The sequence below is a fragment of the Solanum lycopersicum genome, chromosome 10, assembly GCF_036512215.1.
Source record: "Solanum lycopersicum chromosome 10, SLM_r2.1".
Classification (NCBI taxonomy): domain Eukaryota; kingdom Viridiplantae; phylum Streptophyta; class Magnoliopsida; order Solanales; family Solanaceae; genus Solanum; species Solanum lycopersicum.
In genome coordinates, this window is record NC_090809.1 from 61,249,284 (window position 1) to 61,312,282 (window position 62,999).

Genomic DNA, 62,999 nt, shown 5'->3' on the forward strand with positions numbered 1-62,999 from the left:
CCTGTTAAGTTTTTAAGTCATAGCCAATGTTGGGAAGTATTTAAGTTTGTAAGGGAAGGGCAAGAAGGAAACCTTAGTTCAAATTTCAGACATTTAAAGAATATATTTTTCATCTAAAATTTGGATCTTGAGTTTAATATCTGAAATTCAATCAAAATAAACATCAGATATATATATACAGTATACTATTTACACTATCATGTTTATCTTTATTTTTTTGGTAGCAGATTATATTTTCAAGATTTGAATAAAGTTTATCACGTCGATATAAAAGCGCACACTAGTTATAACGTTTCGAAAAAGGGCAAAATAGTAAAGTACATGGTTCTTTAAGTTGACAATAAATCATCATGGTCTAAACTTTTAATTATCAATGAATTGTAGTCCATTTAGTTATTAATCATAGATAAATTGGCCATAAAAGTCAAATGTCCAAGTCACATTATAAACATAATGTTGAAGAGGAGAAGGATTGCACTTAGGTATTGTTTCTTTAACCTTTTTTTTTTTTTGGGTTGGTGGAAGTACATTATCCAAAATACTTTTATGAAATTGCAACCATGAGTCAAAATATTGCTTTAATTTCTTGGTTAGTTAGGCCATTGAAAGCTATATATGAAGTATATGACTTTTACTATGAAAAGATTTGAAAATTGAAAGACTTAAAAGGTGTGTTTGGTATATGGAAGAAAACGTTTTCAAATTTTTCATATTTTGGTTGATCAAAATGTTTGGAGTACATTTTCTCTCAAAGATATGTTTCTTAAAAATTAAGAAAATAACTAATTACTTGATGTTATCGAAAAACAAGTTCATATAATTAATTAAGTGGCATTTTTACCGACTATCACACACACACCCCTCCCACCACTCTTACTCATCGACCACCTTCAAATGTTTCGTTGAATATATAAATACTATCAAGCGATATGGTACAGTGGATGTAGATTCTCCTTGCTTAATTAAAGGTCTCTGATTTTAGTCCTAGGTATGAGAAAAATCCTTTTGATAGGAAGTATTTCTACCCTAAGTGACGCGAATTCAGAATAGTTAAATTCCAATATAGATATCGAACACCAGATGAAAAAAAAGAAGGAAATTTACTCATGTAACACTAATAAATAAATAAATAAATCACTTATTTTTCAAAAAATATTTTTATTCATACTAAACACACCACTAATTAATGATAATAAATCAAAATTCAATAAGCATCACATTTCACTTTGTAAAATAGTTTAATTAGAATCTTCAAGCATGTGACTTTTAGTATTTGGTTGATGACCATTTCTTTACACACAAAAAAAAAAATCTACTTTATACATAGAAATTATATTTATTTTATAATAAAAAAGGTAGTTATATCTTATCCAAGATTATGTTCTAAAGAATTGTCTTTGTACGTCATAAAGGAATCATTTTACCTTCAAGTATCATTGACCACTTGACAACATTATCTCTATATATCTTCTTTTTTTCCCCCTCTCCATTTACCTTTTTGCCGGCCATTTCCTTAATTAGAAAAAGAAAATAATTTCACACATTCTTATAATAAAAAAATATAATGCTTAAGTGAAGAATTTGAGAACATTGTTATATATATTTTAAAAACCTTTTTTTTTGGGGGGGGGGGGGTGTTAGTAGAAAGCACATGCAACCAGTCGTGTGCACTATGTTATAGGCAATAATTAGTATATGTAATATAATTATAGCGACGATAATAACATATTTGGTGTGAATTTAAAAAGAGTGGTATGTATTTTTAACCCTACCTTCTAAAGGTAGATAGATTGTTTTTAATAGATTCTCGACTCAAATACTAAACCATAACAAAATATCAGGTTAGGCAAAAACAAAAGGGGGGAAGACATGTCGAAAACATGGAAGAAGAAAACAATTGTAATAACAAATAATATGATAACTGAAGCAAAAAAATCAATAGGTAGTAATAATTAATTCGAAGAATAAGATACAATGTCCGCCGATCTACTTTCAGTTTCAATCCTCATCTTTTATATCTTTCTATCTAGGGTTATGTCTCCTGTACGCTTGCATCTACCGATCTACTCATACAATCACCAGAGCAAACTTCTCACACTTCTTCACTAAAATATTTGTACATCTCTTTTTTACATGTTCAAACTATGTCAAACTCATCTATCTAATTTTATTCATCACAGAAGCCACCGTTAGTCTACCTAGAAATTATTTCATTAAAATGGTATCTAGCATATGTCAAATGTATCGATAGGCCTTATGAATCTATCTCCTTATCTTTTGGAACATATCATAACCAATAAAAGATCCTCCACCACTAGTAAATTGATCTTTTCAAAAATGTATCCCCCTTTTAATTTATAATATATAGTTTATATTCACAAATTGAACCCTAGTTGCAACTTAATTAATTAGTACTAGCTTTTACCAGTTAGACGAATTGGTCACGTTTGATATGAAATAGTATATGCAATTGTGCATACAGACTTAAAAGTATGTGATAAATATGATATCACAACTAATAAACTATTTTTCGATCGGTAATATTTATTGTGTATTTACTAATGATATAAATGTGTTTTTACACTTGATACAGATCAAAGTGGCTTCGTTCCATTTATTGTTTTTTATAACCAAAAAATAAAACATATATTACGACATTATGTATCTTTATAGTAGATATATAAAATACATGTATCTCTATATCTAAAAACACTAGTAATGAGCACTTCGAGATGATAATAAATATCTGACATACAAATGCGATATATGCTTTTGGGTGTTAGTTCCCTTAATTAAAATGTTTCACTTACATATATACCGCTTCATATGCGTCTCGATCACATGCACATACCATTAAAATCAGATATTATATTCATGTACATACATGGAAACCTAGCTTCTGATCATAGTTAATTTACAAATTAATTAAACATTTACAATTACAAGTGGGAAATTAATTAATTTGATATATATTCTGTCATGTTGATGAAGGAATTTGAGACATAGCACAGATTCCATTTATCACAAAGCTTTGCTGTATATCATCAATATATATTATTGGTTCCAACTAAAATATTCCATGAATATATCAGAATATGAAAGGCAGCACCTCAAATATCAAAAACCCTAAGCAACTTTGTCTAAAAAGGGGAATTAATAATTCATTATTTTTTTGGGCAGCTTTCACATATAGCAAATAAAAAATTCATATTTATATGTTATAGCAAAGTTTGCATAATTGCGCTCCATAGCAAACATATATACAGTTGAAACAAATTGTATAAAACGAAGTGCATAAAACAAGAAAGAGAAAGACACTTGAGCAGAGAACTGTATAAAAACGAAGTGTATAAAACGAATTATATTATTATAAGTATATAGAATGATTATATACAATATGAATTTGTATAAAATGAGAAAGAGAGAAAGACAAAGAGACTTGACAAAGAATATACAATTGAGTCGAATTGTATAAAACGAGAAAGAGAGAAAGGCAAAAGAAACTGGATAGGAGAGTATTTTTATTGTATAATTATAAGTGTATAGGACGAAAATACATGTATTTATACAATTTTCTCACGCTTTATACAAACAAAAACACAATTTATACATTTTGCTTCTGTTTGTATAAGTGAGAAAGGCGAGGGTGGCGAGCGAGATTTGGGAGAGTGGCGAGCGACATCTGGAAGAGGGGAGAGAGGGGAACAAAAATATATGTATTTATACAATTTTCTTTGCTTCATACAATTAGAAACAATTCTTATACACCTGTGTTTGTATAAAAAGTGAGGAAGCGAGTGAGAGATTGGAGGAGAATGGCGAGCAAGATATTTGGGAGAGAAGCGCCTGACAATTTTTTACAAATGTTTGCTACGGAGCACATTAAATCAAACCCTAGCTACTCTATTTATTTTAGGTTATTAGTTTGCTATTATATACAATTTTCTTTTTTTTTTAATTATATAGTTAAGAGATTGATTATTTCGTAAGACATATAAATTAAAATTAAAAAAAATGTAATAATTAAGCGTCAAATTTACAAATTACAAAATATATTCAATATATTTTTGGATTTTTTATTTCATCATCAAGAAAAAACAAAGTAGCTAGGTCAAGACAAGATTTTTAGCTTTTGATTACTTTGAGGATATCTAATGTCTTAAAAGCAACTTTCCTTTTAAAAGTTTGTATCTTTTAGGAAAACTTCTAACTTCGTTGCTAAGTTACACTTAAAAGAAGAAAAAGAAAAGAAATTGAGATCAGTCTGGTGTATTAAGTTTTCGTTACACTGATTCAGATAAGAATTTCATCACAATATATAATCATTGTAATTTAATCACAGATTTTCTTTCAAGGTTGAGATAGTTTATAAATTTTATATGATCTTAGATATGTATTTATCACTTCATAACCTAAGTTTTGAGATTGAGTTCGATCAGAGGTCCAATTTCATCATGATATCAATGTGAGATTCATCATTATTCTTAGTTTTCCCTATATGATATATGTTGGGGTCTTATATCATATGTATTATATTGTTCATGCTTCAATTAGCAGGTCTGGATATTAAAGGAGTTTGTAAGTTCACATATCGGATTCTTTAAAATAAAATAATCTTTTTATATGATTTTTTAAATTTTAACTTTAAAAATTAGTTTTTATAATTAAATTAGGTCTAAGGATCTACTAAACATGTACAAATAATTGACTTCGATCATATTAAATGCGTTTTTGTAGAATCCAAATGAACACAAAAAGTTTGTGAAACTATACAATTAATCTAATTAATTCCTACATGGATAAATTCGAGTTTACTTAATTATATCTTCCTAATAAAATATAATTAAAAGAGTATTTGAATCAAAATAGAGTCAAATTAGCTAGCATATGAAGAACTCAAAGAAAAGGATGTATAATAATTTTGACAGATTCCAAACAAGTGGAATAATTTATCTTTAATTAAGATATATTCAGAACAATGTTAATTACATATGGGCCAAAAGAAAAAAATTCTTCTTTAGGCAGATTTTTTTTTTTTTAAAGTGGTATAGTATTTATATTTCTTTTTCATACTATTTGAAGTTTGAACAGTGGTCAAGAAGGTCACTACCAAAAAAATAAAATAAATAAAAAAATTAGCGATGAACAAATTCTATCCAAAAATAGTAAATATTCGTCACTGATCCTATTTAATTAGAAATTGATGAATACATTATTAGTTACCAGCTATTTAGCGATAAATATCATAGCTAGGGCGAAATATGAACTATTTTCCTTTGTTGGTGCATCTCTACCATCGTTGTTACTCCCTTCGTTTCAATTTATTTATCTAACTTACTTTTTCTTAATCTATTTTTAAAAAATAATGATTGTTTCGTTTGTTGACAGTTCTTTAATTTTAACTTTCCACATGACATACTAAAACACAAGATTTAAATACATTCTAATTAGATATCTTTATATGTTTAAGAAAATAAGATTCAAAAACTTTATTTACTTTCTTAAACTTCGTGTTAAGTCAAATATCATCACATATTAGGATTTGGAATAGAGTACAATAAATATATATATATTGTACAACAACAACATACACAAGGGGAATCTAAGGAGGGGGATTTGTACGCAACCTTATTCCTGTGTTGTGAAGATAGAAAGTCAGCTTCCGAAATATTACATATTAATGTATATATAAGTTTTTTAAAAAAAAAAAATTCTTTTTGACTATTTAGACTCTTTTTTAGTATATGAGTATCACATCTACTTGTAAAAGAATGAAAAAGAAAGGAGAAAAAAAATAAAAAGATATATTCTACAGCTTGCTCCAACTCAAAATAATACCTTCATCCTCCAGCATATAAGGAGCTCAAAATACTCTCTTTTTACCACAAAACAAAAAAAAAAAACTATATATTATATTTTCCCTTCTTGTTCTTCTTGTTCAATTTATTACTAAAAAAATGTCCCAAAATTGGACAACAAAACAAAACAAAAAGTTTGAAGAGGCATTGGTTATGTATGACAAAGACAATAATGGTGAAAAATGGCATAATATAGCAAGATATGTTGGTGGAAAATCAGTTGAAGAAGTTAGAAGGCATTATGATCTTTTGCTAAAAGATATTACTCAAATTGAAAATGGTCAAGTCCCTTTGCCTAATTATAGGACTACTTCTGATCAAACCAATGCTAGAGGTTATGCTAATGAACAAAGGTACTATACATATCGAGTTTAAGTTATATACATCATATCTGTTGATAGCTAGTAATAACTAGACTTTGAATTTGAATTATATACATTCTGATCATATCTGTCGATAGCTAATAATAACTAGACTTTAAATTTCAGTTATATTCATTCTAATCATATCTGTGGAGTAGCTAACAATGAAGTAGACTTATTTTCAAGGTTACAAATCTTCATGCATGTAGATATTCTTTGGCTGACGTTATACATTTTTTAATTATTTGACTATCAATTCTTTGTGTAACAAGATTTAATTAGATTAATTATAAAGAATTTTTATAATGGTTATATACGTTATAAACGGTTAGAATGGTCATGTACTTCTCAATACTGATTCGTATGAAATTAACATGATCGAGCGATCAAATTATTGAAAGGAATCATCGATTTCATAATGTTTTTTCATAACAATTTATACTTTTTTAGTGATTATTTTATGATTATACAGTTAAATTTTAGAATAGTCATGTGCTTCTCAATACTGATTCGTATGAAATTAGCATGATCGAGCGATCAAATTATTGAAAGGAATCATCGATTTCATAATGTTTTTTCATAACATTTTATACTTTTTTAGTGATTATTTTATGATTATACAGTTAAATTTTAGATAATCTGATAATGTAAAAAACTTTTTACGTTACAAAGTGTAAAGGAGTTAAACTCTAAGTTGTATATCCTTAAAAGGGTGACGATTTGGACATACCGATAAGGCAAAAAAGTTTTAGTATCTTTTATATATTCACCTTTGGCTTGAAATAAAAGCTAACTTTTTTTTAGCAATTATTATTATTATTTATATTGAATAATAGTATTATGATTATTGAACCTAACCAACTTATATAAAATGACTATGAATTATTTTTTTTCTTTGAAATATTGATGTATCATTTAATTATAATCAACACGTCGTAGCATATTTTTCTTATTTACGAAATTTTTTTTACATACATTTATTTTTCAAACGATTATATATACATACTTGTTTGACTAGCATTTGTCATTGATCATCATTATACAATATAATTGATCCTTCATTTTCAGCACAAAATATAGATAATATGAAAAAGTTTAGTCATATAAATATTATAAGTTCTAAAATCATTTTAAAAAAATAAAATCAAGCCTATAATTTTTTAATCCGCCTCACGTCGATATAAATAATAATACAATGTAATTTCATGGATCAGTCTAGGAGGGGATATTACGCAATTTTATTCATATCTCGTAAATATAGAAAAGTTATTTATAATAAACTATTAGCTCAAAAAAAACTTATAAAAAATTAAGCAGATAAAAGAAATATAAAGTCGAATGAAACCAACTAAGAGCAACAATAATTATTAATATTATTAAGGTGATGATATATTAGTTTTTATTAAAAAAATTTAACAATATGATTTTATATTTATTCTGTTTGCAGGCTTCTGAAGAATTTAAAACTACAGTGAGCAGAAATTTGGACTCATAAAAGTCAACGGTCAATGCCATATTTATCCAAATGTGTCATGTTTATAAAATTCCAAAAAATTGGAATCTTTAATTAATTGTAAATTCATGTTTTTAATTAAGTGTTTCTTATCTTATGTATTAATTAAATTACTGTTGCCCAATTAAGAGATAAGAAAAATGTGTACGTAACTTAATGTTTTTTTCCCCTTTAAATGTACCTTTATTTCTGCATAAGTTTAAATGTACCTATAATATATAAATTTGAGAATTTTTTAGCTTAATTGTGTACTTAAGCAATCATTTTATATTCAATTATACAATTCGGGACGATATATATATATATGAACTTTTCATCGACGTATAAATGTTCAAAACATATATTTTTAGTGACTATAAAATTATCAAATTCGAAAATAATTATTTTTTTTATGACAATACGAATTAAATTTTTGCTTTTATATCGACTTTAGAGTACCATAGCATTTCAAAAATAAGGGGAAACATAACTAGCATAGTTCTCTTCTTATTAATTTTTTTCGACTTTCTTTTAAATATGTACCAAGTTAATAATGTCTTCTTTTTCATCTCATACGATCAAATGTCTATTATTTGTGCATTTCATTTATTAAACTACTAAACTATATATTTTTCAGACTCGAATGCACCGTCAAGTATTCTTACTAAAGCCGTCAAAATAAGTCACTATAGTTCAATATATAACAAAAAATGATGATATTTAATTTGGGACAATTTTCACATATAGGAAATAAAAAATTCATATTTGTATGTTATAGCAAAGTTTGTATAATTGCGCTCCATAACAAACATAGAAACTGTATAATTAGTTATACATATACAGTTGAAGCAAATTGTATAAAACGAAGTGTATAAAATAAGAAAGAGAAAGACACTTGGGCAGAGAACTGTATAAAAACGAAGTGTATAAACGAATTGTATTATTATAAGTATATAGAATGATTATATACAATTTGAATTTGTATAAAATGAGAAAGAGAGAAAGACAAAAGAGACTTGACAAGGAATATACAATTGAATCGAATTGTATAAAACGAGAAAGAGAGAAATTAGATACAATTTGAAAATTGTATAAACGAGAAAGAGAGAAATTAGATACAATTTGAAAATTGTATAAACGAGAAAGAGAGAAAGGCAAAAGAAATTGGGCAAGGGAGTATTTTTATTGTATAACTATAAGTGTATAGGACGAAAATATATGTACTTGCACGTGTATATGCAATTTTCTCACGCTTTATACAAACAGAAACACAATTTATACATTTCGCTTCTGTTTGTATAAGTGAGAAAGGCGAGGGTGGCGAGTAAGATTTGGGAGAGTGGCGAGCGAGATCTGGAAGAAGGGATAGAGGGGAACAAAAATATATGTATTTATACAATTTTCTCTGTTTTATACAATTAGAAACAACTTTTATACACTTGTGTTAGTATAAAAAGTGAGAAAGCGAGCGAGAGATTGGAGGAGAGTGGCGAGCGAGATTTATGGGAGAGAGGCGCCTGACAATTTTTTGCAAACGTTTGCTATGGAGTACAATTAAATCAAACTCTAGCTACTCCATTTATTTTAGGTTATTAATTTGCTATTATATACAATTTTCCCTTTAATTTATTATATGGATGACATCATAAAACAAAAAAAAACTTAAATTGTAATATCATCAACATTTTCAAGTATTAGTATTTCTTTTAGCTTTCGTTTTTCTTTAAATGTTAAAAGGAAAAATTGTATAAAATAGCAAACTAATAACCTAAATTAAATAGAATAGCTAGGGTTTGATTTAATTGTGCTCCATAGCAAACATTATCTAAAATTTGCCAGCGTCTCTCTCCCAGGAATCTCGCTCGCCACTCTCCATTCTCGCTCGCCTCTCTCGCTTTATACACAGAAGTGTATAATTCTATTTCTGTTTTTCTATAAAGCGAGAGAAAATTGTATATACACATGCAAAAATGTATATCTTAGTGTTATACACTTAATTATACAATTTACAAACATTTTACTTCAAAAATTGCAGAGAAAAAGGCCAACGAATTATACAATTGCGAATTATACAATTGCGGTGAAATACAATTTTCTCTAACTTTATACAACATATTGTATGTATTGTGTTTCTATTTTTGTATAAAGCGAGAAAAACATATATCTTTTTGCTATAAACTTATAATTATGCAATATACATATATTTTAATTCGATTCAACTATATGCAAAGCAAATTATACAATTGCAGCGAAATAGGCCAGCGAATTATACAATTTAGGCCAGCGAATTATACACTTGTATATGTATAGCGAATTATACAGTTTTTATGTTTGCTATGGAGCGCAATTATGCAAAGTTTGCTATATTATACAAATATGAATATTTTGTTTGCTATATGTGAAAGTTGCCCAAATTAAAATTAAATAATTTTGGTCAACAAATCGGCCCAGGCCCAACCTAATTCAAATAGGGTCAGTGGGCTAACTTGGTCCATCGGACCAATATGTCTCAATTTCAAATGGGCTCAAAAACTTATAACTAGGCTAGCAAAATCAAATCCAACTCGATCCAATCCATATAGGTTTTGATTGGTTATTAACCTGCCCATTCGTTAGTTGAATCCATTTCAACCTGTAAAAATTGGATTGATATGTAACACAAATAGAATTTTGAGAAATCATGTTAGAATATTTTTGAATTTTATTTTTTATTTTTCATGTTATATATAGTTATATTAAAATGTTCTTCTTTTCTTATTAGGTACTAAAAGCTTATAAAATAACAAATAAAGCTATTAAAACTTAATAAAAACTGAGCAGGTGGAGTTTTAATTCGTTACTGACCTGTTTGACTCAAACAAATTTGGATTGTGTTGAGTCTCGACCTATTTATCGTCTTGATTCATTTTAATCCACCTAGATTTAACTCAACCCATTCAATTATCGCCCCTAAATTTATAACGCAATATAATCCAACTCAAGTAACGAATCGAACGAGGCCAATCATTTTGACGACTCTATAGTTACCTTAATAAGTCTAAGACAAACAAAATACATATATTGATAATCTCTTCCTTTTAGAGAGAGTATCTAATCTTATTGTACATTTTCCTCCTTTTTCTTGCTCTTTTTTGTTTGTTTGTTTGTTTAGTCCTATATTATAACGATTTTTTTTTATTTTCATGGTGTATTAGTCTATATCATGGAGCTCCAATTTTTTTTTATTTTCATGGTGTATTAGTCTATATCATGGAGCCTTGGAGCATGAAAAAAAATTATGATAAAATTTTATGAGGACTTTTGTAATGAGTTGGAAAAACATTATGTATAGTTTCACCATTTTTATAAAATATTTCACATTTATGAGTGATCAATTTTTATGAATTAAGCGATTTTTTTGATTTTTTGTGTGTATTAACGCATAGATAGCGCTTTATAGCATCAAAATTTTATCATGAAACCCTTATTTATGGAGACGTCATTAAATGAGTTAGCGAAGAATTGTGTATATTCTCACCATTTTTTAAAGACATTTCCGCATTTACGAGTCAATTTTTAGGAATTACACGACTTTCTTAGTTTTGCTTGTGTTACTACCCATGGATCTGATGCCTTAAAGAACCCAAAAAAATGAAAGAAATTTTATGAGGACTTTTGTAATGAGTTGGCGAAACATTACGTATAGTCAGTGGTGGAATTAGAAATCTTATTAAACGTATGCAAAAATAATGGTGTGTGGTTGTTAAAATAAAGTACAAAAATATTGAATATTTCGGTTCAAATCCGAATCTCCTTCATTGAATGGACACCCTTTACAATTTCCCCAAATGCATTATTTTTTGTCAAGGATATTCAACTTTAAATATATAGCCTTTAAATGTGAAATTTAACATATATACACAATATAATTTTCTGACGAAGGATATTCAATTGAACACCTGACCGGGTGGCTGTGGTTGTGGCTACGCCATTGCGTATAACCCTACTATTTTTAATGCATATATTCACATTACGAATCACATTTAAAAATTACGTGATTAATTATACACACAAAGACAACACACACATACAAATAGATATATATATATATATTTAGTTAAATCATTCATAATTAAGCAGCGGAGAAATTCTATATCTTCATTAAGTCGTAGAATATATTTTTTGTCGTTAAACAGCCATATATAAATTGACTGATTAAATATTTTTAATATAAAAATATATTCTAATATATAATTCATAATTAAAAGAATTGGTATAAATCTTTTATTCGACCATTATCATAATTTATTTTGTATAAGATTTTATAATACGTGTCACCACCTCCTATCTAGTTAGATTCCCAAGGACACATTCTAAACTAGAAAGCTTGTAAGAATTAATTTCTCATTATTAATATCTATATATATTTGTATTTCTGTTGAACAAGAAAAAACTACTAGAGAATGACCAACAGTATACCATTGAAAACTAAAAAAATCATTTTATATTTCATCTGAAAAAAAAATTAGTTTGAGAAGTTATTAATAATACAAAAAGGTCAAGACAAACCACAAAGGATCCATTTTTTTATTAAATTTATCAAATGATCCATCCCGGTATATTAGATGAAGTTATTTTTTAAAAAAAATTCGAGTCTTAAATATAAAAAAGAATTAATAAAAAATGTGTTTCCTTACCAATAAAATTTTACATAATATAAATTTAAATTAATCATACTTTAATACACATCAAATCACGAATAGTTTGACAGTGTTAAAAAAAAGATACATGTCTTAGACCCCCAAATTTAAAGGGCTTCATTTTTTATAATAATGAATTATAAGTTATTATTTTTTAACAAATATTTGATACTATTTGTAAAAAAAATAAACATTTCATAAAAAATGAAAGAATTATTAGAAGATATTTGACATATTTTGAGTACTATATCTTATGAAAAATAATTTAAAATAAAAATAATTATATCATAAGATGAAAACCAAAAAAAGTAAATTATATAAAAATATTAATAATTTAAATATAAAATCTTATTTAATTTTTACTTTAGACCTCTAATACTCTAATACGATTAAGCCGCTCCGACGTCGAATAAAAAATAAATAACGAAAAAAGGTCAAGAAAGATGGGCATTTAAAAGAGGGGTCTTTGGATGCATGAATGAAAAAGCTAATTTTATATTATATTATTGGCACTATATAATATATACAATTTTTTTTTAATTTGTTAGCATGTGAAGGAAAGGTAATAGGAAGGTACTTGATCAAAATTCATATTCATCCTCTAGAAAAATAGTCAAAAATTACGTCTACATTTTATATTTATTTGAGTAACATGATTTCATTCATTGTCTTCAATTTAAGAGTAAATTAAAGTCAATCTCAACAAACATGTTTTACTACTTCTTTATATAATATACCTACTTTATCATATTCGAATATGATTAAATTAAAATTTATATCTAAAAATATTAGATGTAATAACCTTGGTTGATTTCTTTGTTTTTCTTCGAGTTCTTCTCCAAAATACATACTTCTAACATCATTTTAGATTACAAAATAGATTATTTAGAAATGAATTTAGTAACAATTTTAGACTTGTATGAATCACCTCTGAAAATGTATATTTTCATATACGGTTATCTAATTTTAATTTAAATTATTTTCTTATAAATTCTTTTTTTACTTGCGAAAGTTTGAATATTTTTTTTAAAAAAAATTAATTTAAATGACCTTTAACTTAATCACTTTTAAATTATAAATACTCCTTTTTCTCATTATAAGTCTCTCTCTCCCTTTGCTAATTAGAGTGGGATTTAACACTTAACAACCTTCCTTACCATAAACCAACTCCACCTAAATTATCATACAACACATTAAATCAAAAAAAAAAAAATGTGTCTCATAATATATAAATAAATATATTTTATTTTTGTGATAAGATGAGGTGTTGGTAAAGGCAATCCACTTGGGCTTTTCTCATAAAAAATAAAATCACCAACTTTCTGTTGAAAAATATATATTGTTTTTTACTACTTTTATTGCATTGTTAAGTGTTTAGTGCTAAATCAAGTATCATGGGATAATTAAGGCTCTAATTAAAGAAACGTGTAATTTGAACAACCAAATGTTTTGTTTAGGAAGATATTTTTTTAACTTGAAGTTATATATATATATTAGCAAACTCAATTTGTTTTAAAATATTTTACATTTTTAAAAAAATTAAAAACTCATTTAGTCTAATAATCCCAAATTGTTTCAACTAGTAGAGTGATAATTAAGTAAAATAGAAAAAAAAAGTAGTTTTATACTTAAGTACTAGTATAATAAAACTACGAAATTTATGTATTTTTATATAAAGAAATACTAAAAGACAGATAATATGAATCGAATATAATAGAGGATGATTAAATGCACTTAGTATGTATGTCTACATCATTTGTTGTTGCTTATCGACCAATTTCCTATAGCAACAACCAAAATCTCTACAAAATGTGTCCCTACCTAAAATCACCCAACCCCCACTTGTTTTTCCCTTTTAATAAGGGCATTCAATGCCCCTACCAAACAAACAATCAACAAGATCTTTCCCACTTTAGAGGGGTGGGGTGAGGTGGGGTGGGGTGGGGGTAGGGGGAGTGAATAACTTTACACAAATCCTTATCCAAAACCAACAAAGTCAACAAACAAGTATGATCGCGCACTACATGACCTATTGGGGTGGCGCACCATTCCCGAGGGTGAAACACGGGACATCTGGTTAAGAACTTTACCTGTTGCTACATAGGACAAAATCATCTCAAATGGCTCAACTAATTGTCTAAAAAAGACCAAAATGTAACCATCACTTTATATTCTAGTTCATATATTTCAATGCACTTATTCTGTGCAAATTTACAGTCAGGGGTTTTCTATGAAAGCATATGGTTAATGCTCATATGATGGTTCATCCGAAACGGACGATATTATGTCCTTCCTAAAGATCAAAAAGAAAATTAAACCGAAATTCGCAAGCCCCTGTACTACATCATAAGGTCTAAGGAAATGTTTATCTAAGCATCATAATGTAACTCCGATAACATTAACGTGCCCCTCCCGATTTGAGAGTGGCCTCTCTATGTTGAGGTCAATTAGACGAGATCCTTTGTTTACACAGAAAGTTGAGGATTTACTCAGCTGAGGAGTCATCGGTGTTTTTCTAAGAGAATAGACTGCAGAGGTGGATGAAACTATAGAACTTATTGAGACAGTCTGTTGAAATGAATTCAACGACGTCCATTTGTCCAATGCCTGTTATTGTTGCCAGGTCTCATATGAGCATTCTTAAGGCCAACACCTTGATTTGGGCCCTTCTTTGGGATATCACGCAACTCCATAACCTGTATGGTCCGCTGCCTCTTGGCTGAAGGACAATTATAAAAATTCATTCAGATCGTTATCGGGGACCTCACAGTCATCAATCAATTCATTTCAATGTTTTCATAAGGAAACCGAACACGCATTGTATATATCCAGATAAAGTATCCAAAAAGTTTAAAGAGGAGCGAGGACCAACCTTTTTCAGCTTCTTGGTACCGCTCCTGGAGCTTTCTTTTAGTCGCCTCGAGTTTGACTTGAACAGCATCCTCATCTGAATGTCTAAGCTTCTATAGGACGAAATTACACATTAGATAGGGATCAGAGCTTTACACATGAATCAGAAGATAACTTTCTTTCAGATACTCACATTCTGTTGAGACGCCACAGGCCTCTTTTGAATTGTGCCTTTATCAGATTTCTGCTGGAAGTTCATCTCGTTAACCTTGAGCTTCTGCTCCAAGGCTGGTTTTGTCGGTCTTCCAGGCCCAAATTCACCTCCAGATGGCTTAGTTGGTTTGGCAACTGTTGTTTGTTTCTTGATTACAGCTTCCTGTTTCTTTTGTTGTTCACCCTTGTTCTCTTTGGGAGAAGCATTGAAGCAATCAGCAGACTGCTTCTTCTGGAGAGGAATGTTCTGGTTACCTAGTGATGGCTTTCGGCCATTTCCACGGTTCACATTGAATCCCCCACTGTTTCGAGGATCTGAAATAAATCCCCAATTGGAACAATATACCTTTATTAGAGGGGAATCCAAATAAAGAGCCGAATAGCGAAGGGATATTGAAAGAATATGGACACAAGTTCTACTCACTTCCATCATCATCCATGCCATCAAAGAACTTCATTGTTCACAAACAACAAAGAGAAAATAAGTCAGTGGCAGCCGACCAAACAAAATAATCAATTTTTCTAGAAGAGGGTAAGCTGATCATACTTGTGACAACTCAATTGAAGTGGTCTGAGCAGAAAAGAAAGCTAAGTCATCTAAAGGCGGGGAAGGAAGTCCTTCCTCGTCTTGATCAACTACAGATGCTTTCATAGACTCTGGAGTGCTTTCGTTACCTTTAAGCAAGAAATAACAAATCAGTTCAAAATTCAGCTCAGAATTGCGAATGACGACATATGAGAGATTCATTTTTTACTGAAGATTGAAACGGAAGCAAAAGAAACTCTTGAGCAATTAACCTGCAAAGGCTGCAGTAGCATTCACCCATTCGTCTACCAAGACCTTCCAATCCCTGTGATCCATTAAAATGTGATCAGCAATAAGCTGCGAAGAATTCTAACTTAAAGCAACTCCATAGAAATAGACGATGTACCCAACCAGTAGATCAGAAAGTTGCATAAAAAAAAAGGTATACAAAACAGCAAAACTAGAGCTCAAGTTACAGCGGCAAGGAGCAAGGTCAGTCATATACTTCTGATAAATAAAAAGGGACTACCAAAGTGAGTCACAAAAATTTTGCGAAGCACTCGATGAAGAAAGCAATGACCATCATTAGTATGCATCGATGATTGAGTTATGATGTAATCTTCATTTTACGGTAAAGATAACATCAATTAAAGAAAAATGGTAAGCGACAAACAGTGGCATGCGTTAAAAGTAATAATAGCTCAAAACTACAACCGACAAAGCAAGCTGCCAGAGCCGCCAATACAACATGTTAGTTAACTCGTAGACAAAAGTTCAAACCTTTGCGATAAAAACAAATTCAGCACTCGATAAATAAAGCAATGACCATCATTAGTATGCATCGATGATTGAGTTATGATGGAATCTTCATTAAAGATAACATCAATTAAAGAAAAACGGTAAGCGACAAACAGTGGCAAGCGTTAAGAAGTAATAATAGCTCAAAACTACAACCGACAAAGCAAGCTGCCAGAGCCGCCAAAAAGACATGTTAGTTCAACTCAAAGACAAAAGATCAAACCTTTGCGATAAAAACAAATTCAGCACTCGATAAATGAAGCAATCACCATCATTAGTATGCATTGATGATTGAGTTATGATGAAATCTTAATTTTACGGTAAAGATAAACGGTAAGCGACAAACAGTTGCAAGCGTTAAAAAGTAATAATAGCTTCAAAACTACAACCGACAAAGCAAGCTGCCAGAGCCACCAATACGACATGTTAGTTCAACTCGAAGACAAAAGTTCAAACCTTTGCGATAAAACAAATTCAGCCACATTAAAGATACCCCGGATCAGACTACTAGAACTGTGTTGTGCATACATATTTTGACGACATTCTTACAGTTATTTCAGCAATAAAGCAAGAGTTACTTACTCAATCAATGTCCGAGATAGATGCCGAACATCCTTTGAGTTGTGCTTTCTGAGAGAATTAACCGACTTTCCAATCTCTGTGGCCTGATATAGAAGCAATCAATTATGTCCATCCAGAATAAATTTAAAAAACAGTAACCACAATAAATGGAAGATGAAATTTTGGAAGCGTCAAAAGATCAAACCTTTAAAGTCTCCACAGACAAAGCCATTAGTTGAAGCCTTCTTAAGCACTCAAACAACTCTGCAGACTGTCAAAAAGAACAATAACTCAAAACCCGATTACTAGAGGAAAGCTCAAAACTACCAAGCAAGTGAAATAGCAAAAGATATAAAGAGTTTAAAAGTAGCTTCATACATTGTTTTAAAGCTAAAGAAAGCAACATCCTTGTACAACTAGATCAAAGGAACAAAAAGGGGGCAAAAAGGAAATGAAAAGCATAAAGGTTTCCTAACTGTGACATGAAAACAACCTCATATCAGATTTTCCAGTTATAGACACTAGTAGAGAAAATAGAATCACCATCAAATTCAACCACAAAAGTTCTAAAATCTTACAACATTAGCTCAATTATCAAGATTCTTCTTCCTGATCAACCCCACAAGAACAGAAATTTCAAATCATTAAATTCAACCATAAAAGTAACCATTGTTATATGTCATACAACACCAGAAACTCCAAAAATTTAACAACATTTAAGCTCAATTATCAAGATTTTCTTCTTGATCAACCCCAAAAGTACACAAACTTCAAATTCACATACACAGAGTCCACCAATTCTTGACTGAACAAATCCAAACACAGCAAAATACTTCAAATCAACAGTATAACCAAAATTCAATAGAGATGAAATGAACCTCAGCTTGGTTGTTATCAATGACATCTTTGATCCTCATCACCTCCCCAAAAGTCTGAGTCTCTTCCTCCATTTCCTCAGTTAATGCCTCAGCTTCTCCATAACTATAATTGCTAACTTGATTCACATTCATCTCAACATCATGATGATCTATCCTACTGTTAACTTTGCTCTCTTTACTACCACCAAACTCATCCTTACTCTTAATTTTTCCTTCATCATCATTACCAGCAATTGGTACAGCTAAATCAACTTTCTCACAACCAAAACACATAGTAACTTTACATGTAAACAACATTTCAGCAATTCTATCCCTTCTCATTTTAAATTCCTTTGGACAATCAACAGCAGCAACCATCACTGCATACTCAATTATATCAAATATATCCGAATTTGCAGTACGAAAATAGTCCCTCCATTTATCCAAAGTCCCACTACTCTTCGCCATAACTGATGATTCAGAGCAAAAACAAATCAACCCAGATCGTAAAATCAATTATTTATCAATACCCAAATATACAAATTCAATCTTTATCCGATTTTAATTATACCCACAAGAAAATCATACAAATTCTAATCGGAAACAAGGTTTTTAGCAATAAAAACCTCTGGTTTTCCGATTAGGTACTTTTTCCGATGATCGGAAACTGAATAATCAGTGTCACCGGCGATTCAGTTCTGCAAAATGCAATCGGATACAGATTTTTATGCTTTTTTTTTAGGAAAAATCCATATGATAGAAACTCTATAAACCCAAAATGACAAAACAAAATTAAAAAAATTAAATAAAAATCCGATTAAGTTTTTGGTGAGATATAAGAAGAGAAATCTAGAAAAAATTATTCCGATTGAAAGAAATTTTTCCAGAGAAAAAGAATATATGTTAAAAAAAAAGTATAGAAGATTTTCTCTCTCTAGCTATCTTTTATTATTTTAATTATATTTCTCTCTCTGTAAAAAAAAAAGCAATACAAGGTGCTGGTTCAAAGAGACACGAGAGAGAGGAAGAAAAAATATTGTTTTTTCTCTGTTGGGGGTGGGGGGTAGGGGTTAGGGGTAGGTGATAAGGATCAATTTTCTTCGGTCATTAGCATGGATCGTGGTGAGATGGTTCTGATTCCTTCATTTTTAACTCGAGAGATTGTCAGTATATAAAATATATATTTTAAGTATGAATAAGTGTGAAATTTGAACTAATCGAATTCTGATATGTATATAGAATGGAAATTGGATTTTGAAAACTTCTTTTATGGATGAAATTCATAAGGATAACTTTGATGATGACAACGATAACGATGAGAATAACATATTTGATATAGGTTCATAAGTAAAGTTTAAAGAAATGATATGGATATAGATTTTATTCATATCTCTTTGACATAGAAAAACTATTTTTAACTGTGTTCAGTTCAAAGAAGGATGATAAGAAATAAATAAATATAGTGACATAATATAGAAAAACAATAAAAGAAAAATCTGAAAGGAAATGATTTTTATTTTCAAGTTAAGGAAGTGATTTATCTCTTTGCTTTGAAGTAGTTTTCTTTTTTTATATATGTTTTTTTTTATGGAATTACAAAATAATATATCCTCTTCATTTATTTTTATTTATCTATTTTTAATATATTTCGTAATAATAATAATAATTTTGTTGTGAATATATTAATTGATGAATGATGTATAGTCTTGGATATTGAAAAATGAGCAAGGAGTAAGCAATTAATATCGATGGTAAAATAAGAAAAAAATGTTATTTTTTATATATTAAAAGTAAGAAAATAAAAAATAAAAAAATATTTAAAGTATGTTTTAATTGATTTATTTTTATATAAAAAGAAATATAAGTTGTTAAAATAATAAGATGCTTAATTAATACGGATAAATATATATTCACATTGTTTATTTTAATTTTTAAGAAAAAGTCTTATTACGTTTGATTCGTATAAAATGTCATATTTACATTAAATTTTTTTATCATAATACTGTCTGTTTATAAAAAATATCATAATATTATATTAAATTCAAATTTCAATGACAAACTATTGTTATTTGATACTATTATTCATTTGGAGTTTTATTTTTTTACTTCAAATAAAAAAGGTAAATTTTTTATTTATATAAAGTTTAACTTAAATTTTCTCCAATTTATCTTTGCCTTTTTAAAAATAGCAAGTGGACTAAAAAATTAATTCTCCTGTTTTAGTCTTATACCACCCTTTGTTATATTAGATTTTTTCATGTTGTTTCCTTTTTTGTAGTTTATAAATCATAATATGTTATATATAAATTTATATTTCTTTTTATATTTTAATGAACAAGTTATTGTTATGTGAAATTATTATAATTATTTATTTAGGACTTGTTCGTTCTTTGATTAACTTAAAATTAGAAAAAGAGTTTCAATAAAGATGTTATTATCCTTAAAATCCTAATAAACATACAAATTACTTATTTTTGCATTGTATTTTGTAAATAAAAGTACCATATAATTTTTTTTATTTGTTGAAGTTTGTAATTTCTATTGCTAGTGTTGTATAGTAGATTTTCTTTCTATTTCGAAAGAATTTAATTTATAATACTAAATAAATATACGAAGGAATTAAACTTCATTAAAAAAACAGAATTTTTTTGTTTGATCCAAAACAAAACAAAATTTTAATTTTTTATTTATTTTTCCAATGCATTTATCAATAACGAGGTAACGTTTATATGATCTCGGTCCTCATTGTTATGTTGGATTTTCTTATCTTACGTGTTTCATTTTAAAAAATTGCACTATCATAATATTTTTTTTACAAAATTATATTTTGGTGACAAAATAATTGTTACTTGATACCTATAATTCAATTAGAATTTCATTAATCTTCTATAACTTAAACTATTGAATAAACTTGACTCTTTGGACTTTTTAATTGTGCAACTAATAATATGACATTTTATTTCTCTATTATGTTTTCTCGACTAATGTTACTAAAATTTAAATGAAAAAATCTCAAAAATATCCTCATAATTAGTGAAATTGAACAAATTCGTCCTCTGTTAATATCTTAATTTATATGTGCCTTTAATGTCAAATATTTGATTTAAATATGTATTTATTTTAAATTGTTCCCTAAGTTAACCTAATTAGTATTAGTTAGTCAAATATCGTCTAATTTCAACACGTATTTTAAAGACATTTTTAGCACATTAAAGTTTGTAACCTTCGTTTACGAGCTTTTTTTTTAAAAAAAAATATTATTTTTTTATTTACTTTAAATAGAAAGGGTAATTTTTTTTTAATTTATCTAGAGTGTTCAGTCTTACATTTTTCTCCAATTTGTCTTTTGTCTGTTTTATTTCCTTTTTCTTTTTTTAATATATTAATCATAATATATAAATTATATTTTAATGAGCAAGTTATTATTATGTGATATTATTATTTAGTTAGGACTTCTTCATTCTTTGGTTAACTTTGAATTAGAAAAAGAAATTCATAAAAATATTATTATCCTTAAATTCAATGATAAAAAGTGTCATATAATTTTCTCTATTCATTGAATTTGTTGAAGTTTATTAATTTCTGTTGCTAGTATTGTATAATAGATTTTTGTTTCAATTTTCAGAGAAATTAAATTAATCAAATAATATAAAAAAATTATGAAAGATTTAAATTATTTTTAGAACATAATATTCGGTTCGACTCAATAAAACAAAACAAAAACTCTGTTTTCATTTATATTTCCAATGCATTTTTCATATGACTATGTTGCTTGTTTTATTCACATCCCATTTCCTATTTTTATGTTGAATTTTTTTACCTTACATGATTATTTTTTTATTAAAAAAATGTACTATCATAACGTTATTTTAATTATTTATTTATTAATGGGTTTATATTGTTGGTTCATGACAATGTAATGATGATTTTTTTTTGGCGAAATACTTTTTTTTCTTTTTGTTAATATTAAATATGATTAAACTAAATAAAAATATTAAAAAATCTGAATCATTCGTCGTAAGAGAAATTCAAACTTTTAAACCTCTTAAATTCCCTTTTAACGTTTAGATTTAAACTATATATTTCTCACAATTATGAGCAAAACATTTAAAAATCATATTCGTATGCATACCAAACACACCCTATTTTTGTTTTAGGATGGATTGATCATCAATGAATGAGGTGCAATGAATAAAATGTTTTTTTTAATCAGATATTTTGAGTTCAATTGTCGAGTATAAATTTCTTTTTTGATAGATAATGCTATCTCTTTCCCACTTTAATAAAGTTTTACCCAACGTAAATATAAAAAGAAGTGCTAAATATTCAGAAAATTAAAAAAATATATTTTTTTATGTTAAATAAACTAATCATTTTTCCATTTTTAGGTAAAAAGCATTAAAATTGAAAAAGTAAAAATAATTAAAAAATAAAATATTATTCTGGCCAAATTCTTTTTTCTAATCCAAAATATATGGGTATTAAACATCATTTGGAAAAACCAAGAAAAGATGAACATATGATCACTATTTAAGAAAAATTTGGACAATAATTGCAAAAGATCTTATAATGTTATAGTTTTAATTGCACCTTTCCTACATTAATATTGGATAAGTAACCTTTGTGGTTATTTTATTTAAAATGTAAATAAATTTATAAAGCTTTTATCAAAAAAAATTAAACAGATAAATTGATAAAATTATTCTTCTTATTTATAATTTTTTAGAAAAGTGTAAAAAAATTGGATAACTAATATAAAATTGAGGCATGTCTTTAAATTAAGATAATAAAATTCATTTTTTTTATTTTTCTAAATCAGATAAATAAATTAAAATATACTATTTTTATTTTTTTAATGATCCTTTTAACTTTGTTACGTGTGAATTGAACATATGCCCAAAACAATGGCAAATAGTTGTTGCCAATAAATAATTCATCATGAAGTCAACTTATATTAATTAGGACATGTTAGTGATAAAGAAATTATAAATTCCAATACTATAGTCTACGCGTTTCGAATAATAATGTTAACTTTATGGTCACTATTGGTCACTTTTTTTTTTATATTTTCTCTTTTAATATAATTTTTTTTATACAAACTATGTAAAAGAGTAACAAAACGAGGTAACAAATAACTTCAAATTAAATTTAAGAAACGAGCGAGATAATAGCTACAGGGGGGAGCAAGAGATGGATAGATTCAAGTGAGATAGGAGAAAGGTGAGTGAGAGAGTTTGTATATTTCAAATACATGTATCTGATATCTGAGATAACAGATAAATGTATCTGGTATTTAAGATACCAGATACATTTGAAATATAAGAATATATCGAGAGAGCCGACCAAAAGAATTAGTGTATTCATATATATGTGAATTCAGTTGGATACAATGTATTAAACAAATTATACCAAATTTGACCCCATGTATCCAAGATACATATATCTGAACGCGGCAGATATGGATGATAATCGAATCTTACATGAATGATAATTTCAGAAATTCATTAGAAAACACGTAATTATGTCTTAAATTAGTGAAGCTTATGTTGTTAGCTTGAAAATTATTTTTACTATAAAAAAAAAGTTCCTCAAAATGATTGTCTTAGTGCAACTAGAGAAAAAATACAAATTTTACGAATGATTTTTCATCTTCACTCCAATCACTCGTAGCACCATCCCACCACCCATATCTCTCATAATATTTATCTATATTACATATAAATACGTTTAAATAATATTTTACATACATTTGTCAATTTTTGCCTAGCAAAGATGCGACCGTAATATTCCTAAGAAAGAAAATTAAAATAACGATTACTTGAAGTAATGAAACTAATTAACTAACTTTATCTTTCTATTAAAGGAGTCAATATTATCTTTTAATTAAATTATATTTAATTAAAAGAAAAACTTGTACCTTATTATTTGTATAACACACATTAACTTGCCATCTACTTAACATATTTAAGTATATTGTTATATAATACACGCAATTTCCTTTAATAGGTTATTTAACAAACTAATATCTTAATATCATGTTGAAATATCTATTTAAAGTTTAGTCAAAAACAAAGAAATGTCAGAGTAAAAAATTACTTATTGTTAGACTTAATTTGGTGTGAATAAAAAATAAAGAAAAATGAAAATTTAAACGAAATATTATTTTTTTTCAAGAATTTTTTTTCATATTACTTAACTAAAAAACGAGTTATATCATTGCTCATTCAACGATTAAAAAAAATTAAATTTCTTAAATACACCAATAAATTTTATATTCTTGAAATCAACGTATTAACACACACATAATATTAAAAGTGATACTATTTCTTTTAAAGTAGATCTTATAAAGCATATAAATTAAAGTATATAGAATAATTATTTTCACGTGCTAACAAATGGCTTTAGTAAAAATAATTTGAGCCAGTGAGCAAATATCACGTTTTTTTTTTATAAAAATAAATATCACTATTGAAGTGTAAATATCATGTAGCACTCCCAATCAATTTATTTGCGTTAATATTATTATTTATTATTCATTTTAAAAAAATATCTTTTTAATTTTTGATAAGTTTCTAATTATTTTTAATTTTCACGTGATATATTTAATATTAAAAGATTAAAAATAATAAATTAATATTCTATTTATCTAACCACTAGTTAGAGAACATAAAATTCAAAAATTTTCTTTATTTTCATGGATTTAGCGTCAGACAAACCAACTAAAACAATGGGAGTAGGTGGCTGAGATCCGACCATCCTCAATAAAAAATAATATTCATATTTTTTATTTCTAGCATTTATTAAATTTCTCAAAACAAGACTAGAGGTTGACTCGTTAGTTTAGACTTTAGAGCTTTCAAAATTCACCTTTAACATTACGAGCTCAAATCATAGACGTTATGTTTTTCGAACTCATTTAATAAAATTTTCTGAATTCTCCATTACATGTTGTGTCTCACTTATTTGGCGAAAACCGTAAAAACATATTACTTTTTCAAAAATAGTTTTAAAATGTATAAATATTTTCCTTACTATTTCTTTTTTCAAAATTTTATGATCAATCAAATTAAGTCATATAAATTGAGACAGAACGAGTATACGAATACCTTAAATATGGATGGGATGACTCATCTGATCCTATCTCAAACTTAGCCTCCTAATAAAATATACACTGCCACGTGTCCAGTAATCAACGCTTTCTCTATTCAACACGTTTATTGTATGATAGGGTTTATTTTGGTTTTTTTTTAATTCTAATAAACAATTCTTCAATGATAACGTATTGTATTTTTTTTCTCCGTATAAATATTAAATAAATTACATAAATTGACCCATAATATAATATGATATATTTTTTTTTCGTTTAGTACACTTTGATTTTGTATGTTTTTGAAAAAATGGAGTACTTAACTAAATATTTATTTCGAGTAAAGGTCAATTATTAGGTATTGATTTGGAAATAAATTATTAATGTAGAAGATTTAATGTGTATAGAAATATTTAAATATGAGGATTTTAATATCTTGATAGGAAAGAAGTTATTAAAATATAGCACGAAATTATAAAAGTAAAATCTAATGGAAAGTGGCGGTGTTTTAATTTTTGATAATTTTAACAAATTCAAAAAGACAATAATAAGATCACACATACATATTCGATCGATTGATTTGGCTTGTAAGAAATGTATGTACACGAAGTGAAGAATTCGATGCAGATTAATGAGAGAAAGTCTCTCTATTTATATGCAATAAAAGGTAGTATGAAAATGTATCAGTTAGTCTTATCGAAAATGTCACAATTCCTTGAAAGAGATAATCTTTCCGAAAGATCACACCTTTTTGAAAAATACACAATCTTTTGAATGATTCCGGCTAACAATTCTTTAGAAAAACAAAACTTTTCGTAAAAATCATAACCCTTCGCTTTATAATTCCTATTCACACATTTAAAACTCATCTGGAAAAAAAATAACTCCATCCACTGTACCAGTTATTCAAAAAGTCAAATATCAAGTTTTAAGTTATTTTTAAGTTTATCATGATAGTAGTAGAGACAAAAATTAAATATTGATAATTATGTTAAGACGCAAATTTTAAAATAAATTTTTAATGACTCTTGAAGATGATTACGGAATGTGATTGTTTAAAACATGTTTTGATAAGATAAGTCTATTTTTAGCCTTATTATAAAATTATGAAGCATTAAAACAGATATTATAATTAATTTGCAAAGCAAATGGGATATAATGATTTAAACGAGGAAATATATTTTTTTACTGGCCATCAAGTTTATCGGATGAGTATTACGTTCACATATAATATTTATTTTGATCGTTACATAAATTATATTATATCATATTATTTAAGTTTATTATAGATAACATTAAGAAGATTCTAAATTATATTATATCATATTATTTAAGTTTATTATAGATAACATTAAGAAGATTCATTTTATATGACGATTAATTATTGTTATCTTGATATTTTCTTCTCATTTTATTTTTATTTATATTATTTAGTAATTTATTTCATTTTTTACCCAATTTTTTTCATAATAACTCTATTTTTCTTTATAATTTTATTATTTAAATTATAAATGTGTGATATTATATAATGATAGAGAGCAATATAATTTATCTAAATAAATCATTTATCAAAACAAATATAATACTTTGTGAAATAATGTATATAAATATTTATGAAAAATAAATCTACAAAGTCACCATAAAACTATTTTTTATGTGGTCTTTTATGTGTAACCCCTGTCACACATAATTTAATAACAAATCAAATAATAATTTACTCATTTTTAAATTAAGATTTTATTTTAATTCAATATTTATTGAAATTAACACTTAAAATCCAAAATATCCTGTAAATTCATAGAATTCGAATGTGATTTTCTTTTTCCAAAATTGTATATTCAATGGTTCATTAAATGCTAACAAACTAAATTTGATTCAATGAATAGAAATAAAAAAGTAGTTTTATTGAGAAAATTTTCATCTATTTTTGTATTTATACGTAGCATTTGACGTCATGGCTGAGCGTTATAAATAAATAAATTAAAATAATATTATTATAATTACAATTTACCTCAAATTATTAGATATATCAATATGCTTATTTTCTAATAAACAAAAAACACAAATATAACAAAATGTTAATTCGTTAAAAAATAATTTATTTTAATAACACAGTACTTCATCTTCTACCAAACACAAATAAATTAAAATAGAGAAAATAATTATGAGTAATTTTCAAAATCAAAACATTATGCTTTTCGAAGAACTAATTTAAAACTTTGAACATGTTTTTTTCTATTCATCTATTCGAGATGAGAAGATACATGCATGTTATACATTTTCTTTCGCCCGATATTGTTTGTCATGATTTTTATTTTTAGAGTTAAATTATAAAAATTTTGACTAACATTTTAAGATACATTTTATCAATCGCCCAATATTGTTTGTCATGATTTTTATTTTTAGAGTTAAATTATAAAAAAATTGACTAACATTTTAAGATACATGTTTTCATCATATTAATATGCAAAAAATTGTAATTCATATTGCTTTTCATATAGTTTTAGAATATCTAATTTTTTTTTTATTTAAAATATCGAATTAATGTGATCTAATTTACCTTTAAAAATTAGTCAAATTGATTTTCGATAAGCGCAACATGACAAACATTTCCAAACGGTGGGAATATTTTCTTTTATATATATTTTCTTTTATATCTGTCTCTAACTCCCTATTTACTTGTCCATTTAATAAATCAAGAAAGGACAATAATATTTTTCCTAATATGCTCTTATTTAGCTTTAGAAAATTTCTAGTACTACTTCCTCCGTCCACAATTGTTTGTCATGTTAAGATCATAACACGTATCAAGAAAAATTTAATACAAAGTGTAATTTGACTAATATAACCCTACTATATCAAGAATATCAAAAATTTACCTAACTTTACAATTGAACTACACTACCATTAAGGGCAAATTTGGAAAAAGGTGATTAATTATTTCTTAATTATTTAAATTGACAATACCTGTCAAACAATTATGAACGGAGGGAATACTAAGTTGTAATGCATGCTTTTTGGTATCAAAAAACACATTTATTATAGTTAGGGAGTCGCATAATCTTTTAAGTTAAGGGTAAAATTATAACTAACCTATGATAATAATTTGTGCCTTAATATGTGTGTCACTTCTAAAGTGGACAATTAAATAGGGATAGAGAAAGAGTGTAATAATTATCAAATTAAATAAGTTTGTTTTTTGGCACAACCATATATTTGTTTTATTGGGATTTATTACCTCACATAAATTTACAAATATACAATAATCCAACAAAAAGTTATAAATCTCATGGTTAAGATTTCATCAATTTTTTAACTAGAGAATTCAGGTTCAATATTTTAAAATTAAAAAAAATTGGAATTAATTCTTTAGTGCACAAATTTAAATTTAATTATTCTGTAATATTCAATGGTCATAATATTTTTATTTTTCATAAAAATGCTAAAATATTTTGGTCAACCTAATGGAAATTATATTTGTTTGGTAAAGGAAAGTCTAAGTTTAGTCATAAAAAAAAAATATGAAGTCTAGTCTAAGCTTAGCTTCAATTATTTGTATGAGGAATATGGTCAACAGTGGAAGGCTTTTTTAAAAAAAATGTATAAATATAATTATTTATTTAGGTTGTTAATTTAACAAGAAAAAAATTGATAAATTGAAAATAAACTTGTTATTAGTCAACTACTCCACTTGTTTTTTTAGAAAAATTAAATATTTTATTGTCAAATTAGTAATTAATATTAGCTGGTATTTGACCAAATGGACTTCTATTTTTCCCCCAAAGAGCAGTTTCCTATAAACTTCCATCCATAATTAATGAATTTATTTATTTTTAAAAAGAGAAACATGTATTCAATTGAATTGATATTAATTATAAATATTTCGTGTAATTTCATAAAAAAAAAAAGATAGAATATATATAATTTTAACATATTTTTATGGAACAAAAAAATTATTTCTATTCATCAATTCAAAGAAATATCTCCAAAGTAATTAGAGCATATTTCTCTAAATTCTAAAATGCATAAAAAAGTAAATAAGTTTTTCTCTACACTTAGACAAGTATAGTTTAATCAAAGACAAGAAAATGATTATCTAGAGTGGCATTTTCATTTATATTTACTCAAATGATAGTAATATTTGAAGTAATTTTCTGTTTTTGAAATTCATATATAGAAAAAAAATCTAATTTTATCTTCTTACGGAAATAAATAAAAGATTATTATACATAAAAAAAAAACTATAACAGAATCGTGTTAACTTTATTTAAATTTCATTGTGACCGAAAACTAAAGATAATATTAACTTGTTAGAAAAAATGACATAGTACATAAACTTATTCTTTAAGTTGGCTTTAGCTGACATTTATGATCCTAATTTTGAATGCACATAATTAAACACTTAAACTTGTTTAAAATTAAATAAATAGATACATAAATCATACGTGATATTCTACATGACAATTTCACGTCTTTTAAGTGAAAAAAAGACTAGAAAGAAATAGGTGGTAGAAGATAGGGTAACTTTCACAAATAGTCACTACAATAAACTTGTATATATAGTTTTAGCTGTTGTATTTGTATAATTCGCGGATTTGTATAATTCACAGGTTAGTATGATTTGCCAGATATTTGTATAGTTCAGTTATTTATAAAAGCTTGAAATAACAAATGTATACAATTACAAATATCAGAAGTGTAAGCAGTTATACAAATTATATTATATAAAGTCTGAATTATACAAAATTTAAACAAATTCTGAATTATATAAAGGTGCGAATTATACAAAACTGGAAAGCTAAGCCGCCTAAGTATAGCTCAAAAAGTAAGTCGCAAGTTATCATTAAGGCAAACTATAACTAATTAACTAATTAACCAGTATATGTTTGCTTATACGAGTAACTTTCCCTAGAAATATTAAGTAGTAGTTGTTGGGCTTAAAAGCATGCGAATTTGGATTTGGGCTTTAGATTTTAGAATACCAAAGCCTGACCCATTGATATCCATATTCAGCCCAATGAACTTTTGATTTCACGTAAAAGAATAGGAATTCACGTAATTTTCTCTTAATCTAGTGAGATTTATATTTGTTTACTCTTTTATTATCGATATTTATATTCATATTTCAAATATAACATAGAGGATATTTTGTACGGGTTAAATTAATTAGATAAGCATAAGTCGGGTTTAAAGACATAACGAGTCATTTAAACGAAATTAGGTAAATTTATTCAACTAGAGAACATATTTATCAAGTTAATTTATAAATGAAAGTATAATATATATATATATATAACATAAACAATTCATGATAAGTTTCAATTTTCTTAATTTTTAATTTATGCCGACAGAAAGAGACAGTTGGGAGCTACAACGTCTTCATCCACCAACTAATCATATCAATTATATCAAATAAAATAATAATGCAGTGCTAACTAAGTTTACCACTTTGATTTTTTTTCTTTCTAAGTTACTTATTGTTTGGATACGTGTCGGATAAATTCTTTCAAATGTAACGGCGGTTAGGATCGGAAATAAGCAGGTGTAAATGTGGAAGCTAGCAATGCAAACCTCGAAAGACCACGAGTAAGAAGACAACGAGAAATATATTAAAAGACACAAAGATTTAACGTGGTTCGGTCAATCGTCCTATGTTCACAAAGGAGATGAGCAATCCACTATAAATATCAAATAGGCTGGTGAAAGACGAGTAGGCAAGCACGCGGGTTGTACCGGTCAGCTTTGAGCTGTCGAGTGACGATTGACCGAGGGGACTTCCATCATGTAGCTGGGTAGCCGGTATCTCACTTTCGAAAGAGAGTCTCGACGTGACGGTGTACACCTAGCTCCATAGCTGGACTAGTTCCACTATAAATATGAGAGTACATAATACAGAGAGAAACAACCTCAACTAATTCACTCGGAATACATGGGAGGTTCACACAAGTGATAACGTATCAAACTTGTGACCCATAAATTCTCCCACTAACCAAAACTCTCAAAGCCCTTAAGACTACATTGTGAATGCTGATTAAGTTAGAAGGAACATTCCTCTAATTATAGAGTCCTAAACCTTTTCTTACCAGGTAATGCATTAGTCAATCCGAAACCTTTTCCTAAAAGAAAAACTTATTTATGGTAAATTTTTTTAGAACAAATAAAACCTAACAATAGCTCACAAAAATTACATGAAAAAAAGATGTATCATTATTAATATGAATTGTTACATGTAATATTGGAGTTACTCGTTGATGGGATAAATCACATCATTTAATATAGTTTAGGCGAATCTCAAACCTCTGTATATGTGATACTTTAGGCAAATTCTATATCGACAAAACATAACAAATATGTTGGATATATTTTAAAATATTAAACCTAATAATATATTTATAAAAAATGTTGGTATCGCCCAAATTAGATAATATCACCATTAGGATGAATTGTTGCATCATCAGAATTCTTAAAAATCATTGAAATTACTATGAAGCCCCCAACCACTCTCCCAATGTTTCTTTACTTTCTTGTTCACTTAAAACTGAATTATCATTAGTTTTCCCGACTGTCTCCTGCTGAACCTAACTTTTATTCAGGTACACATTTTGTTTAATTATTCAAAAATGATACTAACTAAAAGCAATAAAAGTCAAAAAATTAGTAAAACAACATTATTATTTGAAATTACCCTTCTAAACCCATGCCATGATATATGTGTACGCATCTTAATCATTCTACTAAATATCAGTTACTTTCCACCAGTATCGTACCAACAGACAAATAATTTTGACTATAAGGAAGAAAATGGCTAGGGTTCCATTAGTCTTGCTATATGACAATGACAAGTTGACAGCCAACGTGCACAAATGTATGGTGGGAAATGGGAACAGCACAAAAAGAGTGAAGGCTGTTAACTGCACATGGAACGTTATCATCAGGCACATGGTGAAACAAAACCATGTTGGTGCCTCACATGGCAAGGGGACTGATATAACACATGACCCCCAATAATGCCAACTTTAACCAATACTCAGTACTACTAAAACAATAAATAAACATTTATACAAGCCGTTCTTCACTTCTTGAGAAATTCTAGATCAAAAACGACAAAAGATGGAACAAATATTTAAGCAATATTGCAACTACAAAGTACAAACCCACGCTCATCACTCTCTCCAGCATTCAATTCACAGCAAAGTGTAAACAAAATATGGAACACATACAAGAAAAAGAAATGCTCAAAACCCAGGGAGATCAGAAACATATTACACAAAATATAATAAAATGTACTGTGTTTCTTCAGTTCTCTTCCTGCACATCGTAGTCTTCATCCTCATATTCACCTTCTTCATCAGCAGTAGCATCTTGATATTGCTGATACTCAGACACGAGGTCGTTCATGTTGCTTTCAGCTTCAGTGAACTCCATTTCGTCCATTCCTTCACCTGTGTACCAATGCAAGAAAGCCTTTCTCCTGAACATAGCAGTAAACTGCTCACTCACCCTCCTAAACATTTCCTGAATGGAAGTGGAGTTTCCGATGAAGGTAGATGCCATTGAGAGACCTCTTGGTGGGATGTCACAGACACTGGATTTCACATTGTTTGGAATCCATTCGACAAAGTAGGAAGAGTTCTTGTTCTGAACATTGATCATCTGTTCATCAACTTCCTTGGTGCTCATTTTACCCCTGAACATGGCTGAGGCAGTAAGGTAACGACCATGACGTGGATCAGCAGCACACATCATGTTTTTGGCATCCCACATTTGCTGGGTCAGCTCTGGGACTGTAAGTGCACGGTATTGCTGTGAACCACGAGAAGTGAGAGGAGCAAATCCAACCATGAAGAAGTGCAAACGAGGGAAGGGGATCAGGTTAACAGCAAGCTTCCTAAGATCAGAGTTCAATTGACCCGGGAACCTGAGGCAGCAAGTGACCCCACTCATCGTAGCGGAAATCAAGTGGTTCAAATCACCAACTGCAACATGATAATGCATTTAGCAAGTGCAATAAAAGATGACTAAACATATCATAATTCTGGAGAAGCCACTTTATAACAAAACATTATACATGAAGGTTACACTTCCACCAGGTTAAAAAGGGCGAAAGCTAAAGTCAAATCTATACATTGATAATCAAAGCACATCGAAAAAAAGTAAAATCATCAATTTGGATAATGTATACTCACAGCTGGGTGTGGTAAGCTTGAGAGTCCTGAAACAAATGTCATATAGAGCTTCATTGTCAAGCACCATACACTCATCAGCATTTTCAACAAGCTGATGCACTGAAAGGGTAGCATTATATGGCTCAACCACTGTATCTGAAACCTTTGGTGATGGGAACACAGAGAAAGTGAGCATCATGCGATCAGGGTATTCTTCCCTGATTTTGGAGATCAGTAAAGTTCCCATTCCAGAACCTGTTCCTCCACCAAGTGAATGGCACACTTGAAAACCTGCAAAAAGTAGAAAAATACATCAATAACACCACAATATTGACCAAATTAAGCAGTCGTATTGCCGAGTAAGGATTATAAGAAATACAACTCAAATCCATGAATATACCTTGAAGACAGTCACAATTCTCAGCCTCCTTCCTGACAACATCAAGAACAGAATCAATAAGCTCTGCACCCTCAGTGTAATGACCCTTAGCCCAATTGTTTCCAGCACCAGACTGGCCAAAAACAAAGTTATCAGGCCTAAATATCTGGCCATAAGGACCAGTTCTCACACTGTCCATCGTACCAGGCTCGAGATCCATGAGCACTGCACGGGGAACAAACCTCCCACATGAAGCTTCATTGTAATACACATTGACACGTTCCAATTGCAGATCTGATGTTCCAACATAGCGTCCAGTAGGATCGATTCCATGTTCATCACATACAACTTCCCAGAACTTTGATCCAATCTGGTTTCCACATTGTCCACCTTGGATGTGAAGGATTTCTCTCATTTTTTCTGTAACAAACAAGATGTTTTAAGTTCTTCTCTTATATTGAAAACCACAACAGAAATTATAAAATTCATGATTCACAATCAATTACATCTAATTCTCATGAAACTAAGTGGATCGCCACAGCATTCACCGATCGAATCATAACTTTCAGCGGATAAACCTTAGTGCTTGAAGTAATTTTAATGTTTAAATAGCATCAATATCACTACGAAATGCTGATCCAATTCTATGACATCAAAGGCATTATTCACACAAATAACAATACAAATCACATTTTCAACAGATCTCAACAAATAGACTAATCACAGTACATTCTATACAAAATACATCAAATCAACAACATGTGATCTAACAAACAGTATATCTCAGATCTCAAAATCAGCAAAACATCAGAAGTTCAGTTGATCTAAACATTGAAAATGAGGCAATGATATCATATGCAGTAGATTTTTAACAAACAGGCAAGGAAAATGAGGCAAAAATCATTTCAAGTAGCAGAAAATCACTAATCACAGTAAAAATCATCAAAAATCACAAATGCAATAGCTAAAAAACACAGAAAGCTCATTGATCTAAAATATTCAAGTACAAAATATTGCAGAAACAGATCAAACTATATAAAATGAACCAAAAAATCTCAAAATGTCATTATAGATCTAAAAATATCATCGTACGCGGCGGATTTTCACATAGTAAACAAGGAAAATGAGGCAAACAATCATTTTACGATAGCAGAAAATCATTATACAAATCATCAAAAAATACGATGACATCACAGATCTAAGAACAACATTCATACACAGAAGATTTTCACAAAATATACCATAAAAATGAGAAAAAACATCACTCTACTATGGCAAAAAATCATCAAATGCAATTCAAAAAACGATAGATCTGCGAACAGTAACCAGAAAACATACCTTCTAAACCGGAGAGAAAACTGAAGAGATCTGAAAAATGATGAACAGTGAAGTAGAACTACTCACTCGATCGAGAGAGTAGTAGAAAGAGTGAGAAGAGTAGGGGTAAGGGAAATGAAGCTCAGTAGAGAATTTTATATGAGCAAGAGGGAAAGATCAACGGCTGTAATTTATTCCCTCTTATTACATCTGGACCCCTATGATGGAAAATGGACGGTCAAGATGAGATCTAAAATGGTGAGATTTGATTTATAGGTAAAATATATTAGTTGAGAGATATTTTAGTGACGATTATGTCCTTTCTAATGTGAAATTACTTGAATGTCCTCTCACAATCGTAGGAAACAAATTATCTCGAAGTTAGTTATTTGTATATTGTTGGGATCATCCCGAAGTTAATGTGGGATTAATAATGCAATAATTTCGCGGCTTTATCCTAACTAAATATGCGATAAACTTAATCCTAAAAAAAAATTTATTCATCCCTCATACCAAATAGGTTCTTATTACTTTTCAAATTTGCTCCAATTATATCATTTTTTTTTTATATTCACTCTGTTTAATTAATTTTAATAATCTTTTTTTAAAAAAAATTGAGTAAGAGCTACCATCTATCTACCACTAAAAAAATATTTAAAAAATTTAAATATAAGATATCTAATTGAAATATTTTATTATTATTATTATTATTATGAGATATCATATTTAATTGAAGTAAAAATCAATAGCTTAAATATTCATTATATCGATAAAGCGATCTTGTTTTATTTTCATACCATTCCACTCTAACTAATATAACAAAAATAGATTTGAATTTTTGCAAAATGAATATAATGGGTTTCTTCTATTCTACCTTGAAAGGCAAGTAAACTATACACTCATAAGTCATAACTACTCTCTTCAACTTAGATGATACAATTATGACTATGAGATTTGGAGGCGAAGTTAGGTATCAAGCTGTGAATTTGATAGAATTTAATAGATTAAGTTAGTATTTTTATGGATATCAAAATTTTATCAAACTTAAAATAAATTCTTACGGAAAAAGATTACTTTTCTGTTCTTAAAATTTACGGTTCATTAGAATTTCTTAGAGGTCACTCCACTTTAAACTTTAGTTCACGAAAAATAACTAAAATATTTCATAAATTCTTGAATATTCACAAAAAAATCAAGATATGTAAAATACTATCTTTCTCAAATTCAAAGAGATCACTAAAATATTGTGCCTAGATCAAAATCAATACTCTTGTAGAAATCAAATATATTTTTAACAAAATTTGAATTATCCTAGTTCAAAAAATTAGGTGTATGAATCACAAAAATTCCCATGTGATCACTTTTGTTTTCCTCACATGATATGTTTGAAAACAAATCAAGCAAAGTATTTTATATTTATAAGGATAAATAGAGGGTGCTCTCACTTGTTAGATCTCTATTGGTCATACATTCACAAGACAAGTAATGAGTAAAGGGAACATGGTATTAAGCAAAGAGACAAATAAATCCCCTAATTAAGTACACCATATATATAAATGGAGATCACATGAAATAAGATTGTTAGCATGTGATTTGCCTTGGTCCTTGTATCACTCTTATTAGCACCTATTTTTTAGTTGTTTCAATGAATAATAAAGCTCTTTCGTCACGAATTTGATGTTTAAATTTGAAAATTTTGATTTTATTAAAATTCGAAATTATGTTTCAATATATATTTTACATTAAAAAAAGACTTAAGTAAAAGTGATTTTTCTTCAAAACTTTAGTTTTGACTAGTTATAAATTTTTTTAAAATTTATGATCAATAACGGGCTTAATATAAATACTTGAAATTGATAATACGTTTGTGTACCTATGGAAAAAAAAAGATATATGTATCTCTCAAACTTGCTTCTAACTCACTTGTACTTAAAATAATGATTAAGTGGAATGGTTGATGATATTACTTTACCTAATTAAAGTACAGATTTGAATGTCACAACCACCATTAAACTAAAATTTTAAGCAAAAATATTCTTTTAAAGTGTAGTTATATAGATACATTATCGAAATATATAGTCAGTGTCAAATTCAATAATCGCAACAAAAACTTTATTTGCATGTGAAAATTTAAGTGTTTATAGAATCAAACATACATTTCAAAACTTATTGCTAATATCAAAACATTTAATGAGTAAATTTTTGATCGAAAATTAGAAATAATTTTATGAATTTTAAAAATTGATTAAAGAAATAAATTGCCGGGTCAAGAGGAATTGGGCTGGATTTTATAAGCAAATGTTTGAAGAGTCCAAGCCCAAGCCCAGCCTATAAGGATGGAAATGAGACTTGATTGGCTCGGTGAATTTGCCGATAAAATTTACAAATAATCACTTTTTATTTACTATTTAATTGAAAAATAGTTATTGTTATATAGATCGAAAATCCACAATTGGAACTCTAGGGTCTAGGACACATTAATAGAAAAATAGTTATCGTCATATGCAGATTCAAAATTCACAAATGAAATATCAGAATACTATCATGAAGTTTTACCTATAGAATTTTGAATTCACATAGCAATGTTTAAATCGAGGCTCTGCCTTGTTTAAATTTGTGTTGCGTAGGGCTTACTAAGAGAGAAATACTTTTTAACAAAAAAAAATTCACATTCAGAATTCGAACACAAAACCTCTAAATAAAAATGAAGAAATCTTATCCATCTCACCGCGATCCTTATCGGCTCAATATGTCCAACATACCTTAGTGAAAAAGTGATAGCTCTAACTGTGATAAACAAGTTTGTGCAGAGAAAAAAAGAAAAGGTTTTGCATACTTTAGGCTCAAGCAAAGTGGTGACAGGTTGGCCATGGTGGTACTCAGATCACTAATAATCACTATATGATATAGCTAATAATAAAAAATTTTAAAAATGAGTTGTTCGATGTATTAAAGCTTTTATATTTGTAAGGTATATAAAAAAAGATCGAATCATAATAGTAATATTGTACACAATTTCAAAAGGAGGTCTCCAAGACTTCAAAGTTGAAACTGTGATATTCCGATCACATACATGATAAAAACTTTACTAATTACAACAAGATTTTCCTTTTTATACATAAATAAAATAAGATAAAATGTCATATGATAAAATGAAGTTAAAAGTAACGATTCTAATAGATTTATGAGAGTTTTCTTATTTTTCTAAAATTTATATAACATGATTCTCAAATCTCAGTATCTTTATTTATAGCGTTACATAAAGCTAAGGTACATAAATATGAATATGCAAAGGGCGAAGATCACAAGGGAGATCAAAGGCGTGAAATAATGTGATGCAGTTCAAGGGATGATCGTATAAGTGTAATGGGAGTAACTTCTAGGAGTTATGGACATCTGCCATAATTCTATTACTTTTATATCATACGTAATATTTTTGACACTATAATAATTTGAATTCTAATTTATAAGATCTAAACACACTTTATTAACAGTTATACCACAATCTTAGAATGTAACTCTAATATTTTCTTCTACATCGTAGTTCGAATTGGACATGATAAGTTTCGTTTGGAATTCTTTTATTTTCGAACTCTAAAAAATAGTAAATCATATTTGAATTGTATTCATTTTTTTTAGTTCAACTTAAATTTATCGATTTCTTTATTCAAATTTCAATTTAGTTTCAACCTAATACATTGAATTTTTCTTTTTCTTCCTATAAAAAAGAACATACAAATAAATAATTCATGTAAAATTGATGCGAATCATGAAAACCAATGTAAATATAAAAATAAAATCTAACAACAAAGACATGTTCTAGATTACCATTAATATAATTATATCAGATAATAACTAGTTAATGCTATTATTGACAGATAACTCTTTATAACATTATGCGTATTTGAAAGTCACTGATAACAAATTACATGTCGGAACAAGACTTTTGACTAATAATAATAGTATTAATAATCCCATCTAACTAAATTAAGATCAATTTCATACTATCAAAAACCCAACGGCTAGTTTTAATGGAACTTAGGAAACAAAATCAGCACCGTCGGATCTATCTCTCATCTAACGGCTATTATTTCGAAAAAAAATACGACCGTTAGAACAGAAGCGCCGGTTCTGAAGCTTCAAAAAGGGGTCGTCTTCTTCAGTATATTGAAAAAATCAACAGTTTCTCAGAGGCTCTCAGAGAGAAGGTAAGAGGGAAATTGGGAAATATCAACGACACCCGTATCGATAAACCCATTCGTTCATTCAGATTTTTGAGAAATGGCTGCAAGAAATGTTCTTCAACAACAAAACAGAGGTTAGATTCTGGTGTTTTTGCTTCATTTATTTTAATCATCTTTTGATTCTTGCTTTTGGGTTTCTTGTTAATCACTGATTGACATGTTTATTTATACCGAAATCTTAAACTTTTTAATAGGGGGTTTGTAAATTTGATCTGAGATTCCTCATTTTCTTTGAGGGGTTCTTTGATTACTATACTAATCTTGGGCATCAAAAAGATAGTTTTATTTTGTTGCTTTGTTGATCTTTATGAGTTTTTAGTTATTACCTTTTATGTCTGTTCTTGAGGGTCGATTGGAAAGAGTCGGGGTAAGGCTGTATACACGCCACTCTTTCTAGGATTTCATTGGTATGTTGTTGTTGATGTCTATTATTGAGGGGTAGTCTCGGTATGTTTGTTCTCGAGGGTCTATTAGAAACTGTCTACAACATCGCCCTTTTTGGACCCCACTTGTGGAATTTCATTGTGTACGTTGTTGCTAATGTTTGTTCTTTGAGGGGATCTTTGATTATTATTAATCCTCATCATGATTACAAAATCTTGCTCCAATGTTAATCTATTTCATAGACATTTTGGCTATGAAACTAATAGAATCAATCACCCGTTTGGTCAGGTGAGGCAGTTCCTGGAGCCATAAAGCAGAAGAATATGGCAGGAGCACAAGGGAGAAACCGCAAGGCGCTTGGTGACATTGGGAATATGGTAACGGTGCGTGGTGGGGTTGAGGGGGGAAAGCCGCTTCCTCAAGTATCTCGTCCCATAACGAGAAGCTTTTGTGCACAATTGCTTGCTAATGCACAAGCTGCAGCTGATAACCAGAAGGTTTATGACTTAAAAGTCTTAATTTTTCTTACTATGTTCAAACTGAAGTTGTTATACTAATAAAGGGGTTGTTGTTTTTTAACCTCTTAACAGAAATCAATGGTTGTTAATGGCGATGGACCGATTGTTGCTAACGGAGCTTTGCCGGTTAAAGCTGCACCAGCAGCAAGAAAACCAGCTCAGAAGAAAGCAGCCATTGTAAAACCAATGCCTGAGGTGATCGAAATTAGTCCTGATACTGTTGAACAAGTGAAGGAAAACAAGCAAAAGAAGAAGGCTGCTAATGATTCTTCAATGAAGAAAGCAGCAACTCTTACTTCAACTCTCACTGCTAGGAGTAAGGTGAGCATTTAATCCTCTATCAATCATATAATGTCATGCTTCATTTATCGGACCGTTACATGATAATCTGATTTTGCTTCTGTTTGTAAAGGCTGCCTGTGGTTTAAGTCATAAACCAAAGAACCAGATTGTGGACATTGATGCTACTGATGTGAATAATGAATTGGCAGTGGTGGAATATGTTGAGGATATTTACACCTTCTATAAGATAGCTGAGGTAAATATCTTTCTTGTTCTTTTCACAAATCTTAAAATGTATATAGAACTTACCGTTACAATTTTCTTTTTGATGTTACATAGAATGAGAGCAGAATTCATGATTACATGGATTCACAGCCTGAGATAAATGAAAAGATGAGGTCTATTCTGATTGATTGGTTGATTGAGGTACATCAAAAGTTTGAGCTAAATCAAGAGACTCTTTACCTCACCATCAATATCGTTGATCGTTACCTTGCTGTAACGACTACATCAAGGAGGGAATTGCAGTTGGTAGGCATGAGTGCTATGCTAATTGCATCCAAATATGAAGAAATTTGGGCACCTGAGGTATACTAATAAGTTCAATTATGCAAGTTACTTTCCCATTTTTTCGAGTTGCTAAGTAACTAACTAACGAAACAATTTGATGATAATGTACTTTTTCAGGTGAATGATTTTGTGTGCATCTCAGACAGAGCTTATGATCATGAGCAGGTTTTAGGAATGGAAAAAAGGATTCTTGGACAGTTGGAGTGGTACTTAACGGTACCAACGCCTTATGTGTTCCTTGTTCGATTCATCAAAGCTGCTGTTTCTGATGCACAAGCCAATGTCACTGTCTTGAATTCTTGCAATGTGACCTCAATGGAAAACATGGTTTATTTCCTAGCTGAATTGGGGCTGATGAATTATGCTACGAATAGCTACTGCTCGTCGATGATTGCTGCTTCAGCAGTCTATGTTGCTCGACACGCGCTTAATTGTAGTCCTTTTTGGAATGAGACACTGAAATTGCATACTGGTTTCTCAGAGTCTCAGCTACTAGGTTGTGCTAAGCTGCTGGTGAGTTATCATATGGAGGCACCACAACACAAGCTAAGGGTGATATACAGGAAGTATTCGAGTTCGCATAGAGGTGCTGTTGCACTGAATCCTCCAGCCATTTCCCTGTTGGGCTCTTCATGAATAAAAAGGAGAGAGGGCTTAGTTATAGTTTTGAAGTTTTCTTTTTTTCATTTAAACAATGCATTGAAATTTGTATCTGCTGTCCTAAAGGAATCATTTCAGTTCCTTGGTGATAGATTTATTTTGAGCAATTGGAAACAATTTATTTGATCAACAATGTGAAAGGTTGTTACACTGTATCAAATTTTCCATCATTTAACTTGTGGTTCGTCTTGGCCTTAACAAACTTTGATTGCGAATAGGACATGATTCAATATCGCGTATAATATGTGAAATTTGGCTTGAGCCTCTTCATAAAATACCTGTCATTTCATTGAATACGTTGTGGCCCTTGTGGGGGGAGAGAGAGGAACCTTCACATGAAATCTTGAAATGAAATCAAATAATTGAAATCAAAACCTTGATCAAGTCAGCACGAAGACCCTCAAATTCCAACAAGTAAACACCAACCCCCCCACCCCACCCCACCCCAAACTGCAACACCATCTTCTCATCCCAAAAATTCCACAAAAACCATAAGAAAGAATGAAGAACAGTAACCATGATAAAAAGCTGAATAGGGAAAAAAAAAATAAGATCCACCTCAAACACCCCCAACCCCACAGCCTAATACAACCAAAACCACCATAATTGCAAAATTTGGAAAGTCACCACATTTGTCTTTCCCCTTCAAAGCTTTTCTAAGAGAGATAGAGAGAGGAGACCAAAAAAAGACAAACCCCATGTCAGAAACAAAAAAATAAGGAATCTTTTCTTAAAAAGCTTACTCCTTTTTATCTTGTTCTATCATTGGTCTTCAGTTCATTTTTGACAATTAGTCCATCAATCTGAATTTCCAAGAAACACAGAAATTGACCCTTCCCATAAAAATCTAATCTTTCAAGTTTTTATCACTCTCAAGAACACTTCTTTTCTTGGTCCATCAATCTGAATTCTCATAAAGGAAACAACTTTCCAAGAAAATTTACAACCCCATCTCATAAAAATCTGATCTTTTTCTAGTTTTATCTTAGTTTTCAGCTCAATTCTCAATTGTTCCATCAATCTTGAAGTACCCAAAAAAAATCCAAGATTTTGTTAGGGGAAATGAGGGAAGAAGATTCCAATTGGTTTGCTAAATGGGAAGAAGAATTACCTTCTCCAAAGGAACTAATGCCTCTATCCCAAACCTTAATTACTCCTAATCTAGCTATAGCTTTTGATATTCAAAACCCCAATACCCCAAATCCCAAAATAACACCACTAGTTCATACTCTTTCATCAGCCGAGTTCGACTCGAACTCGGCTGAGTTGGGTGGCATGGCAGGTTCATCAGGTGTTGGTGATGAACCTGCCCGTACCCTAAAAAGGCCTAGACTTGTGTGGACCCCACAGCTACATAAGAGGTTTGTGGATGCAGTTGCACAATTGGGGATCAAGAATGCTGTTCCCAAGACTATAATGCAGTTGATGAGTGTAGATGGCTTAACTCGTGAAAATGTTGCTAGTCATTTGCAAAAGTATAGGCTTTATTTGAAACGTATGCAGGGTTTATCTCATAGTGGCAGTGTTTCTGGGGCAGGGGTGGATCCCGCAACAGATCATCTGTTTGCGAGTTCACCCGTGCCTGCACATTTTTTGCATCCAGGGAGGGGAAATTCTGATCATTACATGCCATTTGTGCCAATGTCTGCAGTTGTTGGACATGCTCCACAATTTCAGCAGCAGTATAGGCATTTCGGGTCACCGACCAACGGGCAGTTTGAGGTTCCATTCTTGCCCCGGCAGTCGCAGCAGCCGGCTCAGAGAATGGGGACATCAGTGCATAGTAGTAGTCCTGCGTTGGAATCAGCTACAACTGCTAATGGGAGGAAGGTTCTTACTTTGTTTCCAAATAGGGATGATTGATAATCACTGGAGTTGATTTCTCATATAGTCACTCGTAACTGTTAACTTGTTATGTCAATTTGGCTTATCGATATTTGTAGAGACTGTTTTCAGAATAACACTTCATAAGTCTTTGATTTAGAACCTTTTGTTGGATAGATATTGTTTCTGTTTTTAGTAACTCTCTATAAAATCATTTCTGTTTGTCCCTTATAATACTGTGAATTCACTTTCAAGTACAGAATTAGGATTTGTTGCAGAGTGTCAATGCAAATAGTAGTTCACTTAGATGAACTAATTCTACCAGTGTAATTATGTTATAGTTAACACTGTGTTTCTCTTATCAGACCCCCATAGGCTACGAGTGACAAATAATGACCGCGATGTCAATTTGGGAGCGTTGATGTAGTAATTGACCTGCGAGTTGCAGTAGCTACATTCTATAAGTATATTGGTCAATATGGTTCTCTGAGAAAATCTAATCTATTCCGTGGTTGCACAAGAGTGCTCGACTTTCTTAAAATTTTGTATTTCTTGTTGAGGTAAGCTATTGTCCGTGAAGACATCATGACAACAGTCGAAGATAAAGCTAGGTTGTTCAGATGAATGTCAAATAGTTGTTATTAACAGGCTAATAGCCATGAATATGATGATGCAACTACGTTTCAAACGTGCTTCTGCATAAGAATTTAGTTCTCTGTCTCAATTGGTTTCGTTCATGTATAGGTGAGTCCAACTTGAGTGGTCTCATCGCAGACTGAAAACACTTCGTTGTGAATATCCCCGAATGATTCTGGTGATAATGTTACTCCATTGTTTATGTCTCAACACCAGAATTGATCATTTCTAGCTGCATTTTCTTAAATTTGGTTACTCCTTTCTGTAGCTTATCGCCTTTTTACAGTCACTGAACGGAGTATGTCTACTCCACTCCATGCTGCTTCTTTCGCCAAGTATAAGAAACAGCAAAACGAGACTCCACTTCTGAAACTTATCGTTTACAACGCGATTGTGTGAACTACTTACCAGTTACATCACTTTTGATGTTATGTGGAGAACTTGTATCAGATTAAAGTTTACAACAAGTATCAAATTTTTATGTATTCGAAGATCATTTCAATCATTCAAGATTCTAAAAGTATTAGGTTGATTTCACTGCTCAAAATTCACCTAAAGCATTCCTCCTATTCCTCACAGCATGGCTCGAACTCAGGGCTTATAAATAAGTGAATATGAATCTATTCCCGACCTTGGTTTACAAATTGCATAGCATAGACATCGAACTCAAAATAAGACTCTACAAAACGAGTTCGATCCATCTTCAAGGCATTAAATATTATCTTTCTTAAAGTTCATAAAATCACATATTTATCAATAAAATCTCTATTTCATTATATTTTTATCTTTGCAGTCAATTTCCTTTTAAAATATATATTGCAAACAAGTATTTCAGTTGAAAAAAAGAAGAAGCTTATTTTATATTTTATTATTCTCTTTTTGGTAATATTTATGTTTTATTCACATTTGGACATTAAAAAAAAAATATCTTCTCCCTAAATCTCACCTACTCTCCTTCGTCAGCTCCAATTTTCGCCAATATTTATTCCTTACAGATCTGAAGAGCCGATTCCTATTAATTGACTAAAAGGTACGCTACTAAATTCTCCTCTTTCAATTTTATCTGTTGCGCAGATTCTTCATTTTTCGATTCCTCATTCGCGTTCGATTCTCCAAAAATACATTAGAAACTGAGTTTATATAATCGACTAATTAAGCTTTGAAAAGGATAGAGTGTACCAGATGTTTACATTTACCTCGTTATGAAATAGAGAGGCTATTTTCAAAAGATGCTCGGGTTTTTGAGTAACATAACCTAAAAGTTATACAGCAGTGTGATGAAAGGTTGTGCTTTTATTAAAATTGTGGCTTTCATAATATTCATAGAGATATTCAATCATGAAGTTCACAAGCAAAACACTCAATTAAATGCTCTGGAGACTGTTTGGATTGACTTTTAGCTTATTTTTGTTATTTAGGCTTAAAAACAATTGCTTATAAGCACTTTTTTATTTTACCCGAACACTACAAAACTGGTTAAAAACACTTAAAAAAAGTCAATTCAAACCGGCTTTTAGTTTTTATATATCAAAAAAAAAAAAAATTATTTTACTGCCCTATGGCATAAGGGAGTAGTAGTGCAAATGTTCCAGCTATGTTGGTAAAGGATGTATAATCAGTCCATGTAAAAAGACAAACTTTAGTTAGGTTCCCTGTAATCCCTATACACTTTGATATATAATGATTGCAAAAAGTAAATTTGTAGCTGGTTTATATGTTATGGATTTATGTAGTAGATCATTGACTTTGAATATGCCTATTCTTATTCTAGTCTTAACTATTTTTCTTTTATTGAAACTAGCAGTGTTGAAGTTATAGGTAATTTATATCTCGTCTGAAGATACAATGGCATCGCCATCAGATCACAAGGCTACCATCATTGACGGTAAAGCAATTGCTCAAACTATTCGTTCTGAGATTGCTTCTGAAGTCCAACGTCTTTCAGAAAAGTATGGCAAGGTTAGTTTATCTTGGCAAGTGCATCTGTGTGTATAAGTGAGTCCATGTACAGAAATTTTTACTTGTGCATTTGACGAAGAAACTGAAAGAGTATGTGCATACTTAAATGTGTGTGGATGATGTATTTGAAGTATGAAGCTGGTGAAGCATTGTCCTTCATCAGAAATTGTAATTTTCATGGTTATGTAGTATTCAACTGTCGAAGTTTTTGTTATTTTCAGGTCCCCGGGTTGGCAGTTGTCATTGTAGGAAATAGGAAGGATTCACAAAGTTACGTGAATATGAAGAGAAAATCTTGTGCTGAGCTCTGCATTAAGTCTTTTGATATAGACCTCCCAGAGGATGTAGCTGAAGCTGAGGTGATTAGCAAGGTCCATGAGCTAAATGCTGATCCTGATGTACATGGTTAGTCTTTTGCGATAATATGAAGTTAATATTCTTGCATTTTCCTTTGTTATACATCTGTTTTTCAGTGGTCAAATTTAGTCTTATTGGTCTGTATTTGGATTGGACATATCACAGTTTTTTTTTTTTCCATACTCGAACGAAATATTCACTAGACCAAAAAGCTATGTACAAATATCAATGACCCTAGTGGGGTTTATCCCCTTATTGATACAGATACATTTAGCAGTAACAACTTCCAGTTCAAACCCATATAACATAAGAAAGAGTGAAGAAACTAAAATGGAAAGGACACAAACATAGCGGTGGAACACTGCAGACCTACAAACCAAATTGAGAGTGGCTGTACATCTTACTTCCATTTCTTAAAGACTACGTAAGAACTCCCTGGTTCAGATGCAGGAACTGGTCCCTTGCTGCTGTTTGAGATACGGCCAGAACCACCGGTAGCAATGCCATCAAACAACCTCCATGCACCCTTCCTTCAGAAACTGCTATTTCATGTGAGTCATTGCCGGATGTCATACCACTACCCTGCATTTTTGTGACATCAAAACAGATGTCTTCCACGTTGACAATCTCCTTCATCTTCTCAGGCTGGCCTGGCGCTAGATCCAGGACCATAGTCCCAAGCATGGCACCACCATGAACGCGTTTGTCTTGAAGGAGCACCATGAGATGTACAAAAGTCCAGTCTTCCCTCTGGCAAATGACTTACAAGACCATCACCTTGCCCAAATTAAGACTCACTCTGACCCCAAGAGCATCTCTTCCCTCCGCCACGGGCTTTGCAGAAACCGGTGCTTCCTTGAGCACTTTTTCCACAGCCTTCAACTTCGCATCTTTTTCCACGACCATGTCGTACACAAAAATCAGTTCTTCCCCTTGCACTCCTGGTACTCTAGCACAGGACACCTCTTGCCACCACCATGGGCCACGCAGAAGAGTGTGTGCCATGAACACTCTTCGGGCAGAGCCTATTTCTTTGGAATGAACATCTATTCCCACCACCATGACCCTTACAGATAGCTGTGCTCCCCTCTTCCCCCTTTAAAGGTACAACGCTTACCATCACCGTGTGCCTTGCAAAACATGGTAGTGCGCCTTTAGTACATTAGGGGTACTGACAGTGCTTGCCACCTCCATGTGAAATGCAAACGCCAGAAAGTCCTTCTGCACTTTTGGTGCAGCCCTCTTGCCCCTACCATTCCGAATGCATAATCCAGACTTCCCTCTGGCAGCACGGCTGCATCCTTCTTCACTGCAACGGCGTCCACCCCCATGTGCAATGCAAAAGTCGGTGCGTCCTTCCACACTCTTTGTACAAAATAGGAATTCACACCGACGACCCTCCCCATGGGCTTTGCAAAATGCAGTCCGATCCTCGGCGCCCTTGTGTGAGCCTGGTTTCTGACACTTGCGGCCCACATCGTGGCAATGCAAAGGCCAGAAGCACCTCTTGCTCCTTTGACGCATCCCTTGAACTGACACTGTTTAGTACTACTGCTATCCTGCTGTTGTTGTTGCTGCTGCTGTTTTGTTAACCTGGAAGTACAGGTGACTGAGCCCTTTGAATTTGTGATTATGCTTGACGACAGATCGGGGGAGAATGTAGCTTGCTTGATTTGTGTTGCAGCCTGGTTCAATAAGTAACTAGCCCCAGTTTCCTGGGGAGTTAGTAAATGGATGGAAAATGTTGCTAGTCTTCCAATGTATAGCTGTTGATACTTCATGTGTGTAAAGCTCCAGCCATTGCCTGCGGCGCCTTCATGATGATACTTTGTGGTGAAGTGCAGCGCAAATGCGCAGTAGTCACATCAGATTCAGCAGCATTACTAGTGAGACTTAGTTCCAGGTCGACTGCAAGACCTTGGGCAAGTTTTTTGGACTCAGGGTGAGCAGACTTTCTAGAGCTTGAAGTTTTCTCACTATCAAGATGGAGACTAAAGTCCCTGTCCAGGTCCATCGAGGACTCTTCCATCATTTTCTCATGCTGAAGACATTGAAGTGCATGCAGCGTCTGAGTTCCCCTTGATATCTGAGGAACTTGACGAATGTCCTAAAGTAGTCACAAAGATGAACCAATTGGCTGATCGTTAGATCCACCAATTGAACTCCATTTTCGTTTGATTCCTTTTGGGGCAGGGATGGACGGACTGAAGAGCCTATTGAATTAAGCCGTATGGTGATATCAGCCCAATAACCACCTCTAATCCAGCTCCACCAACTGCGATGGATTTGCCCAGATTCCCGAATGCACTTAACTGAGGGTTCACAGTGAACCCCACATGACGGAATCTGGGATCCATAAGCTAATAGCTGGTACACAAACTTCTATTTGAACCAAGTCTTAATTGAAAAAGAACAGTCAACCTGACTTCCAGGCTTAAGAAAAGTTAGTGGAAAACTAGGGTTAGATGTCTCTACAAGAACACATCCCACCCCCACTTACGAACCTTGAAGTATACTTACGATCCATCAGCAATTAAATATTACTCCCAACTTATGATCAGCAGCAAGGAAGTAAAATTTGTGTAAAATCAAAATTTCTGATGCAAAGTCATGATAAACCAACATCCTTTTTGTTAATCCATGCTATACTTTTATTTTGAACTACCAAGTTTTTTAAGCCAACATTGTCCTGTCTAGTTAGTTCAAAAGAAAATCATAAGGTCCTAACTATTGTAGGCTGAATGCAATATATTCTGATATGAAATTGCTCCGTTAGATAAAATTTATGGTGTTAATTCTTGGCAACATAGTGGCATCTATATTAACCAGCTATTATGCATGCAACCTGTATATTGCTTCATGTTGTGGTACTAAATGTGTACCACTTCAGTTGGTTTGGTTATGTGTATTTGACACATTACGAACATCTTCATATTAGATCTCTCGTCTAATATGTTGTCTCTGATAGGTTCCACGCGGTACCCATCTTTGGCTTTTGTAGTTCTATACTATACATCTGGGTGTTTTGCTGCTGCTACTATATATAGATCACCTCTAGCATGACTTTTTAAATTGGGTGGTTAGAATATCTTACGTTCTCATTCTCAGCTGGTGGCGTTTTTTGTGAGTTTTATCTCACTATTGTAGATGTTTTTCTTTTTCTATTTTTCCTTAAGTAAGCCTTTCAGTTCTGGTTTATTAGTTACATTCTGCAAGTATATCGTTGACCTTCGAGTGTATGGGGTGGAATATTGTGATCATAACTAAGACAAGTCAACTGAATGCACTTTGTGGCATTGCTACAGGTATACTGGTACAGCTTCCGTTACCAAAACATATTAATGAAGAGAAAGTTCTGTGTGAAATCAGTCTGGAAAAGGATGTAGATGGCTTTCATCCTCTGAATATCGGCAAGCTTGCAATGAAAGGCAGACAACCTTTGTTCAACCCTTGCACGCCCAAGGTAATAACATAAACTTCATTTATTCTAAGAAATGGAAGATCGAAACATACAGTTCTCTAGTTCTTTTGCCTTACTAAGAATATATGTTCAAATCTATACTATAATACAACCATCTTCTGTTGTCTTATAAAATCACTCCTATCTGGTCTCTGTTAAACAGGGATGCATCGAGCTTTTAGTCCGAAGTGGGATTAGCATAAAGGGGAAGAACGCAGTTGTGGTTGGTCGAAGCAACATTGTTGGATTACCAGTATCTCTTCTTCTTCTGAAGGAAGACGCCACTGTTACTGTAGTCCATTCACGCACCAAAGAACCAGAGAAAATCATTCGCGAAGCAGACATTATCATTGCTGCCGCAGGACAGGCTATGATGGTAATTGTTACCATCCATTTCTTACCTCTCACTCTCCCAAAAACCCCTCCTTTTCTCAATTCATTAGTTTTTGTTTCCTATGCCCTTGCGATATAGCTTTCCCAATTAAGTATTACTCCCTCCGTCTCTATTTGAAGATATGTAGAACTTAGAGGGCTGGCTTCTAAACCAATTTGCTGCCATGTTTTTTCAGATCAAAGGCAGCTGGATCAAACCTGGTGCTGCAGTAATTGATGTTGGAACAAATGCTGTAGATGATCCTACAAGAAAGTCAGGTTATAGGCTCGTTGGAGATGTCGATTTTCAGGAAGCATGTAAGGTGGCTGGCTGGATAACTCCAGTTCCGGGAGGCGTTGGACCAATGACTGTTGCAATGCTTCTGAAGAATACATTGGATGGAGCTAAACGAGTTATCGAGAAGTAAACACTTCATTGGCTCTGTAGACCACAATAAGGTATGTCAAGGCTTCTTAGCTAATTGACAATACATTTAGAAATGACAAAAATTACAATGAGATTGTTCTTGTGATATGGTATTTCATGTCGAAAGTATTACAACCACTCGCTTATTATGCATTGATCAAATATATTATCGGATATCACTGTTTATACTACAAGAACTTGTTGAATTCTGAACTATATCGTTACACTAGCAATGTGGGAGTACACAATAATTATTGTATTAGGTTACTACGTGAATTGTTAGAAGTCACAATCATTTAGGTAGGTTGGTATTATCCATAAACTTATAATAATACTATGCTATATATTAAAAATAATAATAATCTAGCATGAAGCCAACGTCACTTATAAGTGTACCACATGTTGCAATATATGATTATTTATTATTAGGTATTTCCCACTATAGTTTTTCTTTAGCCAATTATTTTCTGCCAAACACGGTTTTCTATGTTATTCCCTCCGTTAATTGTTCATTTTGAGTTCTGATCGACGATATATATGTTTTGAGGAACAAATAATTAACATTGAGAGTAAAATAAAAATAACAATAATTATTACTTTTATTGTTAAAATAGCGAACAAAGACGGAGGGAGTAAAAAAACCTTTTCTTATATAGGAAGCAGAAAAAGGTTTGAAATATATTCGAACTTTGATCGAAATTGTTGTAGAAATCTCAAACTTTGAGATTGTTATAAATAGTAAATTGTCCATGCGAGTACGTATATACCTTTAAAATATACTATTAAATAGTATATGTGATAATAGATCCTACTCAAAGTTTAAAATTATTATAACAATTTTGATCAAAATTCGAATATATTTTAAACCGTTACTTTGTGAATCAATAATTGGTGCATGAAATTAAGAAACTAGAAAAAAGAAAAGGACAATTATTGGCAAGTTTTAGGATGACGTGAAAAGAATTAATTCTATGATTGTATGAACTTGGAAAAGACAACGTACGTAATATGTCCTATAAAGAATAATGAGAAATATTATATCGAACCTAATTTATGTAACGATATTTGATCTGAATATATAGTTTAATATAATTTTTTTAAATAATTTATTTTATAAATTATCTTATTAAAGGTATCTTTTTTATAATATGTATGAAGACATTTTTCCGTTTGGATAGTCACCAACTCATTTTTTCAATTCTAAGAAATCAATTTCTTAAAATCAGAAAAATATTATTTTTAAGTACAAATAAAAAAAATATTATTTCATGCCTTATTCTCCACCCCCACCCCCACCCCACCCCCATCGCCTCTATCGTCTAATATAACGTTCTGCTAATTATTTACAAAATACTATAAACAATAAGAAAGATAAAATAAAAAGTTTAAAAGTTCAATAATTTTTAAATAAATATATATTTTTTGAACCGATTAAATATAAAATAACGATACATATAAATTAAGACGAAGAGAGGGCCAATTTTGTGACACCGGCCTTTGCATATATAATAGGGGCATGAAAATTACTTAAATTCTAAATGTGTTATACGTAAGTGTGTGGTCTACACATCTAATTATTAAAAGAGATAGAAAGAGACATGTATTATAACTTATTATATACTATATATATTATTATTATTATTATTATTATGGATTAAATCAAAAGATGAAGAAAGTGAAAGTTTTCATTTCTTCTCAACCAACTATTCCACATATTTCCTTTTCTACCTATGGAAAACAATTCTATCCATAAATTATGATTAATTCTTTAGACATATATATTTACGTATCAAAAAATTTGAAAATTTCATAAGCAAATGTTCGGTCAAAGTTAAACTGTTTGACACTCGAAAAACGAAAAGTGTTACATAAAATGAGACAGAGGGAGTAATAAATAACACATTGTCTTTCTTAATGAAAAAGAGAAATAATATAATCATCCAAAAGGGATATTATTACTCTTAATAATGCAAAGTTTTTAAAAAGTTGAAGAGAGGTATACCTAAGGGGCTAAGCATGAATTTTCATATTAAATCTTGATTATGTCAAAATTACCTTTTTTTTTTAGAATAAGATGGTGATTAAAAAAAATACCAAAAGAAGGAAAATGAATGGATATTAAGAAGGTCAAAGTCAAAAAGAGGACAAATACCCACCTGATAAAAGAGAAAAATAATTAAAATATGTACATATATGTCTAAATTTTTTAATTTTTGTTTATGTTATTTGTAGATAAGAAAGCTCCATTTCATTTTCTTTTTTTTGGTCCCAAATGTGTACTGCACATAATTTATGAATTCACACATAATGAATAATAATTGTACTTCCATCATTTTACATTGTGCACGTAAGTATCAAGAGAAAGGTTTGGTAATAATATTTTTGCTAACTTTAAGCTACGTAATTTTTGGGGAAAAAACAAACAAACTTTGATGAAATCAAAGGGAAAATGCACAATGTTCGAAATCTCAGAGACACACTTATACTATACTAAGATCCTATTATCCCTGAACTTATTTTATAAGTAATTTTCTACCCCTTTTCGGTCTACGTGACACTAGCTTGAAAAAAAAGTCAACCAGTGTTGGGCCCACAAGATAGTGCCACGTGAACCAAAAAGTGGTAGAGATAATTAATAAAATAAGTTCAGCGGAAAATAGGACCTTAGTATAGTATAAGTGTGTCTCTGAGATTTTGGACATAGGTTGAGGAGGTACTTGTGCATTATCCCGAAATTGAACATGAAGAAAATAAATCGAGAAACTAGAAGATTAAAAGTTTGAGATAAAATTAATTATTTTTTCCTCATTTACGACCCTTACTAGTAAATTATTTTGAAGATTACAAACATCTAAATTATGACGCATAAAACAAAATAAGTATATACTCAATGGAGAGAGATTAAATCACAAGACATAAATAAAAGTAAAATAATCATACGCCAAACAAGAATTTCATAATAGTATACGAAAGGGAAGAACAATTGTATCTGGGAGTAATCCTTTAAATTAATCGTAGATTCTTAACTCTGTCTTTTAAATTCAACTCTCATTGACCTCTCTTGTTTTCGTCCACCGTGAGAAGCTACAACGTAAGAGAGAGAAAACAACTAATGGTTTGAGATGTAGGAACCTTTGACTATACTAATAATTTTTAAAAGGGCATGCAAATTAAAACACGACAAGTATTCTAAGATGTAGGATCCTTTGGATATGTTTATGACTTATGTCATATGTCTAAATGAAATTTCGTGTTAATTTAAGATATTTTTGTCATAAGGCGGATCTATGTATAAAGGTGGGGGTGTCACGATACCCAGTGATCTCGATTGAAATTTTATATATAGATATATATACATGTATATCTGCACAAAAAGCTTATGAATATTAAATTTGTCACCCCCAGACACAAGTAGGCTTGTGGTGCCCGTGGTTAAGGATCTAATTTCTGGCTTTTAGGTCGCAAATTCGATTCTCTGTTAGCTCATTTTTTAATGCATTTTCCATTTCTTTTGAAAAATAAAAATGTTGGGGCTTGAATTCGAATCCGTATTCCACACATGAAAAATCAGCGTTAACACCATTACAAACGGTTGCCACTTAATGAGTAATAATTTTATCATTGATTAATCTAACGATATGACACTCACTACCCTCAAAATCCTAAATCCGTCTCCATAACTCTGTCTATATTTAGCCATTAAAATATCTACCATAGTACTATATCATGGATCAGTTAATAATGATTTGACACAATTGAATTGGCAAGACTGCCTTTTGACTGTAAAAAGGATTTATTTTTTTAAAAAATTTAAAGTAGCTATACTTTAATTTGTTGAGAATGATATAACTAATAATTAAGCACTACATAAGCATGAAAACAAATAATTAAAGTAACAATAATTCAAATGTTACCATTTACCATTGGTTGCAAAAGCTACTAAACTACTCAATCAGAGGAGCAGCTAATAATTAACAAGAAAAAGATAAGAGTCAAGAAAGTGAAGGATAAATTAAATGAGATGAAAAAAGTACCAATAGTTACATAGTGAACTAAAATTAGGTTGAATTAGACCGAAGATTCATTTGAATTGAACCATTCACCAACAAAAGATTTGTCCAAAATAATTATAATCAATCAATTATATAAACACACCTAAAAAGGAAATTAAAGATCAATTAAAGATATCAAATAGTTATAAAGAGAAAATCGAGAGAGACAAAAGAAGAAGAAGACTACCACAAGAAAACTCTGACATGCAGCTACCTAATTCTCAATCGATATTCGATATCAATATTAAAACCTAGACGGAAAAAAAAATCACATCTAAAATTTAAAATCAAAACCTCTAATTAAAAATGAAGCTAGATCAGATCATATTCATTCCGTTACGACCTTAGGTCCCATGGTTGGTAACCCTTACATCTATCTATCACTATTTTGGTCCAACTCCAAAAAAGTATGTGCACTAAGCTCTTTTTAAAAATTGAAAAGACTTCTTGATCATGCATGCATGGCTCACGTATGTAATAGTTCTCCATATTTCATAGAGTACTTCTAAGTGCAAAATTTTATTATATATGAATTATATTAGGTTATATATATTGTTAGTATAACTATTATTGGATTATAATTTATGATAGTAAATTACTTATATGAAATTATCAATATTTATTTTAGAAGAGATTTATCTGTAATTATCTGATAAATGATATGTCTGTTTAAATATTTTTCTTAATACAATATACAAAATATTAGTTCACTATTTTTCTTCTTATAATTAATATTCAAAAACTTTCGAAAAATCTAAAGTATCATTTATGAAACTTTATTGATGATATTTTCCTAACTAGTACAACCGATAATTAGTTATTTCGTCTTCTATCATGTTAGGCGATCAAAGAGCTCCCTAGCATGATTAAGTACATAACACAAATTCATTGGTTCAAAAGTATACATCATTATGCTTTTTGAAGAAAAAAAAATTAATAAAAAATTAAAGTGAAATGCATAAAAAATTCTTTTCAGTTTGTAAATAGACGTTATATTGAATACTTATTAAAATTTAAATTAAATAAAACAAAATAAAAGTTTGAAAAAGGAAGATCCATCTTTTGGTATATACGTTAACTTTGACCAAAAAAAGTATTTGATGATTTTATTTTCAACATCTAACCAATAATTCAACCTTTTGGTATGTATTATCTTATCGATTTATAATTATAATACAAGTATTCAAAACATTAATCAATGATTAGTGGAAGATAATAATAACTAATCAATGAAAGTGAAACTTTATTAATTAAATGTTTATATAATTTATTTTTTTGTCTTTTTACGACTTTATGAGGTTTTTTCTTCTGTATACAAGAATCATCAACCTTTAGAGTTTATTTATAGTTGCAATTGAAGGAGGATTATTGATTTATAGTTGCAATTAAAGTGTGTCTTATATGAAACTAAATTAATTAGTACTTTTGTTTCATGTGATGTTATAAAGCCATCAATAAATTATATTAAAAATTTATAAAATAAATATTTTTATGATAATTTTCCTACTTTTTTGACCAAGGAAAAAAAAGGGGATAAAAAGAATAGGACATGACTTGCAATATAATTGTACTTTAATTTATAATTATTTAGTACCAATTATTATAGTAGGATTAGGAGGTAACTAGATAGAGTAATGTTTATCTAGGTTAGAACCATAATTTGTTGATCACTAGCTCGTGTAAACATGATTAATGATCAATCAATTTATTAACTTAATCAATTTTAATCCGTTCGATTTAGCTCATTTGAAAACATAAAATTACATCCAATGAGCAAATTTTCAAGTGTTAAACATAAAGTTTTACTTATATGGGCGAGCGGGGTTAAAAGTTTACGATCAGCCAGTACATTCACAATTATTCTTGTAAATTTTAGGTCTCTCAGACTCTATTATTGCCTATTTCGCCTTTGTTGAAAATTACGAGACAAAGACCTAACCTCCAAAAATCGAAAAATAAATGTGGAGGACAACCTTCTACAACTATGAGGATTTACAATATTTGAGAAAAAAAATCCTCCATAGCTAGGATTCTAGAGCTAATTAGCTTTAAAAAGAAAATTAGACATGACATATCTATGTGTAATATAAATGAAGTTGCATCTTTTAAATCACTCATTTAGAAGTTAGGTAAATTAACTCAAATTAACCTATGATAAATTTTATCTAAATAATTTTAATGTATTTTTGTTTTAAAATGTATATATAACAATAAAAAAGTTTCTCTTGGAAATATAAGAATTGGGCCGATTGGAATTGAAACTATTATTCGTCTTAATTCAGGTTATCTCAATCTAAGTAAATTTTGACCTATTCATTTACTTAATGAATTTTGAATCATTCATATTCAACTCAACTCGTGTAGAATTCAGATCCAACATATCACTATATCACGCGGCGATAAAGACTTCCGTAGGAAAATAATTAGTCCTTAGTAAAATATAGTAGAGATGTATGGAAAATTTCATTAAAAGACCTTAGAATTCTATTTAAACTTTAGTGTTATTTTTTTTACATAAAATAACAAGTGCCCCTTTAGCAACTAGACTAGACTCATGCACCAATCACTATGTCTCCAACTTGAATTAGGTTATACAAGTTATGATGGCACACACCCATTGACACAATCATAAGAAGAAGAAAAAAACATGAAGAATTGAAAAAGGTGAGAAGAAAACAAAAGTAGGATAAGTAGTAGATGTTCCTACCTCTCTTATAAGACAAGTTGCCTATAAAATACAAACATGACAACCCTAAAGACCACTCTCTATCTCTTCTCTTTTTAAACTACAAAATTCACTTCAACTTTAAATATGTGTATACACCTAAGTACTTTATAAAAATATATAATAATTACCGCGAGGGTTACATTTGGACAGATAAGATCTCTTCATTCTTACTTTGAAATTAGACAGTTCTCTCGATTGTCAGTTTTCTCTTTAAAAAACTTTCACTTAAATTGCCAAGACTTGTTCCTCTTATACTTACATTTTCAACGTCCCTCGGTGACTCTCTGAACGGCACCTTAGATGGGCACTAGGGAGAAATTCACGTTTTTTTAAAAATAATAAGTTAAAAGTTCTATTCTATTAACAGAGAATAACTCAATTGCCGCTAAAAGAATGTGCTCCTGTGTTTTTTTCGTTGTTTGAGATTTCCTATTAATTCAATAAAAATATATTATGGTGCTAGGTTGTCAGAAAATGATTGGCTGGGGCAGAATTAGATTTTTTTTTTAATAGAAGCATGTAATTAATTAATAATTAATAAGAAATGCTGGAATTTGTAAATGAAGAAGATAAAATCATGAAATATTTTAGGAGATAAATTGGAATAATGTGTGACGTTTTGATCCTCAATAATTAGAATCCTCTACATAGGTTAATATTCATATCATATTTATATTATGTAATATTAGAATAATTTAATCCCACTAGCTATTGAAATATTCATTTGGTATATCATATATATCATATATATATGTGATATTAGTTCCTATCGGTTGGGTGCAAGCTGATGAAATATATGAACTTGATATATTATATACTAGATACGTAAGTTCGTATCAATACAAACTCAATATATATTATTATTTTTATTTCAATTTATATGACAGTTATAATTTGAATAGTCATTTAAATTTGTATGTAGCTGTTGAATATTTAAAGTTGTTAATTATTGTGATTTATAGAATCTTTTACTTTAAGTTTTAAATAATATAGGAAAAAAGGATAAATATACTCTCGAACTATTGTAAAAGTTATGTAAATACCCAATATCATACTTTTGGAACATTGGTGCCCCTGTCGTCCAAAAACTAGAGCATATATACCCTTTATACTAACGGACATACACGTGTCATAATCTTATCCATGATCCGACATTTATCGATGGACAAAATTATGTCATGTGTCCCTATTTAATTTTCCGTTAGAACGAAAGGCATACATGCTCTAGTTTTTGGATGGTAAGGGCACCAATGTTCCAAAAGTATGACGAAGGATATCTGCATACCATTATTTACGATAGTTCGAGGATATATTTGTTATTTTTTCCAATAATAAATATTACTTATTATTGTGACACAGATAGAATTTCAAAAGTCAACCAAATTTTTTGTGTCTTTCAAATATTTCAATTTATTAATTGTTGTGATTTATAATTCCTTTAATTTTAAGCTATTTTCAAATTGATATATGTTACTTTTCTTTCCTAGTTTATGTGGCATCCAAAGAATTTCTACAGTCAATCAATTTTTTTTTGTATATTTTCTAAATATTTTAAATTGTTAATTAACATGATTGGTAATATTTTTGTGATGTAATTTTCAAATCTACAAAGAAAATGAAGAAAATAAGATCAAACAAATTAAAACAAAAAAAATATTGAAATTATATAAATAATCTCGATTGGAAGCAGATACATCAACGAGAAGATACTTATACTTCTACAGTCTTCTTCTATATACTATTTAATAATAATAAAAAGTAATATATTCTGATCTAATATTTATATTAAACTATTACTTTATCAATATTAAGTGATGAATTATGATAAAAACATATACAAAGCAATTATGGTCAAGTAATTAACGTGTATGTGAAATACACGTATCGTTCATTTAAGTTTTTTTTATACAATGTGTTATAATCAACATTGTTCTATTAACTTAAAAAGATTAAACAAATTAGAATTTGCTTTTTTCTAACTATAAATCCACTATCAAGTAAGATAGAGATTCTTATATATCCAATTTATTTTATATTCTTTTGAAAATTTTGTAATCACCACAAAAGTACAGTAATGTTGCTAAAAAGATTATATGTTGTACCTTTTGTACCAACATGTGAAACAATTGAGACTTAAGGGAGCATATAGTAAATAGAGAATCGTAATGGAATATCAAGTTTATTTTTTTTATTCAGTGTTAGATATTTATAATAGAACTTAACTATACTTAATTAGTATCATATAGGGCTCTATTTGGAAAAACGCTCCCTGTGTAGGGTTTTTTCATATCAAAACTCAAATCACGTCTGATTAAAAAGAAAACATCTCCATTCACGGCACCACATTTTTTAATGATAAATATGAAACCTTTGCTTTCATGCCATCCACGTAAGAAATGCAAATGTCCCAAACTTATTATTATATACTAATAATGGATTTTTAGTGAAAAATCTAATCTAATCAACAAAGAATCGAACCAATGCTAGCTCTAAATAATTAATTTTAGTTCATCTATCTAGAACCATAATTTATAACGTGGTCCATAATTACTTGAATATATTATATATATTTTATTTTAAAATCATGAGTAGATTCAGAATTTAAATTATAAATAATTTCTTATATAATTGAATTTACATACATAATTTTAACTTTAGCTATTCAGAAATCTAAACAATGTATATTTTTCGATTGTTCATATCGAGTTTAATTATTCATATCAGATATACTGTACAAGGCTCCGGCAGAAAAAAATGTCTATTCCAACAAATATATGCTCAGTTCCGCATAGATATGAATAAATATACTTTCGAAAAGAATATAGAATAACAAAAATGTCGCTATTTGTGACCGATTAACAACAAACTTTGAGCAGGAGACAAGGTGAACTCGTAGATTTTCGATGCCCTACTAAAAAGGTCCTAAATCTTCCTTTACTCAAAATATTTGGGCAAGAAAGGATAATTAAGAAATGATAAATTGGTCTCTTATGTTTGAAGATATATATGTTTAAAATATATTTAGGTATGAACTGAAAATTATTTATTTTCGTCAAATATTTAATAATTTATAATTGTAATTGTGATATTTCCATCTTAATTTTTTATCTTGTAAAAACAACAACAGGCTACACCTGCATAAAACAAAATTGTTAGTTTGGAAATAATTAAAGATGACTATTAATTAATGGGAAAAGAATAAATATATTTTGAAATATCGTAAATGGTATACAAACACATTTTGTCATTCTTTTGAAACATATATTGGTGTTCCTATCGTTCAAAAATTAGAGCATATATGTCCTTCATCTAACGAAGACTAAATAGGTCTTATCCGTCGGCAGGGGCGGACCCACGTTGGGTCCAGGGTGTTTACCCGAACACCCTCGACAAAAAATACACAATATGTATAAGGTGAATTTTCTATATTTTTGTAGATGCATATATTTTGAACCTCCTCAATGTAACGACCTGTTTAGTCGTTTTGAGCAGCAGATTTTATTTCTGGAAAAACAGGCTGAGACGACAGAACCCACGACGGACCGTCATGAGCACGACGGACCGTCGAGGGGTCTCGTTTCAAAACACTTAGAAATTCTGAAAAATGGGCACTGAAATCGACTCTCTGAACTTCGTAACGGAATAGCAGGACGGACCGTCACAGGCGTGACGGGCCGTCACAGACTCTTCAGAGAATTTCAGTCTCTGAACTCTGTGACGGAGCAGCAGGACGGACCGTCGCAGGCACGACGGCCCGTCACAAGCTGCGTAATCCCAGGCTGGGTCGGATTTCAGTTAAGTAATTTAAGGGGCGTTTTGGACTATTCCTGCTTTAATTATAAAGTTAGTGGGTTAATGTTAATAAGTCTAATTACTTGAGGGTTAAAAGAGGTAACCTTGAATTAATTAATAGGTTAATTCACCATCTTTTATACTTAATTATATGCTAATTAGGGTAAAAGAGAGAGGGTTTGAATAAGAAAAAGAAAAGAACAGAAAGAGAGGGAGAAACGAACGAGAAAGAGGAAAAACGAGAAGAAGAACAAAGCTTTGGGAACTTGCTTGCTTGATTTCTAATCTTCGATGGAGGTAGGTTATGGTTTTTATACTATTCGTAGTTAACTCTTAATAGCGAATGATATGTGTTGGGTTGTATTGTAAAGTCTTCTATATGCTTAATTGTATGCTTGCATGAATGTGATTACATAATTGTGATGAAATAAGCATGATGAAGCTATTGAATCCCAAATCTTGAAAACCCCTTGTTAATGATGATGCCTTGGTATAAAAGAAGGCTTGATGAACTAAAGTAATGAGATTGATGATGCCTTGGTATAAAAAAAGGCTTGATGAATTAATAGTATGAATTAGGGGATCGGGTGTCACGAACCGACACGTAGAATTAGGGGATCGGGTGTCACGAACCGACACGTAGAATTAGGGGATCGAGTGTCACGAACCGACACGTAGAATTAGGGGATCGAGTGCCACGAACTGACACGTATAATAAGGGGATCGGGTGTCACAAACCGACACGTAGAATTAGGGGATCGGGTGTCACGAACCGACACGTAGAATTAGGGGATCGGGTGTCACGAACCGACACGTAGAATTAGGGGATCGGGTGTCACGAACCGACACGTAGAATTAGAGGATCGGGTGTCACGAACCGACACGTAGAATTAGGGGAGTGGAGTGTCACGTACCGACACAAGAATAAAGGTGATGAATCTTGAAAGATGTTAATATACTCAATGTAATGAACCTAATTCCCAAATGAGTATGGTATTGAGGCTTGAGTCCTCATGTGTGAACTTGGCGGTACTTATTAACGATCATAGTACTTGTTGTTGCTACATGTTGAGTAATGTAGTTGAGTTTATATTATTACTTGATATATATTGTTTTCTATTTTGAGTTGGCCGATGATATCTACTCAGTACCCGTGTTTTGTACTGACCCCTACTTGTATGTTTCTTTTTGATTATTTGTGGAGTGCAGCAAACTTGCCGTCGTCTTCAACTCAACCGCAACTCTAGCCAGTTTTCGTCACACCAGATTTCAGGGTGAGCTAAAGCTTCTAGCTTGGACTGGATCTTCTTCTTCATGTCTTGATGCCTTGAAGTTCTGGCATAGACTAGCTATTATTTATGTTTAGTTTCTTAGATACTCTTAGCTTTAGAAATTTGAGGATAGATGTTCTTGTGATGATGACTTCCAGATTTTGGGGATAATAATAAAAGTTTTGAGTTTTAGAAGTTATTGATTCATTTTGTTAATGAGTTTTAAGTCTTCCGCAATGTTTTCTATTCATTATGTTTGAAATGATGGGGTTTTAGACTGGTTGGTTCGCTCACATAGGGGAATAAATGTGAGTGCCAC

General features: G+C 30.3%; 5 protein-coding genes, 1 long non-coding RNA gene and 1 pseudogene across 7 annotated transcripts; 4 read left to right on the top strand and 3 right to left on the bottom strand.

Annotated features, from left to right (window-relative positions):
• Window positions 1-5,723: 5,723 nt before the first annotated feature.
• Window positions 5,724-7,977, top strand: LOC101248059 (uncharacterized). Its single transcript, XR_011211933.1, has 2 exons — window positions 5,724-6,211; window positions 7,668-7,977. It is a non-coding gene; the product is annotated as an uncharacterized lncRNA (long non-coding RNA).
• A 6,547-nt stretch (window positions 7,978-14,524) lies between these two features.
• Window positions 14,525-19,631, bottom strand: LOC101248344 (probable mediator of RNA polymerase II transcription subunit 26b). The gene is made up of 9 exons (XM_004249273.4): window positions 18,218-19,631; window positions 17,545-17,610; window positions 17,361-17,443; window positions 16,253-16,305; window positions 16,002-16,129; window positions 15,879-15,906; window positions 15,435-15,769; window positions 15,264-15,354; window positions 14,525-15,110 (listed from the first exon to the last, which is right to left on the bottom strand). Exons 1-9 carry the CDS (start codon window positions 18,662-18,664, stop codon window positions 14,974-14,976), a joined length of 1,368 nt encoding a protein of 455 aa, XP_004249321.1. The 5' UTR covers window positions 18,665-19,631; the 3' UTR covers window positions 14,525-14,973.
• A 12,707-nt stretch (window positions 19,632-32,338) lies between these two features.
• On the bottom strand, window positions 32,339-35,569 carry LOC101248630 (tubulin beta-5 chain). The gene is made up of 4 exons (XM_004249274.5): window positions 35,166-35,569; window positions 33,849-34,247; window positions 33,470-33,739; window positions 32,339-33,259 (listed from the first exon to the last, which is right to left on the bottom strand). Exons 2-4 carry the CDS (start codon window positions 34,240-34,242, stop codon window positions 32,580-32,582), a joined length of 1,344 nt encoding a protein of 447 aa, XP_004249322.1. The 5' UTR covers window positions 34,243-34,247; window positions 35,166-35,569; the 3' UTR covers window positions 32,339-32,579.
• Window positions 35,570-39,307: 3,738 nt separating this feature from the next.
• On the top strand, window positions 39,308-41,935 carry CYCB1-2 (cyclin-B1-2). The gene is made up of 6 exons (XM_004249275.5): window positions 39,308-39,462; window positions 40,061-40,269; window positions 40,363-40,611; window positions 40,703-40,828; window positions 40,912-41,160; window positions 41,260-41,935. Exons 1-6 carry the CDS (start codon window positions 39,426-39,428, stop codon window positions 41,776-41,778), a joined length of 1,389 nt encoding a protein of 462 aa, XP_004249323.1. The 5' UTR covers window positions 39,308-39,425; the 3' UTR covers window positions 41,779-41,935.
• Window positions 41,936-42,864: 929 nt separating this feature from the next.
• LOC101249222 (transcription factor MYBC1-like) lies at window positions 42,865-43,860 on the top strand. Its single transcript, XM_004249276.5, has one exon. It carries the CDS (start codon window positions 42,865-42,867, stop codon window positions 43,663-43,665), a length of 801 nt encoding a protein of 266 aa, XP_004249324.1. The 3' UTR covers window positions 43,666-43,860.
• Window positions 43,861-45,031: 1,171 nt separating this feature from the next.
• LOC101249506 (bifunctional protein FolD 2) lies at window positions 45,032-51,050 on the top strand. Of its 2 annotated transcripts, none has more exons than XM_004249277.5 (6): window positions 45,032-45,292; window positions 46,067-46,221; window positions 46,443-46,626; window positions 49,884-50,041; window positions 50,202-50,414; window positions 50,608-51,050. In XM_004249277.5, exons 2-6 carry the CDS (start codon window positions 46,108-46,110, stop codon window positions 50,836-50,838), a joined length of 900 nt encoding a protein of 299 aa, XP_004249325.1. In that variant the 5' UTR covers window positions 45,032-45,292; window positions 46,067-46,107; the 3' UTR covers window positions 50,839-51,050. The 2 variants fall into 2 exon arrangements, with proteins under 2 accessions (XP_004249325.1, XP_010312163.1); XM_010313861.4 differs by having other exon boundaries at window positions 45,105-45,292; window positions 46,064-46,221.
• On the bottom strand, window positions 46,999-48,935 carry LOC104644373 (uncharacterized; annotated as a pseudogene).
• Window positions 51,051-62,999: the final 11,949 nt, after the last annotated feature.

Excerpts from the sequence above, each read along its gene's own strand:
- LOC101248344 (XM_004249273.4), bottom strand. The coding sequence starts at position 18,664 with ATGGCGAAGAGTAGTGGGACTTTGGATAAATGGAGGGACTATTTTCGT. Across the intron at positions 17,444-17,544 it reads TGTCTGTGGAGACTTTAAAG|GCCACAGAGATTGGAAAGTC; the intron begins GTTTGATCTTTT and ends CTTCTATATCAG. Across the intron at positions 15,907-16,001 it reads CTTCAATTGAGTTGTCACAA|TTCTTTGATGGCATGGATGA; the intron begins GTATGATCAGCT and ends TGAACAATGAAG.
- LOC101248630 (XM_004249274.5), bottom strand. The coding sequence starts at position 34,242 with ATGAGAGAAATCCTTCACATCCAAGGTGGACAATGTGGAAACCAGATT. Across the intron at positions 33,740-33,848 it reads GAATTGTGACTGTCTTCAAG|GTTTTCAAGTGTGCCATTCA; the intron begins GTATATTCATGG and ends TACTTTTTGCAG. Across the intron at positions 33,260-33,469 it reads CAAGCTTACCACACCCAGCT|TTGGTGATTTGAACCACTTG; the intron begins GTGAGTATACAT and ends ATCATGTTGCAG.
- CYCB1-2 (XM_004249275.5), top strand. The coding sequence starts at position 39,426 with ATGGCTGCAAGAAATGTTCTTCAACAACAAAACAGAG. Across the intron at positions 40,270-40,362 it reads CTGCAGCTGATAACCAGAAG|AAATCAATGGTTGTTAATGG; the intron begins GTTTATGACTTA and ends ACCTCTTAACAG. Across the intron at positions 41,161-41,259 it reads AAGAAATTTGGGCACCTGAG|GTGAATGATTTTGTGTGCAT; the intron begins GTATACTAATAA and ends GTACTTTTTCAG.
- LOC101249222 (XM_004249276.5), top strand. The coding sequence starts at position 42,865 with ATGAGGGAAGAAGATTCCAATTGGTTTGCTAAATGGGAAGAAGAATTA.
- LOC101249506 (XM_004249277.5), top strand. The coding sequence starts at position 46,108 with ATGGCATCGCCATCAGATCACAAGGCTACCATCATTGACGGTAAAGCA. Across the intron at positions 46,222-46,442 it reads TTTCAGAAAAGTATGGCAAG|GTCCCCGGGTTGGCAGTTGT; the intron begins GTTAGTTTATCT and ends TGTTATTTTCAG. Across the intron at positions 46,627-49,883 it reads TGCTGATCCTGATGTACATG|GTATACTGGTACAGCTTCCG; the intron begins GTTAGTCTTTTG and ends GCATTGCTACAG.